Below are 72,089 nucleotides of genomic sequence, written 5' to 3' on the forward strand. Positions count from 1 at the left end.
GTAAGTGGGCTGGTTGAATTGGTTCGATTAATCAGCGGTTTGAAACCGGTTTGAGGCTTTAAAGCACGACCGAGTCAATCCACAATGGTTTTGTTCAAAGAAAACCAAACTAATTATTTGTGTCAAGTCGATCCAAATCGGTTCGATTTAATTGGTTTGATCGATTTTTCGATTTTTTTGCCCAGGCCTAGCCTCCTTAGTTTCTAACGCCACATCTCTTTCTGCATGACCATTTCCCCCAGTTAAACTCTCTTTCAATACCCTAATTCTATATCAAATTTCTTTACTCTTTCTCTCTATATTCTTGAAACAGAAATGGAGGTTTTATCTCACCCAGTTAATGTTCTTGACAATTTCAATAACATCAAACGGTGCAAATCCACATCAAAAAATTTCACTGCAATTCCGATCGTTGATCTTTTAGACCCTGATGCTAAAACTAAGATTGTTGAGGCCTGCAAAGAGTATGGATTCTTCAAAGTGATTAACCATGGTTTTTCAGTGGAGTTCATGGAGAAATTAGAATCTGAAGCTGTCAAGTTTTTCAATTTACCCCAGCTAGATAAAGAAAAATCTGGACCTCCTAACCCTTTTGGTTATGGTAACAAGAAAATTGGCCTCAGTAGCGATGTGGGTTGGGTTAAGTATCTTCTCTTTGGAGTCGGCCCAGAAATCTTTTCAAAGAATGCTCAAGTGATTCTTCCAGGAATTTCAGAAAGTTTATGGTAAGACGAAACTTTCTTTCCTCTTCTTTCTTCTTTGCATGGGAAAAATAATGAGAAATTTAAGAATTTTTCTACTTGTACAGATCAACAGATGATCTGTGCAAGTGATTTGAAATTCAACGGACAGATGAATGCCACATTTATCAGTCAAACTATCTGTATAGGTAACAGAGGTCAAAATTTAAAGGATATATTTGGTATACAATACTCGACTGAAGTGAACTACGAGCTAATATATATTATTTTTCTTGTTTACGCATCTAGGTCTCTCGTGAATGACTATGTTTCAGCAGTAAGAAACATGATGTGTGAAGTTCTTGAAATGATAACGGTAGAACTGAAAATAGGGCCAAAGGATGTTTTGAGTAGGCTGATAAAGGATGAGAAAAGCGATTCTTGTTTTCGGGTAAACCACTATCCACCATACCCAGAGCTTCAACCATCGAGTGATCGAATTTTGATAGGTTTTGGAGAACATACAGACCCACAAATATCATCTGTTTTAAGATCTAACAACACATCAGGCCTCCAAATATGTCTTAAAGATGGTACATGGGTCTCCGTCCCACCAGATCACTCCTCTTTTTTCTTCAACGTCGGCGATTCCTTGCAGGTAACCAATGGACTCTATAATAAACACGATTTTAGCTTATTTTTCCAACTTTGACAAGATTACCGGGATTTTGGTTTTCGTGCGCAGGTAATCACCAATGGCAGGTTCAGAAGTGTGAAGCATAGAGTATTGACTCAAAGCTTAAAATCAAGAATTTCAATGGTATACTTTGGAGGGCCACCTTTGAGTGAAAAGATTACTGCTTTGTCATCGTTAATGGATGACGGAGAAGAAAAACTGTACGAGGAATTTACATGGTCGGAGAACAAGAAATCAGCTTACAAAACAAGGTTGGGAGAAAATAGGCTGGGGCGTTTGAAAAATCACATGATCGATCTCAAATCCCAAAAACTGTTTAATATGTACCTATATGTTATGTAACCGTCGTGTGAATTTGCCGTAGTTGAAAAACCACTTATTTTCAGTTAGAACTTAAAATATTCGTTCTTTGTTCTTGTGTCCAATTTTAACAACTATCGATCTTTAGTAATAAAGAAAATGTTTGTGTACAAGGTTGGAAAGTGAGACCAAATGCAATCATTTTGGTAACTTAAATTTCATTGTTAAAAATAATTAGGGTTGTTTGAGCTTATTTTTTAAGAAAATAAATTTTGTAATAGCGATTTCTAGAGAATGCATGGTCAAAAAATAAGAAAAATTTGAATTTACATGTAAAATTATTTTATTGTAAGAATGTTTAATTTAAAATGAGTTTGAATAGAAATAAATTTTTAAATAATGAGACTCAAACATGGACTTAACTATCTTATTCATAGAAAAAAAGCATGTTCACACATATTTAAAAACAAAATTTATTTAAAAGTAACCAAACATGTTAAACGTATTCAAGAATTGTGTACTCATTTTTCAATGTCACGACGAGTTATCTCACAATTATTAGAGTAATGCTAAGTTTTATTTTCATTCTCTCTATTTAGTCTGAGTTTGATCCCCATTTATTAAAACTAATTTTTCCTAAAACTCATTTCAAGCATATATTTTGTGGAATTTACAAAATTTACAAATTTTGTAACCATACATTTCATCGATTTTTATAAAAATTTATTAAAAATTAGAATTTTATCAAGGATAATTGGCACAGAACCCCTAACATTAACCTATTGCAAAATACCCACTATCCTTTAGAATTGGCAAAAATCCTTCGGATGACATTTTCCGTGCAGAAGACCCCTACCGGATAAGTTCATTAGTTGAGATGTTAAGTAAGGCCAAAATTATAAAAAATGATAATTGCCGTTGTAGTTCCAACCTTTCATTATTTTATAAATTATACCCAAACTTTTCATCTGGTACCGCATCTACAATTATCTTTTTTTGATTTTTGGCCTTACTTAACATCTCAACTAATGGACTTATACCGTAGGGGTCTTCTGCACGGAAAAGGGTCATTTAGAGAGATTTGGGTGATGTTACACGTATATTAGGGTATTTATAATGGTGTCCACCCTCCTTACATGGACGAGAACCAATTTTGAGTAAAATATAATTCATCCGAAGTGGGATTCCCCTTCATGTGAGGGCAATGAATATCATTATAAACACCACATTATATATATAGTTGTATATTCCTTATTCTTTTAAGAAATCCAAAGAGGGATTGGTGTTTGGTAGGGATTAAAATTAGATTTTCTAGTAGATTGTGATAGAAGTTTTTGAATGTGTGGTTGAAAAGTTGTGGAATTCAAGAAAGATGTGATTAATATTGATTTTTTTATTTTGACTTGAATTAAAATCAAATTTTAATCCATACCAAACGGCCTCTTAATTATCTTGTTTGGAGCAGGTATTTTCTGGGAAAAGGAGGTCCAACTTTATGGTCTTTAGACTCTCTCTAAATTGTCTTAAAATACTCCCTCTATCTCTATTATATAGGTTGAGTTTCTTTTTTCTCTTGCCCCAAATATATAGGCCCGTTTCCTAATTTAGAATATTTTGTTTTATTCCTTTTCCAATATACCCCTATTCAATTTTTTTCACTTAATATGCCAACTTTTTGAAATCATCTAAATACACACATTTTCTACTTCTTGGAAATATGAAATAACTCTCATTTCTTCTTCTTCAAATTAAATTATTCAAATTCTTTATTAATTCCAACATTAATTTACTACTACATATTGAAAATTAAATAAAGGTAAACTGGGAAAGATCATGGCAAAAATTAATTTTTCAATGACATTAAAAAAGATTTCTTAATTCGTGTGAAAAATAAATAAACCTATATAATTGAGATGGAGGGAGCATAAAAAGCTGAAGATTCTTTTGATATTGGAAATCGAGTGGCTTTTAATAAAAAGAGTTGACCCTCCAACTGGTTTCAGCCCCACTCTCTTTCTTACATAACATTTTATCCATTGCGACTTGAACACTTTTTATTTTCAATCACAGAATCTTTCATAAAATAATATTATACGTAAATTAAAAATTTTTCTTTCTTTTTTAACCATTTATTTAAAAAAAAAAAAACATTTCCACCTATTTTCATGTCGACAAAATGGGGGCCAAACGGGTGCTTAGCCCCTTTTGACGACCATTGTTTTGAAAACAAAGTTTTAAATAATGATTTTAGAAAAATGTGTATTTAATATGTCTTAAAAAATTCTGAGATTAATTGTAGAATAATTTATTATATAAATATGTGGTTAAAGATGAATATATAGAAAAAAATTTGAAAATAATGATTATCAAACAAGGATAATTTATTGACAGCTTCTTTTGAATTAGCAAATGCTTATAAATTTATTAAAAATCAAATAACTTTTTTCCCTATTCGATTTAGATAATAAGTAAATATTGATAAAAGTTGATACTATATATGATTGAAAAGTTGTAGATCTTATAAAATATGAGGTTAAAATTATTTGCTAACTTTTTACAAATTATTTTAATTGAACCAAACAAGAGTTTTATTTACATATCATAAGCTAATACAATGATTGTTAGAGAAAAATCAGAGATTTAAAATTACTTTAATGACTAATAGAGTAAGAAATTACTTTAATAGCCAATTTAAAATTTCTTACAAACTTCAATAACGATTAATGGAATTAACTTAATACTTTTTTACTACCAGAAATTTGCATCATTGTTTTAAATTTATTGATTTAACTTCATTTAAGCTGATTACATATTGAACGTGGGTATTCATACCCACGATATAAAAGGAGTGAACCAATTCATTATCCAAAGAGTGATGCTTGATGGCAAGGGCCGGCACCACATGGCTCCCCCCTACTGGTGGGGGGTCTGTACCCATGTGGCCCTGGCCAAGTATCATTTCCTTTATCCGAATCTTAGTTTTATATTGAATGGACATGTTCCATCCATTGAGGTTTAATGTCGCTTCAAATTAATTGATTGAGCTCTTGTTTTGTCCACGTTAATCTAAAATTTATTTTTCAATCACATATTTTATGAAATTCACAACTTTTACCAAATTTTCATCCACGCACGTCATTAACTTTTATCAAAATTTACTAAAAATTAATTTTTAGCTAAACCAAGTAGGGACCGAGAAGGATATTGATATAAAAAATAAGTTGGAGAGTACGACACAACAAGGTCCATAGTTGAGAGATTAATGGTGAAAATTTTCCATTTCATAACGCCCTAGGAGTAATACTCGATAAAAAGTTGAGCACAAAAAAGTCATTTTTGTGATAAATAAAATTCTATTTCTTATCCAAGACAACAATAAAAGAACCAAAAACAAACAAATATGTTTAGAGTATCTCTAAGAAACTTTTTAAACATACGATGTTATCTATCTTAATGATAAAAAATAGAAAAAAATGATAAATATTTTTTAAGAGTAGTAAAATTAAGTGTTAAATATAAAGAACTTGTTGGAGTACTTCAAAATTTTAAATTTTTAAATTTATGAATACTGTCCAAATGGTAAAATATGCTATTTAAAAATAGGAAACCTTTTGGGGATGCTCTTACTAGCTCAATATGAAGAATTAATGCCTCTAGATTTATGCTGCACGAAAAAAATAAAAAATAAAAAAATTTTGAAACTAATTAGGACGATTTATACTAGGTCCTGTATGAGTCCTGTTATTTCCTAATAATGTATTTTAGAATAATAAATTGATGCAGAATTTGTCGTTAAAAAATAATGAAAAGTTTTGAATTTAAGTGTAATTTTATTTTATTTAAAAATGTGTGGTTGAAAAGAAGAAGGAGAAAAATGTTTTTTTGTAAAAAATGAGAATCGAACAAAAGTTCAATATATCCTAAATCGAAAATGGTCCATTTCAGAAGAGGAAAGCCCTTTAAACCACTGAAACGATGACAAGAAGGCCCTTGATCTATCTAGCCCATTATGAAGAATTCATGGGTCGACAAGCAGGCGAGACAAAATTGGGCATTGAACATAATAAAATGGCAAAAATTCAAAAATCAAGTATTAAGTATAGGGTAATTCAATTATCAAGTTTTAAGTTTTAAAATTCAAAACTTAGGTATTAATAAATTAATTAAAAATATTTTATTAACTTAATATGTTAAGGTCACAACTAGATAATTAATGGTCATGGGTGTGTACTTATAAGTCACAATTTATTTATTGGTCACATATTATTTCTTAGTCATTATAAAAAATTTGATAGGCCTCAATTTATTTCGTCCATCACAAATTAAGAAATTTATAGATCACAATTTATTTAGTAGTCACATATTTTCAAATTGGTCACAAATAACAAACTTTATAGGTCACAATTATTGAATTTTTAAGTCACAAGTAGGGATGGCAATTGGGCTCGTCGGCTTAGACTATCCATAGCTCGGCCCGAAAAAAGTCCAAATCGGCCTGGCTCGAGGCTGGGGCCAAGCTCCAATCTGGGTTCCTGGGCCAAGCCCAAGCTAGCCCGTATGGCTCGAGGGCTCGGCTCGCAGACCTTTATATATCAAAAATTAAAAATTTTAAGGCAACAAGGTTGCTGAAAAAGGTAGCAGCGTACTGCCATTATTCTAAAGCAGTAGGCTGTTATCTATATATGAAGGAAAATAATAAAAAAAAAAAAGTAAAAAAAAAGTGAGCCTGCTCGGCTCAACTCAAGCCCGGAAAGAAGTTGAAACATTTTACCCAAGTCGAGTTCGAGCCAAAAATTTCGACTCGCAAGCCGACTCGGCTCGTTTACATCTCTAGTCATAGGTTACAAATTAACTAAATAGTTGGTCATAGACTTCTAAAAACTCCATCCCTCAATCACAAATTATCAAACTTTTAGGTCGCAACTATAATTGGTTACAAATTAACAAAATAATTGGTCATAGACACCTAACACTGCATACGCAGCGTTTTTCGAAACAAGTAGTTTCTTTTCTCTACCTCTACCAATAACCTTCCACAACAGCAACCGCAACACCACTGTAACAAAATTGTGAGTCACCATAAGCTCACGAGTACCACTATGAACACAGGAATCGCCAAAGTCACCACCTCAAATCCACATATAACAGAGACCACAACCACAATCACAACCACCCACCCAACAAAAATAACCCCCACTCCACCACCGGCACCAACCGAGCTCCATGTCATCTCACCATCCAACACCATCCGCATCAATTGAACCACCACTGTGACACTGTCGCACCACAACCACAACCACCTACACAAAACACCACCATCGCCATCACCATATGCAACTACACCATCACCTCAAAACTCCGGCTAAGCAGTAGACTTGATCAGAAAACCAACCACCAGTAGATCGGATCAGAAAAATTGCCGACAAACTCCATCAACGACCCACAAACATAGTTGCACATAAAGGAAGAAACCACCAGGTAAAAATCGCGATGCCGATGCTCTCAGTGGCACAACGGCGCTCACTGCACTGTGCTGACGCACGCAGATGCACAGAGCCAATTTACCATAATTAATAAGCAGCAATAGCGACGATGGAGACGATATGTGAATGAAGCGATCTGTGGACGGGACGGGGTGCTAGTGGTGGTGCAAGTGGTGATAATGTGGCGGTTGAGGTGATGGTTAGGCGATGGTGACGAATTTGAATAAAGAGAGAGAGAAAAAATAGAGAAGGAGGATAAGAGGGGAATGACGTTTGGGTTTGGAAGTTTGGGCTGGATGGGGTGGGCGTAGGTAAAATAATTTAATTTTATATTATTATTTTAGATATTTATAAGGATTTTTCTCCTTTCCACCCCATGTCTCAGGCCCTGTGTACTGTGCAAATAGCACAACCCTATTTATAAATTGAATTATTACCTGATTTTTTGATTAAATAAAGCTGATGCCTGATTTTTAAATTGGAAAAGTTAAATAACTGTGTTTATGTAATTTCCTGTAATAAAAATCAATGTTGGCGACCTCGCAACTAGGGTGTGCGACAAAATACTCACTATATCCCCAAACCGATAACGGCCCAACACTTTTTTCCTCAGTGAGAAAGGCCCATCACATTGTTGGTTTCAGTTGCAATAGGCGGGCATGTAACAATACAAAAAGCCATGTCATCATTCAATCATTTGCAGATATAAATTAGTTTTTACAGTCTCATTAACATTAATTAATTATGATTTAGGTAGTTGGCACGCATGGTTTTACACACTTCCCTTTTTTATTGCAAAAATTAAAAGTCCAACAAATTCAGACGCCCTTTCTAAAACCTCAAATTCCGAAAATTAAGATTACTCTAAAAATGTTAGTAAAAAAATCACAATTTAACGATTTGAGATTGAGTAATGCTATTCATAATCACTCACTGCCGTAGTCGTCCCATATGATATCCTACATGGTTGTTTGTGATTTGATATATTAATATGTTAGTTTTTTCTTACTTCATATATCAAATCACTAACCGATACATATATGTCACGTAGAGCGATTGTGACGATGAGTGACTTCAAATAACATTATTCTTTGAGATTTGCTTCCAATCATCGTTTGGGCAACATCCATTATGTGTAATATAATCGAATAAAGAGTTCTTATTCATGACAACCTTTTTACCCTCTTTGATTGTTATACAATGAGGCATGTTACTCTGTCCATTTTCGATAGATATAAATACGCGCATATATTTGGGTACTTGATTTGACGTTTCTTTGATAATGTTTCAAAAGCAACTTGTAACAACCAAACAAGAAATGCTGTGTGAGTCTGGCTACAGCCTGCCAACTTATAAGGCCACCATTTATTAGGCCTATTGACCATTGTATTCTTGAGGTGATTTTAGTACAATTTCATTATTTGCTTTTTCGCAGCTATAAAATAAGTACCAAGAAGCATACAAGAACACAATTACAACGTTAAATTTTATATAAAAAATCGTTGGAAGCAACTGTCTTCAACGAGAAAAATGACCCAACTCCATGTGTTTAATGCTCTAGGGATCAGACTGATTTCTCATGCTGGGATTCTCTATGGACCTATTCCGGGAGAACAAAATTTACTTCAATAATCTACATGTACTATGTCTATTCTACTATTCCATGTTTCTTTTCAGTATTTTTATAATTGTATCATCTGATTAGTTTTTAGAAAAAACTCAATTTTTATCGAGTGCAGCAAAGTACTTATCACGAAAACTATGAATATCATGTTGGAAACTAAGACCTCCAATCGCTCAAAGGGTCCACAAGTTTGCAATTTTCTTACTGCTATAAGATCTCGTCCATTCGAGACTAGTCCTAAGACCTCCAATTGCTCAATGTGGGCTCCCAACCCTCAATTTTCTTATAGTTGAGACGAGCTATGAGACATCGTCCGTCCGAGACCAGCTCCTACGACCTCCAATTCCTCAAGGCGGGCTCCAACCTAAAATTTTCTTATTATTGAGGAAAGCTATAACCCTCTTAGGCCAGCTTATAAGATCTTCAATTGATAAAGGCAAGCTATAAGACATCTCACCTTTGAGGCCAACTCCCAAGACCTCTAACTGCTCAAGGTGACCCCCAACTGCAATTTTGTTATTGTTGATGCGAGCCATTAGACATTGTCCTCCGAGGGTAGCTCCTAAGGCATCCAATTACGAAATGCAGACCCCTAGTCTGCACTTCGTTTGTAAAGTCTTGCGTACTGAGTTATAAAGTTTTCTTCCATCCGTCTACAGTCTACATATCAAGAAAATGAAATTTGACATCACAAGAGTAACTATGTTACAAGTTGGCAATCTGTTGTAGCAAAGCCTGTGAACGAAGCTGAAGCTGAAGCTGGAGCTGTTACATTCATTCAATATACAGAATACAGAAAAAGAGAATCTGATTCTTTCCGTGTTTTTACTTTCTGTCATCTTCTTAGTTCTGTGGTTATTTTTATTTTTCTAAATGGTATCAGAGCTAGCTAGTGTCTTCCGCTGCATTCCAGATTAGCTTCTTTGTCAATTGTGATCATCGTTGTTGATGATTCTTCTAATCCTTTGTTTTTAGCAAACAATGACAGTCCTGGTGCTGTATGGGTTTCTTTAAGTTCTCGATGAATGCAACTATTTTCCTTGGAAGAGATCTATGTCCATGGCCATCTCTGCCAAGAACAAGCTTGGCCTTATCAATGGAGATCTTTCAAAGCCTACAACTGATCCTCCTTATCCAGCATGGATTCGTTGTAATGATATGGTTTGCTCTTGGATCTTAAACTCCTTAAGTAAAGATATTGCTGCTAGTGTTCTTTATATTGCTATTGCATCTGATCTGTGAAAAGAACTCGAAGAGAGGTATAGTCAAGGCAATTCTCCATAAATCTTTCAACTGTAAAAGTCGATCTGTGCTGTTAATCAAGGGTCTTCATCAGTGACTAATTATTTCACCACGTTCAAAACCTTGTGGGATGAATAGTTCAATTATCTACCCCTACCTGTTGATTCTAGTCCTAGTCTTTATTAGATTTATTGTAACTGGCAATTCTCTGGACAAAATTAAAGTTAAAAAAGTTAAAAAGTCATTGGGGGAGGTTGTCTAGATCAATTAGGAATTTTTGGGTTCGAGTATGAAACAAAGAGATAAAGTCGTTGCACTAATGCTTGCTCAATGCCAAGATCATGCTTGAGCGTCCAAACAGTGAGCATAATGTCTGCCTAATGCCGGTGTTTCACTCGATCGAAAGCCCGGCACTTGTTTGGCGTCGAGGTATTGCTTGAGCTCCAGTTATTTTGGGGAAAATTGTAAATCGCGTTTTAAACGTTTTTTTTGAGTTTTAGACAACCCCAAACACCATCTACTATATATACCTAAGTTATATTTTGTCCGTAGGTGTGATTGATCATTATATTCTTCCCATAATTCATCTGTTGGAGATTCTACATCAATTCCCTACAATGAGATCAATCAACCACATATTGAAAACATCAAATTCATATTCTCGAAACACCAAACCCTCCATTTCCTATATATCTATCAAAAAGTGCTGAAGATTTAGAAAGGTGGTTGAAGTTCCGGTAGGAGGAGAACGGGGGAATTCTCGGTAGGGATGACAAAAATATCCGTCAAATTCAATACCCCTGTGGCCGCCCCAAATGGAACGAAGACTACCCACTTAATTAGGTAATCGATCGAGTACGGGTAACGGGCCCCACTTAGTTTTACTTTTTTAAGAATTCAATACTTCAAAAAAAAATTCCACGAAATTTCATTAATTCTAGTAGAAGATTGCAACTAAGATTATCTAAGGAATACAACAAATAATAAAAATCTTAATTTACCAAATATATTCGAATAATTTAACTTTTAAATATAAATTAATTAATTAAATTTTTAATAACTATATTATTATCTCACTTGAATGAAGGGGTGCAGGAAAATGAATTATACAAAACTATTAAAAAAAAAAAAAGGCTACATAAATAGGGCTATCGTCCCGCCCTGCCCCGCCTTAAAGGGATAACAAGGAGGGTCCGAGGCAGGAAATGCCCGGTGGGGGTGGGGAACGGGGAACTCATCCCGCCCCGTTGCCAATCCTAATTCTCGGTGATCCATAGAAGATAGACAATTCCAAAGGTCAAGAGTTGGTGTAAGAGCACGCAGTTTAAGAGGGCCTTAGTTATTACAAGAAGTAAGTCAGAATGTACTAGGAGCTAGTCAAGTCTAGATTTTACTATAAGTTAATTCGTCTATAATGAATTTTATTGGGTAATATGCCCAAAGTTTTTTGATCCTACAAGGAGTTTTTCTCCGTTATCAATTCCTTGGTGTTATTTATTTTTTGAAAATTACAAATTGTAGTAATGCAACATCTAGGTTAGAATTGCATGTGAATTCGTTTAATTAAATATCTATATTGACCTGCTGCTTTAAATATTGATAAGATTAAATTCTGTATAAAACACCTATTTACCTCCTCTATTGTTAGTTGGGTCCAACTTTGATATTTCAGTGTTAAAACTCTATTGGAATATCATCAACAAGATTACATTCAGCATTTTTATGGGACAGAATGAGAGATTTGCTACATTAATATGTCAAATACTGCTATCTAAACCCTTGCCTTCCCTCAACAAAATTTTCTCTATAATTCCGCAAGAATGAACTCAAAGAAATATTGGTCACTCTATTCCTCATTTTGAATCTGCTGCTATGGCTAGCAAGACAACACTTAGTCCTTTGCCTCAATACTCATTTGGTTCCTCTAGTTTATTCAAGCAGCCATATGGTCCTCGAAAAAAATATTTGTATTGTACTGAACATGGTTATACCTCTCACACAACTGACAAGTGCTTTATGATTATTGGTTTTCCACCAAGTTTTAAGTCATGTAAGTGTTCTTGTGAAATCCGCAAGCGTGCGAGATCGTTGACAAGTAATAGATTTGAGTGAGTTAAGAGTATCGTCCCACGAAAATTAAAATTTAATAGAGTGTAATAGTCTTTAACTAGATTCAAAGTAAGCAAAATGAAAGTGACTGTGATTTTTTTATTATTCTAAAGTAATATACGAAAGCTTGTAAAATACGAGTTTTATATATGTATGGGAATAGTGTATTGGATTACGAATCCACCTATTATTATCTATTCCAATTCTTGACTACGCAGCTAGCTTCGTTCATATATTCTTGACAATCGGTAATTCTATTGTAATTAATTTTCTTTTCCAAAACAAATTAAATCTATCATAATCACGACCCGAATCTATTTTTAGTTCGAATTCAAATGAATAGATCGCATTCAATTTTACAATTATCCCAAAAATTTCACAGTGGTAAATATTATTCCTAAAATTTATTGCACATGTATTAATCACGCAGTGTTCTAGACCGAGCCTCCCAACAATACAACAAGTAACAATATGTTTAATTGGTGATCAAGCAATCAAATAATAAAATTAAGCATGGAAGATTAATCAAGAATTGCAAGAATTTAACTAAACTACTTGTCTTGAATCAAAAATAAATAATAAATGGTTTCATCTTCATTGAATACATGAGAGGAATTAGCTTAACATACTGTTGGAATTAAACAAATAAAACTGAAAATACATCACTGAGAAATTGACGAAACATGAATAATTTCAATAGCATGTGCCATCTTCTGCGTGTATATGTTTTCTCTGTTTTCCAACCCAAACGCAACCTCCGACTTTTTTGCTGTTTTCTTGTGTGTAATTATCTTTTAATGCAACAGCAGCCGTCAATGTGGTCCAAAACTGCCACTCCAATTCCTCTCTGCCTTGGCTTTTGATTGTGTGTATATATTTCAACCTTGCACCGCAAATTCCCTTTTTTTTTCTCCAAGCTACTGCCGACTTCTGTGCCACAGCAGCCAAAGCACGCCTAATGTTTTCCTTCAACCATCCAATTTGACTTACAACAGGACTCTAATTCTTCCCTTTTTGTTGGTAAATTTAATTGGTAGTGTCTGGAGTGAAATCGGGTTCTCATATACCGTATATGTGATTTAGACACCGGATTCACGCTTATCGTATTTGGCAATTGCTTATCGTATTTAGCAGCTCAATTTACCGTATATGGCATCCAGGCAGCTTGCCGTATTTGCAGCTTACCGTATATGCTGCCTACCGTATTTGTAGAAAGCTCACCGTATATGACAGCTCACTGTATTTGCAGGCGAAACTCACCGTATTTGTACAAAATTTGAACAAAGTGTTTTTTATTCATACACTAACTAAAATAACACAAATTTTTCACTTACAAATAGAAATACCGTATATGTAAAATCTAATTTTCACACATATAACGAATTGAAAAAAAAAAACATTTATTTTATTTTATCTTCCTTTTAGAAATATATTTCTAACATAAATTTAACAAACAATATATGAGATGTGTAAATCGCTAAATAAATAAATCTGCAAGAATAAAATACAAACTAAATAAATAGTAAATAAATTTTCAACCCGAGACCTGTGCGAACACAGTTTCCTTAAAACAGATTCGCCCCTCACCATAAGTGTTTGAGGTTTAGTTTGAGCATCTGTTTCTCAGGATACAACAGCAAAACCAGCAGAATCTGAGCACTACAGAAACTATTCCGACGAACCGATTTAGTGTCTGAACAGTATCACCACCTCGACGATTTCACTGGACAGAAAGAAGACGACGAGAGAATCTGGGAATTTTTGTGCAGAGAGAATTCGTGTGTTTTCCTGGTGAGATTTTTCATATGTTTTATTGTTGGAAAACTTGAGATTTAATATAGTATAATTTTGCCATTAACTCTATAGCAATTAACATTGGAGTCATTTCAATTTTTGGGAGTTTTGGAAGTTTCAGAAACTTTAAAGTCAGTGGAGAAAACAAAAAGAATTGCAAAACATGGGCTCTTTGGAGGGGCCAATTTTTGCTCCGTTCGGTCCGACATTCGTATACTCAGGTCACGCCCACACACAAGTTCAAGGTCCGAAAGCAATTTCGATCCGAGATTTGCAACCCCCTGCGCACACACGTGGAGAGAGCCTCTATGCTACACATGATTACACCCTTCTAATGTGCAACCATATTTAAAGTGGTTCTTGCTTTCATATTTTTCCTATTTGGGACTAACTTCAATTTTTCCCACATAACCATCTTCCAATGGTCATCTTTGAGTTCCAATTTCTCATTCATCCATTCATCAATTTTGACAAATAAATATATGGCTTCAATGCTCTCACAGAGGAGAAAAAGGATCAATTTCAATCTTCCAAATTGGACCAACGGGTCCCACCAATTTTTTTTCCAAAAGTGAGCCATGTACTCATTTTTTTCCAACAATCCCCCACATGAATAAAAATTGGGAGAGACATGAAACCGTGAGACACGAGACTTGGTGACCGTGAGACTCAAGACTAGGTGATAAAGTTCAACGATTGAAGCCTGCATAGGATATGTATGTATTACCCTTTGAACCTTCCCTTATGAAAGCATATTTACTTTACTGGCTGACCAGTAGACGTGTTGTCCTTGAACTGTTCTACCATTTATGTAAACGATGATATACTCCACACAAGATTCTTCCTAACACAATTCAATTCTCATTATTATGTTCATTTTGACCATGAACATATGCCTGGTTCTGTGAGAGTTCTTAATAATTGAGCCCTACACAATTCTCTTATAAGCGGCCCCACTTCTTTCTCATATAGGTGATTTCTTATTACTAGTAACCCGCATTACTTGACTCGAACTTCGATGCATAAGAATCATTAAAAGTCTATTGCTTATCCTTCATCCTCACGGGCATCACTGTTACATCATAGGAATGGACATGAGGATACACCCCACAGTGATTTTATTAAGCCTTTACAATTAGGTTGTCCCTTTGAACCTAGATCTTGGGATCTGCAGTCAACTAGGTTGGGTTTCCTTTGTAATGACTTATTCATTCAAGGACTTAGGTCTCATTCCTTTCGATGATTTCCCAACTAACTTTCTGTTTAACTCTTAGGTTAGCGGATCGACAATGTTATCTTTTGATCTTACATAGTCACTAATGATAACTCCAGTTGAGAGTAGTTGTCTTATGGTATTGTGTCTACAACGTATATGTCTAGACTTACCATTGTACATATTACTCTGTGCCCTTCCTATTGCTGATTGACTGTCACAATATATGCAAATTATGGCACAGATTTTGACCATCTTGGAATATTCTCTAAAAAGCTGCGCAACCATTCGGCCTCTTCACCACATTTATCTAAAACTATAAACTCAGATTCCATCATAGATCTAGCTATAACTGTTTGCTTAGAGGATTTTCACGATATGGCAGCACCTCCCAATGTGAACACAAATCCACTGGTGGATTTTGAGTTTTTATATCAGATATCCAATTAGCATCACTGTATCCTTCAATGACCGCTGGATATTTGATATAATGGATTCCATAGTTACGAGTATATCATAAGTACCTTAGTATTCTTACTATTCATTTCCAATGATCAGCTCCTGGATTACTCGTGTATCTGCTCGGTTTACTGACTGTGTAGGCTATGTCTGGTCTTGTACAACTCATCAAGTACATTAGACTTCCAATAACTCTCGAGTATTCTACTTGAGAGACACTTTCACCTTTATTTTTAGATAGATGTTGACTTGTATCTATTAGTATTCTAGCCAAGCCAGTATCATCCTTATTGAACTTTTTCAAAATTTTGTCCATATAATGTGACTGACTTCGAACAAGTTTATCTGATGTTCTTGAGATTTTGACTCCAAGTATAACATCAACTAAACCCATATCTTTCATGTCAAATCTCGAATTCAACATATTTTTAGTGGATTCAATCATCTTATTGTCACTACCAACAATAAGCATGTCGTCAACGTAAAGACACAAAATGACATAACCATCTTTAGTGTTTGTAAACACATTTGTCACACCGATTGATTTTAAATCCACTCTCTATCATGACATTATCAAATTTTTCATGCCATTGTTTGAGTGCTTGTTTTAAGCCATATAGTGATTTATAAACTTTATTTTCCTGCCCTGGTAACGAAAACCTCTCGGGTTGTTTCATATAGATTTCTTCTTCTAAATTTCCATTTAGAAATGCAGTTTTAACATCTAGTTGTTGTATTTCAAGATTTTGTAAAGTGACAGTCGCAAGTATCAACCTAATGGATGTTATTGTCGTCACTGAAAAATACGTATCAAAGTAATCAAGGCATTTCTTTTGTTTGTAACTTTTTATTACTAATCTGGAATTTTAGAATGTAGGTCTTCTAGAGTTAGGAATCTTAGTTACCTTGAATAGTATCACTGAAATTTTCTTACTTCTTCTTCAGCTCAACCTCGTTCCATGTGTTCTAGTGGTTCACATAGTGTTGGTACTTCTCATGATTTAGCTACATCTGTACAGTATAGCAAGTTATCACCTTCTTTTTCAAATCTTTGTCTCTGTTTCTACTACCTTTGAGCCTACGCACAATTACAAAGCTATAAAATTTGAGCACTGGAAAAAGGCCATGCAAGCTGAGATAGACGCTCTTGAAGCAAATCAGACTTGGGAATTTACTACTCTATCTCCTCGTAAAAAATCAGTTCAATGTCGATGGGTACGTAAAGTCAAATTTAAATTTGATGGGAAAATAGAGCGTCATAAAGCTTGACTAGTAGCTACACGATAGAAAGTTTGGATTTTTCAGACACTTTTTTACTTCTATGTTGCCAAGCCGGTCACTGTGAGAACACTACTAGCTATTTCTGCAGCTTGAAATTGGCATGTGCATCAGCTCAATGTTGATAATGCTTTCTTTAATAGTGAATTTGATGAGGAAGTTTCGTGAGTCTACAACCTAGTTACTCTTCTTCTATTCCCAATACAGTTTTTAGACTCAAACGTCCCTTTATAGCCTGTGGCAGGCCTCTAGACAGTGAAATGTCAAATTTACTCGATTTGCACTGCTCTATGGTTTAACTCAGTACCAACATGAACATATTCTATTCACTTTGCATAATTCTATTACATTCATGGTGTTTCTATTTTATGTCATTGACATAGTTGTTACGAGTCCTAATCTGGTTTCCATTTTTGCTCTCAAAACTTATTTACATTCATCTTTTAAAATCAAAGATATTGGCACTATCAGATATTTTTGTAGGTCTGGAAATTGCTCGATCTTCTACTGGTTTTTCTATTTCACAATGCAAGTATGCACTTGATGTTTGGCTTTACTAGTGCCCATCTTTCTTAATTTCTTACGGAGCAGAATTTGAAATGGTCTCGTGAGCAGCTATTATCCAATCTTGTATGGTATTGAAGACTGATAGTTATGTTACTATACCTAACTATTATGAGACCTGACTTAGCTTTTGTTATTTAGACACTTAGCCAGTTTATGCAAGAACCAAGATCGCCTCACTTGGATTCAATACAACTCATAGAATTCTGAAATTTATTAAGCATACACAGCTCAAAGAATTTTTTTGCCAAGAACATCTAATCTACAATTAAAGGCCTTTTGCGATGTAGTTTGGGCAGGGCGCATAGAAAGCAAGTGATTTGTGATAGGGTACTGTGTTTTTTTTTAAGAGAAGCACTGATTTCATTGAAATCTAAAAGCAAACGACAATATCAAGGTCATCATCAGAAGCTGAGCACATAACAATAGCTACTATGTACTGTGCAGTGATTTGGCTATCAGAAATACTTAAATACCTTGTTGAAGACCATTTGAAGCCTACATTAATACATTGCAACAATAATGCAACCACATGGCCCATTCCAGTTTTTCATGAGAGGACGAAATACATAGATATAGATTATCATACTTGAGAAAAAAACTATAATTAAAACAGTTTATGTTTATTCTAAACACTACTTGCAGACATTCTATCTTTAGGAGCAGAACAATTATCTTTCCTACTTAACAAGATGGGAATCATGGGTTTGCACAATTCCATCTTGAAGGGGGATGTTACGAGTCAGCAATCTGTTATAGCAAAGCCTGCAGCTGAATCTAGAGCTGGAGCTGGAGCTGGAGCTGGAACTGGACCTCAAGATGCAGTTGGTTGAAGTTAGTTTGAAAAGTTGAACTGGAATAATTAGTTACAGGTATTAGTTGAATAGTTAGTTGTCACAATACACTTAGTTGAATTGTAGCTGGCAGCTTGATAATGATAGCTAATTCTATAAGTGGAATCGACGTACAAGCAATACATTCATTAAATATATAGAATATTGGAAAAGAGATTTTGATTCTCACTGTGTTTTCTTGTATTCTGTTATCTTCTTAGTTCTCATTTTTGATCAATTACTTTAGTGCAAAGACCACTACATATCAAATCACATCGCCAACATGTCGAACAGAATTCTGAGCCTTAACAAATGAAATTAAGAAATTTGAAGGTATTTATATTTTTAGACTATTAGGGTCCGTTTGATTGCAAAAATGAAATTTGAGTGGGTAGAAAACGAATTTTAGGGAATTGAATTGTCTAAAAATTATTTTATTTAGAATTTTCAATTATTGTGTTTGATTGGTATAATTTTTCATATGAAAAATGTTGAAATAAAAGTATTTTTTGGTGTTCATTTAACTTTATTTTACATGCAAATTGTTAATTAAAGGAATATAATTTACTGGTATTGGGAATAAAATTTGTTTCCATTGCCTAAAAAAAAATCAAGAAAATCATCTATCGTTTGATGTTTGTTTGTCTTTGTTTTATATGAAAATTGTCAATAAGATAATTTTTTTTTTTTACAATTAGGGATAGAATTTGTTTTCATTGCATAAAAAAAAAAAAAGTAATAAATATTGGCAGCCTACTTAGAAAACCAATTCGCACCATCCACTTTTCAAGAAAACCAAGCAAATAAATTCCATGGAAAATATTTGCTATCAAATACTACCAAAAGGTGGAAAATAGAAAAAATTCTTCATTTTCCATAAAAAAGATGCTCAATCAAACAGGGCCTTATTTACTTTTTATTTTATATTTTATATATATATTTTTTTTTTTTGGAATTTTTAATGGTAAAATTTAAGAACCAAATAACTTGAGCAAAATAGCTTCCCGAATGCGTCATCATCGTAGAAAACATTGTACATTAGCCTTAACTGAGGTTTTAAGGGGAGTTCTGGTTAAAGAAAGTGTGTTATACAAAAGATGTTGTTATACAAAAGATGTTTACATCTTAATTAAAAAATAGGGATTTTAGTGATAGGTTCTATAGGAACTGGACGATCCTATTTGGTCAAATACCTAGCGACAAACTCCTATGTTCCTTTCATGTAACAAGACAAAGATTTTCCATTCCTTAGCCGGAAAGATATGTGGCCATGAAAGATGAACCTGTTCCCATGCAATAGTCAGGAATTCTTGACGGTATCGAGCTGATTATAAGTTCATTCCATACCAGACCAGACCGGAATAGGGTTATATACATTCTCAAGGGGTCATTCGAGCCGAACTTATTCCAATTCCAAGAGCTCGGATCGAATCGGTATATCAATACCGATTCGATCCGAGCTCTCATGTACAACATGATTCGGTCTGATCATAGAAAAGAATCTCTTCAAGTAAACCAGTCTATCTTCTGTATCGGGCTTACGCGACGGTTGGAACAAACTTAGGCCCCGTATGGTAGCCATTTTTTTCAAAATGCATTTTTCTCTTTCTTCTTTTCAACGATATTTTCTTTATTAAAATAATATTACACGTAAATTAAAAACTTTTCCTTATTTTTCAACTACACATTTCACATCAGTTTACTATTCTAAAATGCATTTTTACATAAAAATGACTATCAAACACCCCCTTAAATTATGTAATCGGGATCAATAAGTGATCATGAAGTAATGGGATGGCACCAAAATATGAAGGGGCGCTAACGAAGGTGCAGCAATGGGACGAGGTGGCACTCCGTGTTCTCGCCCTACTAAAAATTTTATGGCGATGAGGTGAGGTTAGACGAGGATTAAAATATAGGGTACTTAGCACAAAACATTTTGCATTTCAATATTATTGTGAAAAATATCTCTACCTTTTATTTTTTGGCATCTTCACCCTTCATAGTGGAAATAATCATTTTTATCCATTTTTCAACTAAAAGTTATAAAATGATGAATATACCCTCTTATTTAAATAAAACAAAAAATAAAGAAATGAAAAATAAAAAACAAATTACAACTACACTCCCAAAAATTTCAAAAAAGTACAAATAAATAATTAAAAAACAAAAATCACTTCTTTCTTTCTCTTCCACCATCACATTTGCTTCCTCAACCTTCTATCAAAGTTGAGAACGATCTAAATTTAGTGATATGTCTTGGAATCGACCTAGCCTTCCCATTTCTTTTTACAAAAGGGCGATTTTTGCCCTCCATGGATCCGTCTCCAATTCCTCCCAAATTCATCATGTTGCTACCGCCGAAACAACTGGAATTTCACCCATCCACCTAATACTCCATCAATCCATCATAACTAAACAATTACACAAACAGCCACAAATTCGACTCAAAATCAGCCCCAAATACACCAAGAACCACACGACTTTTTTACCAATTTCGTCGTTACCCACGGTCGTCTCACAAATAATAATAATAATAATAATAATAATAATAATAATAATAATAATAATAATAATAATACAATTTGATGATGATATGCCTTGGAATTTCCTCTTGTTGTGCGCAAAAATTGTGGCCAGTGTGCCTATTTCAATTCATGGGTTTGGGGGTGTTGGTTCAAATAATTTGCCGCATGTTAATCCTCATCAACATCACACAAAAGTGGGTGTCAATTTAATTGCCCAATTAACAACCAAATTCATCCAATTTCGGTCACAAACTGCCCACACCGTGGTTCTTGGTATATGTGGGGCTGATTTAGTGTCGGATTTGTAGCTGTTTGTGTAATTGTTTGGTTTGATGGATTGAGGGATTATTGGCGTTGGTGAAGGGGTCAAATTCCGGTGGATTTAGCAGCGCAACACTGTAGATTTGAGGGGAATTGGTGGCGGCTCCATGGAGGGGTAAAAATCGCCCCTTTCAAGAAAGAAAATGGGAAGGCTAGGTCATGGACTCGAGGATATATCACTAAATTTGGAACATTCTCCAATTTGATAGGAGATTGAGGCAGTAAAACCGTGGTGGTGGAAGAAAAAGAATGAAACAAAGTGATTTTTATTGTTTTAATTTTGATTTTTTAGAGCCTGTTTGAGGCAATTTTATTGTAAGAATCCATTTTAGAATAATAGATTGATGAAAAATGTGTGGTTAAAAAATAAAATAAAGTTGTGGGTTTTCGTCTAATATTATTTTATTGAAGAATGCGTGGTTGAAAACAATAGAAAAAAATGCATTTTGAAAATAATGGGAATCAAACAAGGGCTTAATTAATTATTTATGCTTTTTTGAAAATTTTTGAAATATAATTGTAATTTATTCTTTATTTCTTTCACTTCTTTTTTTCGTTTATCTAAATAGGATGGTATATTCATCATTTTACAGCTTGTAATTGAGAAAATTGATGAAAATGATGATTTCCGCAATGAAAGATAAAGATAAGGGCAAAAATGTCAAAAAAAATTAAAGGTATAGACGTTTAGCACAATAATATTAAAAGGTAGAGACGTTTTGTGCTAATTGTCCTTTTATTAATTTATTTGGACTTATTTGTACTTTTTAAAAAGTTTGTGGGTATGATTCTTTCTTTCTTTTTTATTTAAATTAAATGGAACATTTTTTCATTTTACCTTTTTTATTGAGAAATTGGATAAAAATGGATGAAAATAATGATTTTCACAATAAAAGGTAAAAGTGGAGGTGAAATTTTCAATAAATGAGAGTTAGATATATTTGCAGAATAATATTGAAAGGTATAAATGTTTGACGTTTGCGCTAATCCCCCCCGCCTTCCCATTTAGTTAGTTATTTTTAACACCTTTAAAAAAATGGTAAGATTTAACTATAAAAAATGTAAATGTAATAGAAAATAATAATCAAGGTCCGTTCCATGTTCACCGTGCTTGCCTCGATTCCCTCTGATCTTTTTTGGGAGGGAAAACACAAAACGAGGGGCGGGACGTGGACAAGACATTTTGTTATCCCTATAGAATGTCCATGGCCTAATTAAATCGTATGACCACTCCGTGGGTGATTTTTTCACGCGCCAAGTTATATGGAGGATTCTTCCGTCTGTACTCACCCAACTTCATTACAAAATTAACGTTGTCGATGATGTTTATTGACCGTGAAAATAGCATCCAAAAGTTTCGTCATTTGAATTTTGTTAATACAACTTCTTAGCACGAGGTCGCTTTTTTTAGTGTTGAATCTCATCCCCAAACCACAAATCCAAACACCTGCTAACGAAATTTGGCAAACTTGATCGATGATTTTAGTTAGTTATAAAAATTTGAGATTATTGATTAGCTAATTAATTTTTCATATATAATTCAGAAAATAAAAAGGGCTACTTTGCCAACGTGTGTGTGTTTCAAAAAGACACAATGGGGTCCCATTTGATCACCATAGCATGTTCTTTTGTTCAAGAAAGTTTGCTTAAAGGCGTATCTATATAGCAACACATGCACGTAGAAACAAGAGAAATGTTTTCTGTTACAGGTTAGAAAGAAAACCATGTTACATTATGCGTATATTACACTAAAGTATTCAAAAATATGTTTCAATTTGTCTATTAATGGGCTGCATGTGCACCGTCATACATAGATGTGTGTCTTGGTCACGAAATCTTGGTGATATTTTTCATCTAATGAATGGAGTGTTTTTGAATTTGTTTGCCCTACAATCATTGATACATGCTTCAACAAGAATCATAAAAGATTAAAGTGTAGAACAGACTTTGCTAGGAAGTTCCTCATAGATAGGACTAAACAACGTAAAATCGAATCGAAATCGCTTTTTGAAAATCGTTGGTTTGGATTCATGTGAATCCATCAATGTTTAGTTTTGAATGGGACCAAATAGCTTCGAAGATAAATGGTTTAGGTTTTCAATCTTTGCAAACCGTTTCAATTCATCGGACCGTTCATTGGAAAAAAAAAAATGAAGATAATTAATTTAATTTTATCCTACCCAATAGAAAATTAATCACATCTCAGTTAAAAAAATACATTCATATTAGACATAATCCAATTAAACTTAATATATAAATAGACAATTATCCATCCTAGATCATTACTTAAATCATACCCAAATACCCATGAGTCATCACAACTTTGAATGCAAAATTCTCAAATTGAGTGAAGTATTGAACAACTGTTACTGAACTATGTTAATCGATCGTCTATTTCAATTGAGTAGACAAATACATCGAGATTTTAATTGAAACTCACACATTTGTTTTATATATATATATATATATATATATAATAATTCATCAATATTTGGATAAGGTAAAACTAATATTGGATAATTCATTGAATTTATGTACTATATTTTTATCTTCATGGAGAGAATGAATCATGTATTACAATTGTGACTATTGCATCAATTAGTATAGATTAAGAAGTTAAAATATTTCGATCATATTGTTGCATTATAACGATTAGAATTATAGAACTTTGGTTTGTAATATTTTTAATGAAATTATTTATGGTTCTACGTGAAATTTTAGACTTATATTTATAATTTACCTTGTTAGATATATGTTAATTTTTTTTTTTTTTGGTTAAATCGTGGTTTAAACCGATTCAAACCGGAAAAGGTGGTTCCAATTGGTTTAATTTAGAAATTGAAGTGGTTTGATTTTTCCAAATCGCTTTAACTAGTTTGGCATGAAAGTTTGTCAGAAATCGTTCAAATCGAATCGTATTCACCCCTACTCATAGATACTATCAGGTCAAGAGAATTTAATAATAGATGCATACTATCATTTTAGCATCTCCTTCCATGGCCTGAAAGAGAATATAGTGCTTTTTGGAGGTGAATATATGGCTGACGGTTATGGCAAAGCAATAAAGTGGAACCAAAAAAAGTGTAACCTTTTGCGAATTGGCTGACACCATCTTTAATTTTATCTTAACTGAACCTTTTTGTGCAGATATATTATATTATGTGCAAAGGGGGAGACCATGTCTTGCTAGTACGAAAGCAGCTAATAAGAATTGAATTTCATATGCAAGAATATTTATGGAATCCACGTCCAAAAGTAGTGAACTTTATTGTTTGGAGCCTCTTATTTGAATAATTAGTGCACGTAGTCAAAAGGGAAAAGGAAAGATGGACACTAATTTTCGAATAAAATATATCTTTTATACAAATGAAGATCAAATACAAATGGACGATACTAAAAAAAAAGGAAATTCCTATCTAATACGATGTATCAACATCTACCGGGAGTATAATAAAATGGCCGGCGTTACATCACTAACAATATGACATTTATGAAGTGCCAAAATATTGCCTATCTCTGTCTTCTCATAAAAACTTGGAAGAGTAGTAGATATAGAAATGCTGGAAACAGCAAACTTTGGTGACCTCTTTGTACCTGTTTCATAATTACACGAAACAAGGAAAATTAAAGAAATGTATACTTCGTTTCGTTTCTCAATTAAAAAAATGATAAAAATGTTGGAAACAGAATCATCGATTGCGATAAATGTACATAATAGTCTACATATACATGATCCGGTAAGATATGATCAAAATTTTATTAAACAAAACTTCCCATTTTCTTTTTGACATCTTATCTGTATGTAAATCATTATATAATTGTTTATGTACAAGTAGCATTATTCCATAAGGACATATTTAGTATGCAGTATTTGATATTTTTGGAATTATACAAATACAAAAAGAAGAACTATGGCTTTACCTGGGTGGCATTCGAAGTTAGCGAAATAGAAGCTGAGCCTGATGAAGAAGACAATGGAGAGAGGCCGACATTGTACGCCATAGTTCCATCTGGTTGGAGTAGACCATAATTCCTCTCCGAAGTCGGACCGGGCTTCATATCCTCATTAAACAAAGCAAACACATAAATTTCTAGTCTCTTGTTTGGCCTTAATGGAGTCCCTTCATTTTCCAGTTGCCTTCTCAACAAATTCCGATTATATATTGCTGCATTCTCAGCAGTTGCACCGGTTTCATCCGGATCACCTTTTGACGGCCAACCCGTTTCTGATACCATCACTTCGATCCCTTCGTAACCCATTTTAGCCATGGCAAATATTACAGCATCTACTTGTGCATATAACATGTTGTCATAATGTAACTTCGTGCTAGGATCAATCATTCCTGAATTAGGGTTGAAAAGAACATAATCTAAAGAAACACTATTGGGATCATCTTTATAAGCAAAATAAGGATATGCATTGATCCAAAAAGGTGCCTTTGTAGTTGCCAAAAACTGCAGAAACTGAGGCATTATTTCACTGATCTCGCTTCGAAAACTTCCTTCTGAAGGTGGATATGATACTTCAAGCACTGCTAAAGAATTGGGAGTCGAAACATGAATATATTGATCTAACCCTAATTTTACTAGGGCTGCATTAATGCTCACCATGGCTGGTACAAGATAAGTCATAAGTGTTGCGTCGTCCCCGGTTAAAATCTCGTTCCCAACTGCGATTCCGGTAATTTTCGTGGCTGGAAAATAGGGTCTAATATGGGTGCCTACCCACTGAAGGGCTTGTTGTGGATCCATCAATGTAGAGAGCATCTGGTTATCTACTGTCACAATTAGTTCAATATTGGAATTGGCAAATGCTGTCAAAACTTGAGGATTTGTGTCGTAAATTCGGGCTTTTGTTAGCTTGAACGATTGTAAGAGATTAAGTACTTCATGAGGAGGTGGTAAATTATTGCCAACTTGACCATAATTAATGCCGAGTGATTCCACTTCTTCAGGAAAACCAAGACCTGTTCAATCCACAATGAACTGTTTAATTAAATTTAAAGAGCTAATCAAGAACATATTTAAGATCAGAGGGAGAGTATATACCTGATAAAAAGAGAAAGAATCCAAGAATAACATTTGATATGCCAATTTTGCTTAGAAGCGTTCCCATGGCTGGCACTGAGAAAGAATAGTTTTTTGTTTCTAGAGAGAAAGGGGAAGAGAACTTCGAGAGCAAGAGCAAGTCCTTTTGGTTCCGAAGTTCCTAACTAACAAAGGGGAGAAGGGGAAATGTAATAGATATCAAGGTAGAGATATATAGATGTGAATTCCTTCCATTGTATTATTATTATTATTATTTTTTTTTTTTTCAAAGTCGAAGGTTTCGGGTTCCTTGCCTTCTTAATAATGACGATGGCCTAGACGGCATATCTATTGCGTGTAATAGACTATATAGATAATTAATACTTTTTTCCTTTAATTTTGTTTAGTATTATCTAGTTGAACGTATAAAGCATATATCGTCGTCTAAGTTTGAACGACTTGGTCTCCTCATTGTCTTCCTCTCATAGGCACTTTTGGTAGACCCCATTCCCCCACCACATACGCTTTCTCAGTTCCTTCACGGTAAAGAAAGGAGCAACTCCACTAAATGGCTGTAAATATTATATTTGGCCTTTCCCTTATAAATTAATACTGTATAAGCAAATGAGGCCACTTGATAAAAGAAAACGCTGTCCTTCTTATCCATATTTCTAAGTCACGTATCAGCCTTATTTCCGATATAACATTTTCATTTTTCAAAAATTTTATGTGACGATGTGTAACTTACAATACGTTCAATATAAATTTTACGAGATTATTTAGGCCTTGTCTTGTCTAATAGTACGTAATATTTTCTGTTCTTGTGGTAAGAATTTCAACCACATGATCAACTAGCTATTGAAAAGTTTTCAGGTATCCAACTTCAGATTTCCACTAAATTGGCCATATGAAATAAAAAATTAGTTATTCCTCCAAAAGTTCACTATTGTTGGAAAAAGTTTTCAAACATAAAATTATATTTGTTTGCTTTTATTTGACAAACTGTCAACCAGTGGTTAGCATGACAAGCCATTAATTAGTTAATCTTTATCCTGAAAATCAAAGAAAAAAATTGATATATCCTTCGTTTCAATTATATAGACTTGTTTCGTTTTTCACGCGGATTAAGAAATCTTTTTTAATGTCATTGGAAAATGAATTTTTGTTAAGATCTTTCTTAGTTTACTCCTATTTAATTAGTTAATCTTTATCCTGAAAATCAAAGAAAAAAATTGATATATCCTTCGTTTCAATTATATAGACTTGTTTCGTTTTTCACACGGATTAAGAAATCTTTTTTAATGTGATTGGAAAATGAATTTTTGCTAAGATCTTTCCTAGTTTACTCCTATTTAGAATATTTTGTTTTGTTCTTTTATCAATATATTTTCATTCAATTTTCTCCACTTAATATGTCAATTTCTTGAAATCATCCAAATATACATATTTTCAACTTTTTGGAAATATGGAACAACTCTCATTTCTTCTTCTTCAAATTAAATTATTCAAATTCTTTACTAATTCCAACAATAATTTACTACTACATACTGAAAATTTAATAGGGATAAACTAGAAAAGATTTTGGCAAAAATTAATTTTTTAATGACATTAAAGAAGATTTTTTAATTCGTGTGGAACACGAAACAGGTCTATATAACTGGGACGGAGGGAGTATAAAATATCTGAGTTAACGATGTCAAATGTGGTCACATTAATCACAATCATACTCTTAATGATAATCATTACACGCATCACGATTAATTAAAAAATCAGTAAAAGATAAAAAGAGCTTAAAGAAGGCTAGTGGCAAATAATAAAACTATATAAGTACAATGATTTTTAATGAATTTGTAATGAATTTATGATAACCCTTTTGACAAAGAAGACAAAGAAAGCGTGTGTAACTTGTTTATCATTTCTTTGTCTCCCAAATTTTGGTCGGCGATACAAAGATAAAAACTAAGTGAAATGGATCAAAGAATAATATTGTTTGGTAAGTGAATAAGAGGTAGAATACGTAGGAATGATAAGACGTTAGTGTCATTGTCTTAGTTGTTTTTTTTTTTCTTTTTGTTTACTCATGCAATATCTAGGCCAAAATTATTTCTTTTTGTCCCGGAAAATTGGATTTTCAAACAAGATCATAAGTTAGATTATTCTTGCCGGAATAAAAATGGATAGTTAAAATTTATACTGTTTGTTTTTAAGATTCGCAAGTGATTCTAAAGAAGTTTTGTTTTAGAACCTCCGATGTCTTCATTCTTAAGATCCACAAAGGTATTCTCGTGGAGGATAAAGAAGGAAACTAGAACTCCAACAGTGTTTCCAACAATAAAAAGTAAACCAGGACTAGTGGGGTTGTGTGGTAGATCGTCGAGTTTAAGTGGATAATTTGTAGGCTAGCTCGGATAAACTCTTTCTACGCGTCATCTAGTTAATACATGTAGGGCATAACTACTAAAAATAGCGGCTTCAAAGACGGAATTTTTCGTTACCTTTCGTCGGTAAAAGCTGTTAGCAATGGAAAATTCCGTCTTTGAAGCCACTGTTTTTAGTATTACGTCCTGAAAGTATATAGGCTTGGTAGGAGGAACCATTTGTATGGCTAGGCTATAAAAAAATGGATCATCACATAAACCATTTATATAGGCTTAATACATGTCGGGCATAACTACTAAAAATAGCGGTTTTAGATACAGAATTTTTCGTTACATTTTGTCGGTGAAACCTGTTTGCAACGGAAAATTCCATCTCTGAAGCCGCTATTATATAGGCTTGGTAGGAGGAACCATTGGTATGGCTAGGCTATATAAAAAGATGGATCATCCCATAAACCATTTATATAGGCTTAATACATGTCGGGCATAACTACTAAAAATAGCGGTTTCAGAGACAGAATTTTTCGTTACCTTTTGTCGGTGAAAACTGCTTGCAACAAAAAATTCCATCTCTGAAGCCGCTATTTTTTGTATTACGTCCTGAAAGTATATAGGCTTGGTAGGAGGAACCATTGGTATGGCTAGACTATATAGAAAGATGGATCATCCTATAAATGGTCCACAACGAGTCTTGTCATGCTTGGCCCTGTCATTAATATTTTTGGCCTTCCAACACATTTTTACATGTTTAGGAATTAGGATATTCGAAGTTAAAAGATTTAAAAAGTATCATTGCTAATGAATATTACCGTCAAAAAAAAATTAAATTCAAAGTACTTTTTCATAAAAATTTGTGGTTAAATAGTTTTACATCTGTGAAAGAAATAGTGCTTTTGCTTAACTTGTAATTAAGATCAAGGGGGAATGCACCAAAATTATTTGTTATAATGTCATGAGCAATCTTTTGACATTTCATCACATCCTAGTCAACGCATCTAATTAAATAATAACTGCTTGCTCTGAATATTGTGTTAAATAATAAAATTTTGACAAATCCTAAATTCATATTCTCATTAAGAATTTATTGGTCTCGCAAACCCATAAAATGATTTTTTAATTCATAATTGGTCCAAATTTTTTTTTTTTTAGTGATTTACGTATCCTTAAATATAAACACGTTATTAGAACAATTTGTTTGAAGTGATATTTGTTATCTCTAGATAAAAGATTGCTTACGAGCTTCCCTACCAAATAACTTCTAGGATACGAGGAGCCTTCAGTGAGTTTTGTGATTTTATACAAATCAAATATATATAAGGATTAAACTCTTATGCCAAAAAATGTTCGCCTACTTAGTTGACATTCACTCACATGCGTAGAATTCACGTGAATAAAAAATGGGAAAAAAAAAGTGGGACCCACCCTCCATTGTGAGTGTCGATCAAAAAAAGTGTCAAACCCTCCTTATTAAGGTAGCATGGTTCAATATATAACTCATTTAAAGAACAAGAATACTTTAGAGAATTCTGAAAATTAGGATTTCAAGATAGAATGATGAAAATGCATATGATCAGAGTATCACAAGAATGTATATTTTTCTTCTAATCCTCCAAAACCACTTCTAAATAACTCTTTTGAAAATTCAATGTACGAATTGGTGGGGTCCTCCATGAAAAGAAGAAAATATTTTTATGGCAAACGTTTAAAAAGGTTGAATTCTGCACCACCAATTCCACTGGAGCGAGAAATGGCTTTCCTCCCTTTGCTCAAGCTGACTCAAAAAGCATACTCGTGCCACATGTTAGTCCTTATTTGACAATCATTCCTTCTCATTCTTTTTTTTTATACTCATTTTCAATCATATATTCTCATAATAAATTATTTTTCATGTAAACTAAAACTTTTCTAAAATTTGTTATTTGTACACGGGCGTTTACACGCTCCTCACAAGAGGGGGAACAGGGCGGCCACCCCCTCTTGAGGGGGGTGGCCGTGCCCAATAAAAAAATGCGCAATTATGTTAAAAAAAAAAAAAAAAAAAAAAAAAGCCCCCCCCCCCCCCCCCCCATTATGAGGGGAGCGTATATAGCACGACTCAACTTTTCTTTACTTTTTAACCAAATATTCTTCCGAAATTTACTAAACCACACTACATGTACATTTTAATTTACACATTGTTTTACACTCTATATCATGTGGCATGATTTACATAATTGATTTTGAAAATACATATCACATCATTGGACAGATTCCCTTTATATAAAGGGAAATGTCATTGAGGTTGTGCACTAAAGTATATATCTAGCATAATTCAAATTTATTATTTAAAAAAACATTATTTTCAAACAAAAGAGGGGGGGGGGGGGGGGGGGGCTTAAAATGTCATATATGTTAATGAATCTACTATTAAGTACATAAAAGAATTAAAATATCTTGTAATTTGTGTTGTCTAGTAATATATAATCGAATATGCTTACCAAACATGCAATACGAAATATTTTTCGAGACTATATGAACTCAAAAGTGATTTTTGTTGATGAGGATTTCTAACTTTAACCATGTTAAGGATATTAATGGCCCAATCCAAGACGTAGCCAGGATGGAATGATAAAGTACGCTAGTTAAGGAAATGCCTGCTTTTGTTAGGTTTCCTCAATAGGTTACATGTAGTGGTGGGTGTGAGTGGGGTTGAGTCGATTTTTTATTCAATCCAAATCCAACTCAGTATGATCGGTTTGATCTAAAATCAAACCAATTCAATTCATTCATGTGTTTGAATCCAATCCAGTCAAGTTTCGATCGGGTTGGTTGATTTAGACATTAAAAATATGCTCGGTAATAAAATCCTATCAACCACAACGCTTCGATCATGAACAAAAGCATGTAATCATGCAGAAAGGAAAATACCTATATTATACAAATTATCATCTGGCTTAAAAGCAAAAATAAGCTTAAAACCTACATTTGCAAAATATAAATGAATAATCAACTTAAAATTTAATGTTAAAAGTACCAAAAAGAATAGATGGTGACGGTCTACGGGCTTGAATGAGAGAGAATGAGAGGACGATATTTTGCTTTATGGCTAGAGAGAAAAATGAAGTATGAGAGAAATGATAAGACTTTGTAAACTAGGGCCATAAGATTTCAAATTTTTAATTATTTTATTTTTCAATTTTTTAAGTAGCGGGTTGAGTTGGGCAAAATTATCGATTTTTATGGATCAATCATAACCCAACCCAACCCAACCTATTTTCTTCTTAAAACATCCAATCCAACATAATTTTAAGAAAAAAATGGTTCGGCTTGAGTTGATCGATTTTCTTGAGTTTGTTCGATTTTTGCCCACCACTAATTACATGATGAGATAAGCAATTTAAGAAAATGAAAACCAGTAAATGATTTTTATATGTAACAACTGAAATACATGAGTTTTGTTGATAAATTTCCTCGATAAAGACCCAAAGGGAGCACCCAAAAGGCACATGTAGTGCACGTTATAAAGGGGACAATAAAGAAGTCTTAAGAAGGACATGAGTGATTTTATTTTTTTGATACAAACAGCGAAAATTCCTTTTCTTGAATTAGTGGAAAAAATACGATTAAATATCAACTACTTTAAACTAGAACACATTTCTTAAATACGATTTAGAGAATCATTTTGCAAATCTTTAGTGAAATTAGATAAAAAGTAAGCCCATGATTATTGGCTATTATTTGATAAAAACAATGTTTTGAATGGTGAAATTTTGAAGAATGTACCGTTCAAAAGTAAATAAAAATTTTGGGTTTATGTATAGAATTTTTTATTATATGAATATGTGATTGAAAATAAATATATAGACAAAAGAGTTTTTTAAAAAATGCCCATCAAACAGGCTCAGTAAGAGTTTGTATACATTGATATTTGTCCACGACCATCGAGTAATAACAATCGGGTCTTCAATTATTCGAGTTAATCGCATGTGGATCGTTAATGGCTGTTTTAATCCATTTAATATCAAAATAGTAATATTATTGTTAATCTATGATTACAAGTAATGATATATTTTCCAACCAAATAATCAAAAGAAACATACACAATTTGATAAATTGATTTCACCATATTAAATTAGTTAAAAACATGATAAAATTTTAAGATCGGAAATCCCTCAAAAAATCTTGATCCGGGTCAGAAAAACCAGCCAAACAAATATCAATTGACAAGCTCGATCCAAATCAAACCAACACTTTGGTTGCCTCAAGTTTTCACCCTCATGCGGTTGTCCTCTTCTAACCACAAAAGATCAATGGTGATAACTGCAATATCACAAAGAGAGGAAGAACCAAAGGAAGGAGCAATGGTTGAATCTTTCTCCATTAAGTCGGCTGCCCCTCTCTCTCTCTCTCTCTCTCTCTCACACACACACACACACACACACAAACTCTCCTCTATTGTAATTGGTAAGTCAATCCCCACACACCATAGGAAACAGCTGAAAGAAGAAGCAGAATTTAAGGATGCATTAGGTTACTAAATTTGGGCCTAACTTATGAATTTAAATGGGCCAAAGATATATGTCTCTAAATGGGTCGAGTTAATCGACCAACAATAATCCATAATCCCACACTAATCAAACCATCAATCTAACTCAAACTTGGGCACTCCAAAAGTACCAATCGTTTTCGGGTCAAGCCAAGACTATGGTGTTTGATAAATTATCCGACATCTATTTTAAATTATCGCCTGAATTTACCAAAACCCAACATTATTAAAAAAAAAAAATCAATTTTGTTAGTTAAAAAAAAAAAAAACTTAAATCTGGCAGATACTTCTTTTTAAATTTGGCTACATAATAATAGAAGTTCTAATAAGAAATCCAAAAAGTTTGTAATAAGTGACCTATCTCGAGTCGCAAATACCTTTTGGGCCCTCATTTTGGTCTGGCCTAATGGTATTTCACGACACAAATTAATAGAGGCAGAACAGGAAGAAATAGTGCGACGAATTGAAATAGCAAAATAAAAGCAATTAAATTCAAGAAATGATTTATGAAAATAATATGTAACTTTTGATGACTAGTGAACAATAATTTTGACCTTCTAGAATAGTAACTTTGACTCAAATAGTAACTTGAATAGTTACAATTCTTCTTGAAAAAGATCTTAATGAAAGATATATTGAAGAATTATGAAAAATTACACAGATGATACTATACAGAGAGAATTCTTTCTTCGCGAAATCACACTCTGCCTTTTATCTTGAAGAGTTTATCCTTTTATAGAGGCCTTGGTTCTTTCGAACTTGAAAATTTATTTCATTCTTGTGAATGAATCTTGAAACTACAATCGGTCATTTGCTTTTGAAGGACAATTATTTTTTTGTGAAGGAATCTTGAAAGGATTGTCGATCATCTGCCTTTAAAGGTAGACCACTTGCTTTTGAAGAACAATTATTTTCTTTCTTTTTTATACCTTGTGAATTATTAGGCATCAAAATAATATGCCTTTTGAATTATTTGTCTTGTGAATTATTGATCATCAAAATCATTTATGTTTATCCCGTAACATTAATCTCCATTGTCTTGGGCATAGTCTTCAGTCTCTGACTTGAAATCAGCTTGCTTTTCTTGAACCTTGGAGAAAGCTTGTTTTTTCTCCTTTTTTGTTGATTTTCGCAATTGTCAAGCCATGTTTGAACTGCTTTTGGACAGGCATTAATTTTTGAAAACTTTTCCCACAACTTGATCTTGAGACGTCTTACTATTTTCTTTGGAACATTGTCAGACTCAGCATCTCTTCTGATTTGGATATTCCCAACAAAAAAAAAAAAAAAATCCATGAAAATTGAGAAGGTAGCCATTCTTAAATTTGGTGAAATTTTGTTCAGTTTTCTTTAAAGTATTTGAAAACTTGAGAAACGAGAATGAAAAGTGCTCTTTCTCAACTCCAAAGAATACAAACCAATCTTAAAACCAATTTGGAAAATTATTTCAACATTTATGTAATAATAAATGGGGATTGGAAAACTAGTCTAAAATAAAATACTTCGTATCATGCATTTATGTAATCAAAATAGTTAAACTTTGAAGGAGAAACTGTTTTCTTGAATATCAAACCTTTTGCATTCCCACGGATGTTGCCCCCACTCATCCCAAGATAAAACTTTAAAAATTTTAATTTTGGAAAAAATTACTTCTAGAGTGCTTGGATTATGACTAATTTCTACTGAGTTCGTATATTTGAGAATAAACTCATAAAAAGCTCTTGATATTTTTATGTTTTCTGGCATATACCAGAATCATTTGGGTAAGATTTTTGAAAGGCATTCTTCTAGAGAAGAATGTCTTTTGGACCAAGATCTATCCATTTCAATTACTGGTAAAAATCTTGGCTTATTATGGTATTGAAATTTTTGAGTTCCTTGAGATTGATTGATAACAGGCAATTTTCCAGATCCTACTTCAATCGCTTTAAAAAAAAAATTCTCATTTTTATCTCTTTCTTTCTGTCTTTCTCTCTTAATTTTTCTCTTGAGCTATCTCTCTATTTATAGAGTTTTGATCATTACTTTGTAAGAACTCTCGTAAGAAAATCCGGTAAAATATTAGATTCTCTAGATAAAAATTGAATTTCAAAATCAAAACATGACAAATTGGCTTGCCACCTTGCAAATATTTTCTTTGATAAGACTTTTTACATCTTTTTGCAGACCATATTTTGAAATTTTTTACAGTATGTCTTGACAAAAAATATCTTTTTGATAAGATCATCTTGAAATTTGATAATACATAGCACTATTGATATAAAAAAAAAAAAATTAATAGTGGAATAGTTCTTTTGAGCACCGATCCATATTTAACTAGCTGTTCTTGATTTTTACTGTTTGAGAATTTCCCCATAACCTATATCTGATGCATCAGACTCAACTATGAAAGGACTTTTGGGTTGACAATATTGAGACATGTAAGGGTTTTAAATGCTTCCTTAATGGTTTTGACTGGTATTGTATGTTAACTTCATTTTGGTGGATTTTTATGAAATCTTTGTTAAAGATGTTCACAAACTTGTCTAATATTTTTAACAAAACCGACAAACATAATTGACACGTCCTAAGAACCTTTGAAGACTTATCTTATCTAATATTTCATCTGAAAATTTATTTGAAAACTCTAGGTTTCTTTGGATTGAAGTAATTACTCAATAAATCTCGTGTCCTAAAAATTTTATTTTATCTTGAAACAAAATTATTTTCTTAGCAGAGGCTACTAGTCCATTTAACTTAATTATTATAAAAAAGATATTTAAATGTTTGAAATGTTGTTCTAAACTCTATAAGTATATTAGAACATCATCGATGCAAATAAATAAAAACTTTTAATATGAATTAAAAATGTCATTCATAATTTTTTGAAATTCAAAATGAGCATTTTTTAAAATTCGAATGGCATCACATTTCATTCATATTGTCCAAATGGAATATTAAAAGCAATTTTGTATTTATCTTGTTAAGTTGGATTTGCAAAAACCAGATTTCATATCAAACTTTGAAATATCACTATTTTAAGAAGTCTACTAAAAAGATCATTCTTTTGAGACGAGGGATATCGAATCCATTGAAGAACTTTATTTAAAGATTTGTAATTAATAACTAATTTTGGAGCACCTATTTTTATTTGACTTTGATTGTTAACGTAGAAAGCCGAACAACTCCAAGAAAATTTATTGAAATGAATTAAATTCGTTCCTAGTAAATCATTGATTTCTTTTACATAATAATCAAGTACTTCGTTATTCATTTGAATAGGCCTTGATCTTGTGGCAATTCTTAATCATTATAATCAAAGATACATGTTTCTTTCTATTCCAAAATGTATTTGGGATAGTTGAATATATTTCTGATTCAATCTGTTCTTAAATTTGTTTTATAATTTGCTTATATTTAATTTCTTTTTTAAGAAACTTAATATGTTGTTTCTTATAATTAATATTATTAATTATTTTTGAAATTGAAGTTTGTTTTAGAGCATTTACATCTTCGTATGAAGGAAGATTGATAAATTTGAAGAAAACTTGTTGACCAAGAATTGTGGTTTCTAATTCTTTTGCATTGGCTTGAAAATGATAAATTTGAGCAGTAAAAGGTGTATTAAAAGAATTATTTCTTGATCTAAATCTTTTATCAAATTGAAAATATATTTAAAACAAATATTTAAATTGCAAACGTGAGCTTTTAAAAGTTTATATTGAATTTTAAATTTCTTTTCACTAGCACCATAAAGTCACTCAATAGTTTCTTCAAAATATGTTGAAGGGATATAATTTTGATCTGTTATAGAGTCAATAAGGACTCGAATTTTTAGTTTGAATTGTTTGTTTACAATATTAGTCTTTTGACAATACCATTTTTGAAGTTGAGTTCTATTAATTACATTGACTCTTTATTCTTTAGATTGAATTGTTTCTTCTTCTTAATCAGATTTTCTGATTTAATTTCTGATTTACTTGTCATTGGAATATCATTTTCTAAAGATTTTGTCTTTAAAATGACAACTTCCATACTTACATCATTCACTTGACATTCAAGCTTAGATATTTGATTTTTCATTTCATTGATTTCAGATCTTAAATCAGAATTGGTAACTTTAGATCTATTCATTAGTTGTGACATACTACATTTTTCTTGTGTGATTCATAATTGACTGGATTTCTTTTTTAATCAAGAATTTTCTATTTTCTCAATTACTTCTTGAATGATTTCCTTTCTTTGGTGAGGACATTAATAAACTTATTTTGACAATAACAATTACTACCATTACATCCACAAATACCTCTATTATTACTAGAGCTCGAAGAACCATAACTTAATTTCTTCAAAATCAAAATCTTCTTGATTTTTATAAATTTGATCATAATCAGATTCTAAATTTTGTTTTGAACTGAAATTGATCAAATTTAAGAGTTCATTCTAGTGATGGCAATTTGCCCCGCCCTTGTGTCGCCCCGCCCCGAATGAGGCAAAAAAACCCGCCCCGTGAAGAAAAAGTAAAAAAAAAAAAATTAAAAATAATTTTATTTATAGATAATTCATATGTTAAAAATCCATTTTAAATTTGTATTTTATTCTCTAATAATAACATAATTCGAAACTTTCAAAATGTAAAAATAAAAAAAATTAAACGGGGCAACAATTTTGGCCCCGCCCCGCCCCAAACCTACCCCGTTGCTATCACTATTTCATTCTTCATCTCATCATTTATTTAGAGATTGTTAATTTTCCCTTTCATAGAACACTAGTTAGAATAATGACCCATTTGTTGGCATTTTCAACAAATAACATTTTTAGTTTTGTTAGATTTTGGAATCTTTTCTTTTAAAATTTTCTTTTTTGAGATTTTTGATATTTCTATGCCCTGAAATAAAATTGTTTTCTGAATTTTCTTGGATAAGATTTATTTTGTTTTTTATGTTTTGAAGAAGAAGCAATGACTTTTTAGAAACCATATTGTTCATAAAAAGATCCTAGTTCTTGACAACTTTCAGATCTTTATCTTTTGAGTTTTGATTTTAATTTCATGTCATTTCATAATGCAGGGGTAATAACCCAAATATTTACTGAACGTTGCAAAATGTTTTCACGGAATCACTGAATTTCAAAATTCACTCAATTCATTACTAAACTTGGCAGATTTTAATCTTGTTCATCACTATCATCACGGGCCGTAAAAATGTGACTGAATGCCGACGTGGCTGTTCACATGACTTGTATCAGATTGTGGCTGCCAAATCAAAAAAGTGCTACTTAGGTGGATTAATTTAATTTGTTTTCCAACTTGCCAATGTGGAATTAACGCAACCCAAACAATCTCGCGTCGAAGAAGAGAATCCCCAAATCTCCCAAAACCAAGAATTATAAATCTAGGGGACCAATTTGGAACTAGATCAACAAAAGTATCGATTCCAGCAGAACAAAGATCGAACTCAACTTCAGCGACTATGGCTTCTTTCTCGACCAACAACCGTCGCATAGGCACGGTCACAAGTTATTGCGGAGAGTCATCCATTTTGAGGGCATCATGGACAAATGATAATTCAGGAAGACGACTTTGGGATTGTATCAATTACGGCACTTCAAGTGGCTGCAACTGTAAGGATTTTTAATCAATCGATTGGCTTATATGTGTGAATAATTATGTGTTAAATTAAAGGTTATCGAATTCATTTGAGCCCAATTAAAGTGATCTAATAAGGCTTCGATTTTTGAGCTTTAATGTATCCAATTAAAGTGTGAGTTTACATATGTGTAGAGACCGGGCTCAAGTCCTAATTCTATGATGGGCCGAATTAGGTCAAAGGGCGTCGCTATATAAATAGGTTATGGTCCCCAGATTACACGCACGTATTATTCATTCTCTACTGCATCTCATCACAGAGAGGAAAATGAGACTGCGAGTAGATTTGGATGACTATACCGTAAAATTCATTATTGCATTAATCATGTCTGATTCAAGTACACTTCCGCTTTAATTATTGTATTTCTTGATGATTTAACATGAAAGATCCGATAATTTAAAAACATTAAATTATCAAACAAGTGGTATCAAAGCCTCTTCATATTGAATCATTGAGAATCGAATAATTTAATTTGGTTCTTGCAATATTTTATAAAGTTTTCAGATTTGATGATTTAGGATTTATATTTTGTTGAATTTGAAAACTTTTGCAGTATAATTTTCGTTATTTTCGTAATTCGGATTAATGGTTGAGAAAATTCAAATTTGAAATTTCAGATTTTGGATTCAGATTTCTGTACAGTTTTATAATAATAAAAAAAAAATATTGGCGTTGCTGCAAACCCAGCAGCGCGGCACTGCCTATGGCGCTGCCGTGGGCCAGTGTCGGTGGGCGCCGCGAAGGGAGAAGAAAGAAAGAAAATATTAGGGTTGATTTTGGGGACGGGGGCTTCTTTTGTAAATTAGATGATTTGAGGTCCTTGGTTGCTATTAGGGTTAGGGTTATAAAATTAAGGTTTAGTCCCTTACATTTAAGTTATATTCAGATTTGGGCATTTAAGTTTTGAATTTAATAATTCAGTCCCTAAGGTTTAAAATTAATTAATTCGGGTCATTAAAGTTATGAATTTTGTAATTAAAGCCCTCAAAATTTAATTATTAATTCAAATTGGCCCCCTAAATTCATAATTAATTCAAATTGACCCCTAAAGTTTCAAATTTTTAAAATTTGATCCCTAAAGTTTTGAATTCGTCAATTTTGCCCCCTAAAGTTTTAAAATTTGTTCTAATTGATCCTCTAAAGTTTTGAATTAATTAATTATGGTCCCTAAAGTTTCAAGTTTATTAATTTCAACCCCTAAAGTTTGGAATTAATTAATTTTGCCCCCTTAAAGTTTAAATTATTAATCCTAAGGCCCATAAAGTTTAAAACTAATCAAAATATGCAAAATTGGTGATTCTCTTTCTCAAATTTTGGTACTAATGACTCTTTTAAGAGATATAATATTCGAAAGTTGGTTAATTGAAACAACATGTTGCCAAAGCAACATCTCTTGTGAAAATTGACTAACTTAGAATAAAAGGTGTTTGTACATGTGTTATTTATTGGAATATTGGTCGGCCCAAAGGAAGGTCAATATTTAGCCGAATACACGTGCACCTGTGGTGATAAACGTGTGACGATTATTTGGTTTAATGTGTGATCACTAAATTGATCCAAAGAAAGGTTTGTTGATTGACATGTTGTTTTATCGTCAATGTTTGATCACTACGCCAAGAGTACCGCTTACAAGTCAATATCTCTGTCCAAAGACTAGATATTGATGTTGTGTTTGGTATCTTGTGATGAACCCTACCACTATTTGATATTATTATTATTTGCATATTAAAGATATTCATGTGAGCTATTCATAATAATCGTTCTATAATTCAGTTTCAGGTTCTGCTGCTAATATCTCTGCTATCATCAATTCAATTTCAATGCTAAATGGCACAAACTTCAAGGCATGGCAAGAGAACGTGATGATTGTTCTCGGAGTCATGGACCTGGACCTTGCTTTACGGGTCGATCAACCTGCTGCACTTACTGATAAGAGTACCTCTGATGACAAGAGAGAGATGGAAAAGTGGGAACGATCGAACCGCATAAGCTTAATGGTCATGAAGCGTGATATTCCAGAAGTATTTCGGGGCACTATGTCCGATAAGGTGACTACGGCTAAGGGTTTCCTTGAGGATCTTGAGAAGAGGTTTTTCAAGAATGAAAAGGCTGAAACAAGTACACTTTTGGCAAACCTTGTCTCAATGAGGTATAAAGGAAAATGAAACATTCGAGAGTACATTATGGAAATGCCTCAAATTGCTTCAAAACTAAAGGTACTCAAGTTGAATTTATCTGAAGACTTGTTGGTGCACTTGGTTCTGATATCCCTTCCGGCACATTTCAATTAATTCAAGGTGAGCTACAACTGTCAAAAGGGCTCATGATCCCTTAATGAGCTCATCTCACACCGTATCCAGGAAGAGGAAAGACTGAAGCATGAGAAGACAGAAAGTGCTCATTTGGCCACCTCATCTAAGGACAAAAGGAACAAGAAAAGGAAAATTAATAAGGAAGCTGTGGGTATGGCACCGCAAAAGAAACAGCATAAGGAACTGACTGAAGGTAGTTGTTTCTTCTGTGGAGCTGCAGGTCATAAGAAGAAAAATTATACCAATTACCACGCATGGCGTGTAAAGAAAGGTATTCCTCTTCATTTGGTTTGTTCTGAGGTTAATTTAACTTCGATACCTAGACATACATGGTGGATAGATTCTGGTGCAACAACTCACATCAGTATGTCTATGCAGGGTTGCTTGAGTTGTCGAAAATCAAGTGATGGTGAAAGATACATCTATGCTGGCGACGGCGAAAGGGGTGGAAGTAGAGGCAATAGGAAAATTTAGATTATTGTTAAAGACTGAATTTTATTTAGATCTTGTTGAGACATTTATTGTACCATCTTTTAGACGGAATTTGATTTCTATTTCTGTGTTGGACAAATTTGGTTATATTTGTTCATTTGAAAATAGAATATTTAGTTTGTTTCATGATTCAAAATTGGTTGGTTCTGGTTCTTTATCAGGCTACGATAATCTTTATTCAATTGATACAATTGGTTCTTTTAATGAAACCTTGCATGTAAGTACTCGAGGTGTAAATCGAAAATTAAACGGCGACAATTCTGCTTCGTTGTGGCACAAGAGATTAGGTCACATCTCCAAAAGGAGAATTGAGAGACTTGTGTCTGACTGGATTCTTGACCCTCTTGACTTCACAGATTATGATTTGTGTGTCAACTATATAAAGGGAAAACAAACCAATAGAAGGAGATTTCAAGCTAATAGGACTTTGAAGAATTTATACATACGGATATTTGTGGACCATTCCCTACGGGTTCTTGGAATGGTCAACAATATTTTATAACGTTCATAGACGATTAGGGAATGGTCAACAATATTTTATAACGTTCACAGACGATTTTTCAAGATATGGATACGTATATCTCATTCATGAAAAATCATAGTCACTGGATGTGTTCAAAAACTATAAAGCTGAAGTTGAGAACCAACTCGTCAAAATGATTAAAAGCGTAAGATCTGACCGTGGGGGTGAATACTATGACAGATATGATGGTTCAGGTGAACAACGTCCAGGATCATTTGCTAAATTTCTAGATGAATGCGGTATCGTCCCACAGTGCGGGTTTTCCCACTATGAATGGTGTTGCTGAGAGACGAAACAGAACGCTTAAGGATATGGTGAGGAATATGATTAGTCATTCTACCTTACCAGAATCTCTTTGGGGTGAAGCATTAAAAACAGCAGCTTATATACTCAACAGAGTTCCAACTAAGGCCACTGATAAAACCCCATATGAGCTTTGGACGGGCAAGAAGCCTAGTTTGAAGTATATACATATTTGGGGGTGTCCAACTGAGGCAAGACCCTATAAGCCAAATGAAAAGAAACTGGACACAAGGACCATCAGTTGCTATTTTATTAAATATTTTGAAAGGTCCAGGGGTTACAAGTTATGATCCCACAACTAAGGCAATTTTCGAGACAGGAAATGCTCGATTCTTTGAGGATGTTGAGTTTGCGGGGGGAGAAAGGGTTACAAGCTTTGTCTTTGAGGAGGAATATGTTGAAATTCCTCAAATTGCCATTGACAATGATCAAGTTTCTATCCCTGATATTGTTCAAGAAGCAACTTTGGATCAAAACAATCTCATACCTCCTTCTCAAGATCAACAAATTGTTCCAGAAGAACAAACTCTACAGCTTCAAGAACCAATGCCATTAAGAAGATCCACTAGAGAGAGGAGAAGTGCGATTTCGAATGATTACATCGTATTTCTCCAAGAATATGACGTTGACATTGGAATGGTGGAAGATGATCCGATCGACTTTCGGCAAGCCATGGAAAGTTCTAACTCTCAAAAGTGGCTCGATGCTATGAATGAAGAGATAAAGTCCATAAAGGACAATGACGTATGGGACCTTGTTCCATTGCCTGAAAGTGCGAAACTCATTGGTTGCAAATGGATATTTAAGACCAAGAGGGATTCGAAAGGTGATGTAAAGAGGTATAAGGCTCGTCTTGTTGCAAAGGGCTTTACACAGAAAGAAGGCATCGATTATAAAGAGACTTTCTCTCCGGTTTCTTCGAAAGACTCTTTCAGGACTATAATGGCGTTGGTAGCGCATTTCGATCTTGAGCTATATTAGATGGATGTTAAGACAGCATTTCTCAATGGTGACATTGATGAAACAATTTATATGGTACAACCAGAAAACTTTGTATCGGACGATGCAAAACAAATGGTTTGTAAATTAAAGAAATCCATCTATGGACTGAAACAGGCGTCTCGTCAATGGTATTACAAGTTTCATCAGGTGATCATCTCATTTGGTTTTGAGATGAATTTGGTCGATGATTGTATATACCACAAGTTCAGTGGAGCAAATATATTTTTCTGGTTTTATATGTCGATGACATATTGCTTGCCAGAAACGATATAGGCTTATTGCACGAAATCAAGAGATTTTTAGTAAAGAATTTTGAGATGAAAGATCTTGGTGACGCCTCTTTTGTATTAGAAATTCAGATATACCGAGATCGTTCTCGAGGTATTCTTGGATTATCACAAAAGAGTTATATCAAAAAGGTACTTAAAAGATATGGCATGCAAGATTGTAAACCAGGAGACACCCCTGTGGCTAAAGGAGACAAGTTCAACTTAAGTCAGTGCCCTAAAAATGACTTGGAAATTAAAGAAATGCAGAAGATTCCTTATTCCTCAGCTATAGGGAGTCTGATGTATGCTCAGATTTGTACGCATCCGGACTTAGCATACATTGTTGGGATACTAGGGAGATATTTAAGTAAACTGGGAATGGATCATTAGAAAGCAGCCAAACAGGTCATGCGGTATTTACAGAGAACAAAAGACTACATGCTCACATACAGGAGATCAGATCAATTGGAGATCATCGATTATTCTAATTCCGATTTGGCGGGATGCCAAGATAGTAGGAGATCCACTTCAGGTTATATTTACTTGCTTGCTAGAGGTGCTATTTCCTGGAAGAGTGCTAAGTAGACACTCATAGCTACTTTCACCATGGCAACGAAGTTTATAACGTGTTATGAGGCATCATATCATGGAATATGGCTGCGTAATTTTGTCACTGGGCTGCGTATTGTGGACAATATAGAAAGACCACTTAAGATATTTTGTGACAATAAATCAGCAGTGCTGTATTCCAATAACAACAGGAGCTCTAAGAAGTCAAAATATATAGAGATCAAGTTCCTTGCTGTTAAAGAAAGAGTTCAGAGTGGACAGGTGTCAATAGAGCATATTGGAACAAACTCTATGGTTGCGGATCCGCTTACTAAGGGATTGATACCCAAGGTGTTTCATGAGCACACTACTCATATGGATGTAATGTCTCTTGAGGATATCTAGTTTCGATGGGAGTTTGTATTTTTGCTTTTCATATTGGACACATGTACTATTATTTTGAATACGGTTTAACAATAAAGTTATTTTCAGTTATAAAGTTATTTGGTTTATTATCTCTGAACTTATTTAAAATAATCTCATTAAGGCATTAAGGTGGACCAGTTGGAAATAGGCATGTTACAGATCACATTACATGTAATTTCCATGCTACACATCCATGCTTGATCCATGTCATTCGGTTATATTGATATACATGACCATTGATGGGTTAAGTTACATGAAAGTAGCGAAAGTTGCTTTGATCCTATGTTGATATGATTGATGGACAGGATTGTTTGGGGATACATTCGGTAATAATACCAAAATTCAGAGTACTCATAAGGTTATGTTTAATGCACAATTATAAGGTGACACATATAGTCCAACTGGGAGATTGTAAGGATTTTTAACCCATCGATGGGCTTATATGTGTGAATAATTGTGTGTTAAATTAAAGGCTATCGAATTCGATTGAGCCCAATTAAAGTGATCTAATAAGGCTTCGATTTTTGAGCTTTAATGTATCCAATTAAAGTGTGGGTTTACATATATGCAGAGATCGGGCCCAAGTCCTAATTCTATGATGGGCCAAATTAGGTCAAAGGGCATCGCTATATAAATAGGTTATGGTCCCCAGATCACATGCACGTATTATTCATTCTCTACCGCATCCCATCACAGAGAGGAAAAGGAGACTGCGTGTAGATTTGGAAGACTATACCGCGAAATTCATTATTGCATTAACCATGTTTGATTCAGGTACGCTTCCACTTTAATTCTTGTATTTCTTGATGATTTAACATGAAAGATCATCTAATTTAAAAGCATTAAATTATCTAACAACAACTACTTTGATTAGCTTGATCATCTTGTTGCTTCCAAGACAAAAAGATGCTAAATTGGCCTTTATCTTTTCCAAATGGAAAATGGCACATTCAAATGACACATTCAACCTATGTTCAACATATTCAAATTTATTATAACAACCAGAACAAAAATTCAATACACAACCCGGCTACTCTAAATTACATCAAAAAACAGGAGTGCATATTCAATTTGAAGTTTCTAGATCATTTCACTTTACAAAAATCTAGCAACTTTGATGCCAACGCTACCAAGAAAAGCCTTTAAACATCAAAAAACAAAATGATTTTATATGATTTGAACTTCATCCTAGTATTGGCTGCTCCAAGCGGTAGGCTGTCCAAAACACCCTCAAAAGAAACAATTCCAACTCATAATATTTTAGCTTTTTCCAATTTCTTCATCCACTTGACAAGTTCAAAAAATGAAACGATTTGATATAAGTATACAAGAAATGACTCACACGAACGAATATAGTACAAAATCATGAAACATTACTTGAATAGCGCTCTCTCATATATTATAAATTGTTGATGAGTTCACATTATGATGACGTTTGTTATGTCCTTTCAAACCGCACGCCAAACGTATCATATACACAGCACCCTTCTTCCTTGTAGATAGTTGTGATCGTGATTGTGATGCTTTAACTTCTTCAGGTCCTTTTCTTCTCTTTGTTTGTCCTCTTGTTAGCTACATACCATGGTGGTGGCAACAAAGGAAGTTGTCCAAATTCAAGCCACAAATCTATTCCATTGATTGGATTTATAACATTTTCATATGTTGTCATGTACGTTTCTAGCTTAAACCACTCAGAAACGTAATCTTCTACATTGTGTCCTTTATCTAAGATAGAAATCGCATTCGAACATGGAAGCCCAGATAGTTGCCATCTTCTACATGCACAAGTTTGATTCTCCATATCAAGTACGAATTCTCCATATAAATACTTAACTTGATATTGTTGTACCCCATTCCACAGCAATATAAATTTACGGGCTGCATCGATAAACTTCTCCAACTTCTTATGTATTTTGGGACGTATAGATTTGTTTCAGTTTCTTAACTTATCCCATTTCACTTGAATTTGGTGCATCAACTTGTTCTGAATCCCAACCATCATTGTTACATGGATTTGTCTCTCGCTTCCAAAATAAAATTGTTGAAGCACTCACATAGTTTGTTAAGAAGCATTTCATACTTCGATTGATTCGAAAAGTAAGATCTAGTTCATTCAGTTTTCATCAATCATTCATATGCATTCTCATTTGCGCTTTCAATCTTCACCATCCAATACTTGATGGATCCCAAAATGGCTTGAATTTGCTGCCCCCCACACACAATCCTTCAAATGTTTACCCTTTCATTTCGGAAGAAATTCTGATATATATGCTGAACACAAAACCTATGTTCTACTTCTGTAAACAAATCCTCCACAACATTGGTAAGTCCTTTCTGTTTGTCACTCATGAAGGTAATGGATAACCAATTCTCCATAGCTAAGTCTTTAGACAACAGTATAAAAACCTTCGCCACAAACTAGTACTCTCTCTCTCTCAACAATTGCATATGCAATTGGATATATACAATCGTTCGCATCTATCCCTACTACTGAGAGAAGTTGCCCCCCATTTTTTCCTTTCAAAAAAGATCCATCAACACTAATAAAACACCTACAACCCTACAGAAAGTCCTTCTTACACACCTTTATACAAACATAAATACCCTTGAATACATGTTCCGCATGAGAAATGATGACAGTAGAACTAGGATTTGTTCTCCTCAATTCCTCATCATAACAACCTAACTTTGCAAATTGTTCTATATCCTTCCCTTCTATTAAGACTTTTGCGTATTTCCAAGTATTCCATGCAACTGTCTTCGTAATATGCACTCCCAAATCCTTATGCACTCTAGTTCTAAAATGTTGTGTCTTCCATTTAGGATTGGCTCTAAAGTTCTCCAAGTAATAATAAGCAAGCCACTTATATGTTCCATACTTATTTGTACGTACCTTCATGCAAGTATGTTTAGAGTCGTGTGTTTTTATCTAGACTGTGTCCTGACCTTAAAGCTTAGATGCCCGTAACTTCAATGGACAACCATCCTTACAAACACAATGGACTCGATTCTTATCATTTTGCTTAAAAATTGGTTCAACCTAATTAAAGACCACGTAATTTCTAACAACATATTTCAACTTCTCAAATGAACCCAAAAATAACCCTATCTCGAGGTGTGGATTCTTTTTCTCCTTTTGAGAGAAAAGATTCAAGAAAGTCATGTATACTATTGTCCTTATTAGAGTCGAAACCACTACCTAATTGTAGTTCGTCAAAAGATGCATTTGATGAGCTATCTGATTTTAGGACATCTTCATCCTGTGACTTGCTATGCATTCCCATTTCAATGCCTTCAGTCACATTACAATCAAACAAAATGTCATATCATCATATACATCATGATCAGAATCATTGAAATCTGGATCATCGTGTAACTAAATGTCTGCAAGTGTACCCAAAACAATAAATTAGTACACTAAATTCTGCAAGTTTCGAAAATAATAAACAAACCTATATACCCTTAAACATACTATACAACATATGTGAGAATGCATATAACAAATTACCCTATATACATCTTATCATTCCGTGAATGAACTTTTGAACAAAGAAAAAAATTAGTTGACAAGCCATGGCAGAGAAGGTCAGAATAATGGGGATTTGAATGGAAGTCATTGAAGGGACCGACTTAAAAATAATGTGCACATAACATCAATAACGCGCAAACATTAGATGATTGTTACTGCCTACCCATTGGATGTTGCTTGGCGTTGATCATGGCCGATTTCATGTTGCTGGAACTGAGTTCGATCTTTGCTTGGCTACTATCAATGTTTAGATTGTTGTGGTTCCAAATTGGTCGATTGGATTTAGTTTTCTTGGAGGAGCTTTGGGGATTTAGGCCCTGTTTAAGCCATATTTTTACCTCATTAACATGAAAAATATGACCGTTATCCATCACATCAAGCCACAATTTTTGAATTTTTATATCTTGTGTGGGGCCTATAACGGCTCTATTTTTCATTCTCATTCTACAAATAATGTGGCTCAAATAGGCTCTTATTTGTTAGACGGGATAGAGGGTTGTGGGTTAATGAAGTTGGGCTCGTGAAGGGTTTGTGTTTAAATTGATTCTAGTTTTTTTTAAACATATTTTAACAAATCAAATTAAGCTACCTATGTAGCATTTTTTGATAATTTGACAGCCACAATTTGATACAACAAACCATGTGCCCAAACACATCAATTTTCCATCAAGTTTTTGACAACCCCTGATGATAGTGACGAATGGGATTAAAATTTGCAAAGTTTAATGATGAATTGGGTGAATTTTGAAGTTTAGTGACCTCGTGAAAATCTTTTGCAAAGTTCGAAAATCATGAAGTTTTGGACATGTTAAATTCATTAAGATTTCAGAGGATCCTTCTTGTAATGAAATAGGATTTTCAATGAAATGTTTGACTACAATAAGCAAAAATGTAAGCTTATTATCATTTTGTACATTGGGTTTAGTGGCGTTAATTACTTCATCATGATCCTTGTTAGTGAGGTAATTAGTCCATCATCCTTTTAATTGACCGGAGAGACCTGTTAAGACATTAATGAAATCTATCTCTTCAGGAATAAATCGAAGACGATAAGCCAAATGGCACATGGCCATATGTTCAATCGCTTGAATAATTTGATAATGAGTCATTCCATCAATATTTCATTCGTTTATGTCATCTCCATTATAGGAGATTTCTTATTTTCTTTTTTCCTCATATTACATATCAGGAAAGGAAGGTCTTCATTAAAACTTTGGCATTTTTGAGTTTCGACCTTTTAATTATTAATTTGACAAGAAGGTTCTTTCTCATCTAGAAATTGACCTTCAAGCTCTTTAATTGAATCAACTACATTGACAATATTTGATGTAGTAATTTTGATAGTTGCTCTACCAATTCTTTGATAATACTTGATTTTGTAGAGAGCTTTCCTCAACCTGGTTTTGGAGTTTTTCCTTCTATATGTTTGAAAATTGAATTGGTTCGTCCTTTTTTTTTTTTTTTTTTTTTTTTTTTTTTAGTGGAGAAGCAATTACCTCATTTTTTCTATGAGAAAAAACAATTTCTTCCATTGAAGGATGCTCCAATTGAAAAGTTTCTCCACTTCGTTTTTTCTAAGTTTTTTGTTAGTACGGGTCCAATTGACATATTTTTGTTTTTGTTTTCCAAAAATTTTAATTTTGCCCATTCAAAGTGTGAAATGTTTTTCAAAACCCATAAAACACGTTTTTAAGAGTGACAAAATTATTTTCACCATTTGTTGGCCACATGGCAACTTTCCATTGGCAAATTATATTTCACAAGGATGTGTGTTTGTTTGAAAACATTTTCAGCCATTGATCAAATGAAGGGTTGAGATTAGATTAAAACTTTATTCTCATTTGGTTGATATTGATGGGAGGAGAGAGAACCCAAATGATTTTCACTTTCTCTGCATTTTACTTCAAAAAGGGGCAGACCTATTTTCTTCTCTCCCTTTTGGCGATTTTTCTTCTCTTTGGTGGAGAAAATTTCAGATAAGATTTTATTTACTCTTCGGCCATATTTTTGGTAGTAAAGACAGTGTTCTAATTTAGTGATCTGGTGGTTATATTTACTGGTGGCTGGCCGGAATTTGTGTTTTCCGGTAGCGGGTTCAATGGTCTGTTTGGTCAGATTTTTAGGCTGAAAATTGATACTACACTAGTGTCCAGGTCAAGGTTGATTAGGGCTAATATTGTGAGACTATTTGTAAAGCCGATGATCTAATTTTTCTTGGTGTAAATCTGATTCTTGTAAAACGATCTCGCGTTCTCTCTTGGGAGGCTCTTTGCATAGTGACAGGCATGGGTTGTTTTTGCCTCTGAGACCCCCAGATTACACTTGGCCGAACTGGGTGAACAATTTACGCGTTCTTTAATTTTTTGTATGGTTTTTTATTCTTGATGTTTCTGCGCATTGGATTAAAAATCGCACGTTGGGTGAAAAATCCCAACAAAACTGGTATCAGAGCCTAGTGAGGCGTGGGTAAGGACAGTTTAATTTTTTGTCATATTGATGTGTTTAATTGATCTGTGCAGTCCAATAAGAAATTTGACCATAAGTTCTTGGAGCTAGGGTTTTGAATTTCGACTCTGCAATAAATCACTGGAGTGGATTTAATACTATTATACACAATATTTGGTGAGATTATTCCAGTTTAGTTCATAGTACTTTATTTGCTTGTGTTCTTGAATCATATGTGAATATGTGTATATTATTGTGGTTTGAATTTGTTCAAGAATTGAATAAATTGTTTAATTGGAATAGCAACACGTATTAGGATATTTAGGTTTTCCGTAATCTGATTGTTTGGTACCAACTGTTAGAAATATGAAATTAATCCTGCTGTTATTCAATTTATGCATGCTACATAACTGTGTTTTTTCATTCTGTCATCTGTTTATCTGAATTTATCTGCAAAACATTTTTCAAAATTTTTTTTGCAACTTAAGTGATCTAATATATTAAAATCACTTATGTCCGCGAGTAGTAGCCACCCTTTTACAGAACTTGCAATGGGTTCGAAGGTCAAATTGTCTCAATTCGATGGAAATGGGGATTACTCTGTTTGGAAGCAGAAAATGAGGGTCATATTGGTCCAACAAAGGGTCGCTAAAGCCCTTGAAGAATTTGAAAAAATTTCTGATGAATTGAAAGCTAAGCCTGATGAAATTCTAGATATGAATGAAATTGCATATTGTTCTATTATATTGCACTTATCTGATAACATTGTAAGACAAGTTGAAGAACACAAAATTGCTAGAGAATTATGGACTGCATTAGATACTTTGTTTCTGACTAAGACGTTGCCAAATAAAACTTACCTCTTAGAGAAACTGTTCAGCTTTAGAATGGATGTTGGAAAAGACTTGGAAACTAATTTGAGTAACTTTAACATTTTGGTTAAAAGCCTTTCCCATAATGACAAAAAATTTGAAGATGAGGACCTTGCAGTGATCCTTCTTAATTCCCTACCTGATTCCTATAGGGATATCAAGAATGCAATAAAATATTCAAGAGATGCTTTAACGCAATCTATTGTCCTCAATGCGTTAAGATCTCGAGAATTGGATATCAAGAGAGAATCTAGAAGTTCGAGGGAGGAAAGTATGTTTGGGAGAGGAAGAACTGAAAAGAAGGAAAGTAACTCAAACAACAGAAGATTCAAATCTAAATCAAAAACTAGATCTAAATCACGAGATAGAAGCAATAAAAAATGATACCACTGTGGGAAAATGGGACACTTTAAACGTGATTGCTTTGAGTGGAAGAAGAAATCAAAAGATCATAATAATGAAGATTTGAATAATTCTGCGATTTGTTCTGAGTTAGATAGTCTTCTCGTAATGACTGTATCAGATGAAGAAGTTGATAAGGATTGGATCTTGGATTCAGGGTGTACATTCCACATGTGTCCTAATAAATCATGGTTTAATAATTACAAAGAAATTGAACCCAGGAAAGTATATATGGGAGATAATAACTCTCAAAGTGTTCTCGATATTGGTGACTTCGCTATCAGAATCTATGATGGCATTGTTAGGAAATTAAAGAATGTGAGACATGTCCCGAATTTGAAAAGAAATCTCATCTCGTTGGGATCTCTTGAAGATGAGGGACACTCTTTCAAGTCTGAAAATAACACCTTGAAAGTTATGAAGGGATCTTTGGTAATCTTTAAGGGACCAAGAAGAAATGGATTGTACTATCTTTTGGGAGAGATAGTTATCCCTCAAGATGCTAAATCTTTGACCATAACGGAAAATAAATCTGAATTGTGGCACAATAGAATGGGACATATAAGAAATAAAGGTTTAAAGTATCTAAGTAATCAAAAGCTGCTTGGGAAAGATACGATTGAGCCTCTTGAATTTTGTGAAACATGTGTGTTGGGCAAGTCACATAGGGTGAGCTTTGAGACTGGATCACATACCACATCTAGGCCCCTAGACTATGTCCACTCAGATTTATGGGGACCGGAAACTCATCCTACATTTGGAGGGAATAAGTACTTTCTTTCTATAGTTGACGACTACTCTAGAAAAGTTTGGACCTATCCATTGAAATCTAAATCTGAGACTTTTCAAAAATTTCGAACTTGGTGGAAGATGATGGAAAATCAACTTGATAAGAAGTTAAAGACTCTAAGAACTAACAATGGATTAGAATTTTGCAATGCTGAGTTTGATAACTTCTGTAAGCAAAAAGGAATTGTAAGACACTAAACCGTTAAGCACACACCACAACAAAATGGGGTCGCGGAAAGAATGAATAGAACTCTAATGAACAAAGTAAGATGTATGCTAATCTGTTCTGGATTAGCGAAAGGTTTTTGGGCAGAGGCTGTATCTACAGCTGCTTATCTTATAAATCAATCTCCATGTAGTTCTGTTGGATTTAAAACTCCACAGGAACTTTGGACGGAAAGACCCCCAAACCTTTCTCATATTAGGGTGTTTGGATGTGCGGCATATGCACATCAAGTTGAAGGAAAATTGGACCCTAGAGCTACTAAGTGTGTGATGCTTGGGTACCTGGAAGGTGTAAAGGGGTATCGGTTGTGGGTGTTAGGCGTTCAAGGCATTAAAATCATTAATAGTAGAAATGTGGTTTTCAATGAATCTGAAATGCCATGCCTAAAGAACAACATTGATAATTCGAAAGAGCAAATCAACGAGACTACTTCTTGGAATAAGGTGAAGCTAACAAGGCTAAATCCCACTCAACATGAAAATATTGATGAGGGTGTTCAACAATCTGATGAAAATGTTGTTGACACGGATGAAGGTAAAGTAGGTCCGAGTGAAGTCAAAACTGAAATTGAAAATCCAAATGTTCCCACTATCGAAACAAGTGCTCAAGATTATCAATTGGTGATAGATAGGGAAAGAAGGCAAATTAAACCAAATCCAAGATATGAAATAAATAATTTGACCGACTTTGCCCTTATCTCGAGTGAATCTTTAGAGTATTCAGAACCTTCATCATATGAAGAGGCTATGAATAGCTCTAACTCTGAAAAATGGAAAGATGCAATGAAAGAAGAAATGAAATCTTTACTTGAAAACAACACGTGGGAATTAGTAAAGAAACCCAAAAATCAAAGAGTTGTTCAATGTAAATGGATTTTCAATCTAAAAGTAGGGATTGTGTCATCTGACCCTTTGAGATATAAAGCAAGGTTAGTAGCCAAAGGATTTACTCAAAAAGAGGGTGTTGACTACAATGAGATCTTCTCATCGGTTATCAAATATAAGACCATAAGGTTGGTGCTTTCACTAGTTGTTCAGTTCAATTGGGAACTCGAACAATTAGATGTTAAGATGGCCTTCTTACATGGTGAATTAGATGCGGAGATCTATATGAATCAACCTCAAGGGTTTGAGGTCAAGGAGAAGAGAGATTATGTGTGCAAGTTGCAAAACTCATTGTATGGGCTCAAACAAAGTCCAAGGCAATAGTACATTAGGTTTGACACATATGTGTTGAAGATTGGTTTCAAAAGAAGTGAATATGATCACTGTTTATACTATAATAACACTAGGGCTGGTAGTTAAGTTTATTTACTTCTATATGTTGATGACATGCTATTGGCCAGCTCTAGTAAATCTGAAATTTTGAGACTTAAAGGGCTTCTAAAATCAGAATTTGATATGAAGGACTTGGGAAATGCCAAGAAAATTTTGGGAATAGTTATCAATAGAAATAGGCAAGGTAACATTTTAACTATAACACAAAGTGCTTAGTTGAACAAAGTTGTAACCAAGTTTGGCATGAAAGAAGCTAAGAAAGTTAATGTACCTCTTGCAGCCCATATGAATTTATCATCATCTCAGTCTCCTAAAATTGAAAGTGAAATGGAAGAAATGAAAAATATCACATATGCTAATGCCATAGGATCAATCATGTTTTCTATGATTACTACTAGGCCGGATTTGGCTTATGCTATAAGTTTCTTAATTAGACTCAGAAACCTCATTGGGTAGGGTTAAAGTGGCATTTAAGATATATTGCTGGGACTTTAGATGTGGGATTGGTGTTTGAAAGAAGATCTGAAAAGATCATTTTAAAGGGGTAAGTAGACTCCGACTTTGCTGGTGATAAAGATCAAAGAAAGTCTACTACTGCCTATTTCTTCACACTAGGTGATAATTGCATCACATAGAAGTCACAACTTCAGTCTATTGTCACATTATCCAGCACGGAGGCTGAATATGTGGCAATAATCGAATCTGTAAAAGAATGCATTTGGTTAAAAGGAATTTTGGGGGAGTTGAATTTTTTGCAAGTGTCGCCTATTATTTTCACCGATAGTTAAAGTGCTTTACTTTTATGTAAAAATCCAGTTTATCATGAGGGATCTAAACACATTGAGGTGAAGTACCATTTCAGACGTGAAAAAATTGCTTGTGGTGATGTTATACTTGAAAAAATTCACACTGACGTGAACCCATCTGATATGGGAACCAAAATTCTAAATGTAGGTAAATTTAAGGCTCGTTTATCTTTACTATATATTGATATGGGTTAATTTCTTGTGCAGGTATCAAGGGCGATGATGTAGGATAAAAACATAACCGTCACATGCATTGTAGCAACTAAAGAAAACTAGGGGTTTGTGAAAACAAGGTGAAGATTGTGAAATGTTTTTCAAAACCCATAAAACACGTTTTTAAGAGTGACAAAATTATTTTCACCATTTGTTGGCCACATGGCAACTTTCCATTGGCAAATTATATTTCATAAGGATGTGTGTTTGTTTGAAAACATTTTCAGCCATTGATCAAATGAAGGGTTGAGATTAGATTAAAACTTTACTCTCATTTGGTTGATATTGACAGCAGGAGAGAGAACCTAAATGATTTTCACTTTCTCTGCATTTTACTTCAAAAAGGGGCAGACCTATTTTCTTCTCTCTCTTTTGGCGATTTTTCTTCTCTTTGGTGGAGAAAATTTCAGATCAGATTTAATTTACTTTTCGGCCATATTTTTGATAGAAAAGACAGTGTTCTGATTTAGTGATCTGGTGGTTATATTTACTGGTGGCTAGCCGGAATTTGTGTTTTTCTGGTAGTGTGTTCAATGGTCTGTTTGGTCAGATTTTTAGGCTGAAAATTAATACTACACTAGTATCCAGGTTAGGGTCGATTAGGGCTAATATTGTGAGGCTATTTGTAAAGCCGATGATCTGATTTTTCTTGGTGTAAATCTGATTCTTGTAAAATGATCTCGTGTTCTCTCTTGGGAGTTCTTTGCATAGTGACGGGCTTGGGTTGTTTTGCCTCTGAACCCCCTAGATTACGCTTGGCCGAACTGGATGAACAATTTATGCGTTCTTTAATTTTTTGTATGATTTTTTATTCTTGATGTTGTTGCGTATTGGATTAAAAATCGCACGTTGAGTGAAAAATCCCAACATAAAGAAACTTAAATCTTTGGCATAAGGATAAAATTCTTCCACGAATGATTCTAGTTCCTCTTTACAGAACCTCTTTTTCAGATTTTTTTTTTCCCTAAAGATTTTCCTTTGAGGCGTGTTATCTATTTTGAATTCTCTTCTTCTATCTACAGAAGAAATAACATTCAATTATTTTCCTAACCTTTCAAATGAAGGAGGAGTATTTGAAAGTGTAACGCCCCAAAATCTATTTCTTTTTTTATTTATTTATTTATAAAAATAGACTTGAAGTGTTACCAAAAATCTTTTTTTTTTCCAAATTTAAGCAAAATCTACTTTTATTCAAAATTTGAAATTTGTTCAATAATCGATAATAATAAACCAACAATTTAAGTACTGATGACAATTCGAACTGTCAAAATTGAAATCGCGATTAATCGAAATGAACGGGGCGAAAAAAATCGAACCAATGGTGCAATGAGGTAAGCATATTATTTGATTTTAATGACCTAGTTCGGGGTGGGGCGGGTATGGTATTTACGCCATCAACCCACCCCGAACCAATTACCCGTTAATTTTTTTTTATAAGTACCGTTAAAAAATTAATTGGGCAATTAAATTTTCTATTATTCTTTCTATGAATGAAGATTGTATATGAGATATGACTTATGAGTATTGAATTTTGATTTATGTGTTATATGAGAATTTCATAATATATCAACTGTGGATTGTGATATTAAAAATTAATTTGAGTATTGTGAAATGTGATTATGTGATTTGTGAAAATTGAAAATGAGAAATTGGGGAATTTATAATTTGTGATAAATTGGTGTTGGGAATTGAGAATTGAAACTTTAATTATGTTTTAAAATTAATTTTAATTCTAATACAAATTATGGAATTATTTTTTCAATCAATGTCCCAACTTAGTTCTTGTAGTGATGCATATAATCCCGTAACTACTTCTAGTCGAGCAAACGATTGATTGAGCATTGATAATACAAAGAACTCTCATTATTATTTATTTTATACTATTTCAGATTGTATTGTACTATAATTTGATATAAATATATGATTTTTACGTTTTAATGTATTTACATATAGATAGAATAATTTTTAAATTATTTAATTTGATATTAATAAATGACATCGCTATACGGTCGTTAACTGTTGACGGTCAACGATCAATGACTACCCTAATTGGGTCGAAGTCTTGGATTTGCCCATATTCCTGGTTATTAACTGCCCAAATCGAACTGAATCAAAATACAAACCAAATCGACTTACGTGGTTATGGTGCTATTATGGCATGATAAAAAAATTAGTGGTTTGGTGATCATTTTGATCGAACCGATCTCAAATCGAACCGTTGCCAACCCTAAATTTAAGTGAAAAGTTTTACATCAAATAAAATCTTAAAGTATAACGATTTTAAACCATTAATTCGAATTTAACATAAAATGTCAAATGTTCGAACACAAGAAAACTATTAAATACCTTGCACAAAATTTAACATAAAGATTTTCTTAAACAAGATAAAGGAAATTTGAAAATTATCATCTTTAAAAATTTTACTTGACGGCCCTATAAGCATCACCCCGGTCAATCTGTCATACGTTCACACGAACCGTTATAATATGAAAAGTTTTTGTAAAAGTAAGTATTTTGAAAAACACTCTATAAGAAATATGTGCATATTTTTATTAACATGATATAAATATAAAATGACATAGCATACCGACATTTCTTAGATTTAGAGCAAACTAGTCGCGACATCCAATAGCTCAAGAAATTTCACAAGAATTCCTATATCCCGTAGGATTTACATATTTGACCAAACGATCCATCTCGTAAGATTTAACATATTCGACAAAAAGGTCCATTCCGAAAAATTTAACATAGAAAACAACCCGAAGGCCTTATAGCATTTCATGCCAAAATTTATATAAACATCAAGAAATAAAGATTTACTACTTGGCACTATGTAATCTTACTTCGAATTGATACCAAATAATCTGAAAATATGTATGTAGAATAATAGTAAAGAGAAATATTTGCAACAGTGTGTGTATATCAACGTAGGAAATGAAGTTACGTTCTAAAAGAAAATTTTAACTTAATTATATACATATATATAACTCACAAAGTCACACAAAAAAAAATAAAAAAATACCGTAACTTCAAGTGACCACTTTCGATTTCATTTTTGTTTTTTTAATTTCAATCAAATGACTTTTAGTTTAATTCTAAACGTATTTTCAGAGTTTATGGGTTAATTATATCAATTATTATAAAAATTAAGGAATTTAATTATGTTTAAGTTATAATATTCTTTTCAAATTCCAAGTAACCGTACTGCAGTTTCTTTTATTTTGTTGGTAAATGACAAGAATAATAAAGATTTTATTAATTATAGTCTTGTAAATATTACAAAGACGACAACCCTATTTATAGGGTTATGAATAACAATAAAAGGCAATAACATAAAAGGAAGGATTGTGTAATAATTACACAATCAACTACTTCGGAAAGTAAATTTGTATAGTTGGAAAAATGCAATGATGATTATTCTAAATACTCTTTCCATATCTTTAACACCCTCCCCTTAAACTCAATATAGTATGGAATATGCCCCCGGGCACAGCTCAACTGGTGAATCAATCAACATTGGCTTGCTTCCAGCGGCAGGGTGGAGAGTTCGATTCCTGGTGGGAACCTATGGCCAAATATTTGGTATGGAGCAATCACTGTGGAGGAGGTTCTTTTGTGCGCAGAAGTGTACAGTCAATGAGGGGAACCTGTGATCCAGTTGAGGCATAATCCGCGATTTACCCCCTCCAAAGTTCTAGGGGCATGGATCTTGGAGGTTCAGGATTTAGTCTGGTGTAAGTTGAGATACCTGGATATTAAAAAATATATATATATGGTATAGAATATTGAATTTGACCAATCAAATCTTCAATCCAATCAAATCCTCATTTTTTGTTTTTTGTTTTTTTTTTTTTAAACATAAGAAAAAACCTCTAGGTTGTTTAAGAGGCAGGAGGAGTGCCGGTAAAATTCAAAGTACCAATCCTCCAATTTTTTTTTTTTTTGAAAACCTCTAGTTTATTTAAAAGGCAGAAAACCCCTAGTTTGTTTAAGAGGTACGAGAGAGCCGGTAAAATTTAAAGTACCGACCCTCCAAAATTTTTGTTTTTCAAAACCCCTAATTTGTTTAAGAGGCACGAGTAACAAAATCCCTAGTTTGTTTAAGGGACACGGAAGAGTCGGTAAAATTTAGGGTGCCGACCCTCCAAATTTTTGTTTTAAAGAAAACCCCGAATTTTTGAAAAGGGGCAAGGAGAGAGCCGATAAAAATCAAGGACCGACCCTCCAATTTTGTTTTTTGGTTTTTTTTTTTTTTTTTAAAAAAAACTTTAAAAAAATAAAAACAGTAAATAGAGACGAATAAAACTTGAATCCAGCGTTAAAGTTGCTGCCGGTTTTCTGCAATTTCTTGTCTCTATTTTTGCCATCGGATTTTTTTTTTTTTTTTTTTTTGTGTACATATTTTCAGCAACCGCCCTCTTCTCCAACTTCGGCTTCCTCAAAATCAATCCAAAAGCACCTGCTCCAATTCCTTTCCTTTTGTTTGGATATGTGACGCCAGCAGCCTCAATAATTGACTTTTCAATAGGGAACCCCAAGCAGCCCTTAAGTAATAGTTGTTGGGATATTTGATTCTGTATCAACTTTGACATCAGTAGAAATATTATTGTATTTGTATTGGTCTGCCACGTAATCAGATGAGTATCCTCCTTTTCCTTTTAACATGGATGTTGTAAGGGCCACCCCAAATTCAGCAATAAGAGAAAAAGATGGCGGCTGAAGAATACTTGTATAAATCTTTTACTGTAAGCCGAATAACGTGTGGTCTGGAGGGGGGAAAATATATTCTTATCTATAAAAAAAACTGGTCAGTGCCCAGTGGCTTGCCTGAGTTGTCAAATGTGTCAGTAGACTCCATAATAGAGAGAAACAAGGACATTCCAGATCCGGACAATGGAATCAGTCCCACATGATACAAGAACACAACCATCTATAGATACTACCAGACCACATATAACACAAAATCGTGGGACGAGCTTTATGAATCCAAAACAATTGCAACAAAAACAAAACAAAAACTTGGTCCGATCTGGGTCATGCCGCTCGTCGGAGAATGGAAGTTTGCAAGTTTAACCAAGATCAAATTAAACCTGCTCTATTACCATGACAAGAATAATAAAGATTTTATTAATAATGGTCTTGTAAATATCACAAAGACAACAATAAAAGGCAATAACATAAAATGAAGGATTGTGTAATAATTACACAATCAACTACTTAGGAAAGTAAATTTGCATAATTGGAAAGATACAATGATGATTATTCTAAATACTCTTTCCATATCTTTAACAGTAAATAAAATATAAAATTTAGAATACTTTCTTTTTTATTAAAATAACTAATCTAAAATATTTATTCTTGAGCTCAATATATGCTATTTCATATGAGCTACAAAATAAGTATAATATCGATATATTTTTATCAACTTTTAAAATACTTAAATATTCAACCAAAATAACTTACGATAAATTTTTAAAAGTATAAGTTAGCAAATAGATCATTTATTCAAATAAGTGGGTCGACTGTATCACTTCAATTTTTGAACTTTAGTGTGACAATAAGGTTAGACATCGACCATTTCATTTGCTAGATGACTATTCACGAAATAATTCTTTCGATTTAAAATTACCGCAAGTGTACGGTTCGTAACAAGTAATAAAGTGGATTTTAAAAAGTCCGAATAGCGTCCCTCAGAGATTGAGTAGTTCAATTCTATAAAATCTAGCCTTAACCGAATCTAATTGGTGAAAATATGGTCTAAATTCAAAAAGCCCTAATTTCAATTAAAAACCCTAATTTCAACTAAAAACCCTAATTTCTTTGAAAACCCTAATTTCTCAATTAGAAACCCTAATTTCGAAATTTCTCTAATTAAACGACTCAAACACTCAAGTAAATGAAATTATGCAAATTCAAAAGCTAATTTATGGAAATGAATCAAACTAAAGTCACTAGGATCACGAATCCCCAATTGAAGTTATAAAAACCCTAATTTCATAAAATTAATGACCCGATGAAAATTTGCCAATTCAATGTTCCTAATTCTATCCAATATATTCTCTCGATATATATTAGACCTATTCTTGCACACCACCAACCTATATCTCTATGGATGATGCAAATATATAAAAATGCATGTGGTTTTGTGAACAATTAAAGAATTGCATAAAGCATAGGGGTATATCCCTATCCCCTATCTGACCCTATGTTGATTTACACCTTATCGAACCTATTCCACTTCTCTCGAATGTAAGAAACAAGTCATCAATACTCACACAATCATTGGCCACTCTCTTTTTTTCTCTCTCTTGTGATTGCTCTCTCTTTTTCTCTCTAATAGCTATCTCAACATTTTCTCTCTTTTTCTCCAACTCACTATTTGCTCTCCTTTTTTATAACTCTTTTGCTCTCCTCTCTTTCTCACTTCTCAATTTTAATTGGTCCCCATAGACTTGCACCGGTGTTAATGGCACAAGAGTAATAGTCCTTCCATCCTTAACGAAACTATATCGATTTTTGTACCCATCATGCATAGCCTTCCTATCGTATTGTCATGGTCGTCCAAATAAAATATGTCCCGCTTGTATTAGCACCACATCACACACTAACTCGTCCTTATAACTCCCAATTGACAAATTAAGTAAAACCCTTCGATTCACCCTCACTTCGCCACTCTCATTCAACCATTGCAATTTATAAGGTCTCGAGTGTCTCAACAATGTTAAACCCAATTTTTCTACAAGAGATACACTAGCTACATTAGTGCAACTACCACCATCAATTATAACACTACATACCATATTGTTGATGTGGCATCGAGTGTGGAAAATGTTCTCCCGTTGCAACTCCAAGTCATCCGCTTTGACGTGAGTAGTGAGAGCTCGCCTTGTGACTAGTAGATTCTCAACTGGCCCTTCAACTTTTTCTTCTTCACTAACACCCTCCAACGCTGGCATGTCATCAAACTCGCCATCACTATCGCTCACAATCTCTCCATTATCCCGCAACACCATCGCCCGTTTGTTTGGGCATTGAGAAGCAATATGTCCCGTTCCCAAACACCTAAAACATTTGATATCCCAATTGCGCGACGGTTGTACTTCCAATTTTGATATTGGTTTGCTAGCATTTTCATCCTTGCCCTTTTGTTAATCATTTTTACCTCTAGGTGCAGCCCCGTTTTTGTTGTTGTCATTCCACTTCGATTTCCATGTTGGATTAGGAGTCGAAGTACCTAACGGCTGCCTAGACGTCCTCTTCCTCTTCAATTGCCTCTCGACCTTCATTACCACACGTAACATGTCATTGATTTCCACATAGTGCTGCAACTCTACAACGTTTGCAATATCCCGATTTAACCCATTCAAGAACCGCGCCATGGTAGCTTTCCGATCTTCCTCCACATTAGCCTGAATCATAAGAATTTCCATCTCCTTGTGATAATCCTCTACGCTTTTCGATCCTTGGTACAAACCTTACAATTTTTGATGGATTTTCCTATAATAGTGACTCGAGACAAACCTCCTCCTCATCAACATCTTCAACTCATCCCAAGTGCTAATTGGCCTTTCCCGACCCTTACGCCGTGATGTAAGTACTTGATCCCACCAGGATATCGTGTAATCCACAAATTCAAGCACCGTCAATTTTACCTTTTTCTCCTCCGAATAATTATAGCACTCAAAAATCATCTCAACCTTCCTTTCCCACTCTAAATATGCTTGCGGATCGCTTCTCCCCTTAAATTGCAGAATAGTCATTTTAATACTCCTCAAATTTCCATCTACTTCATCTCCTAAGTTATTTCTACCTCGTCTTTCCATCCTATCACCCCTATACCTCGCTCGACCTATATCAATATCATTTTCATCAAAATCATCCTCATCACTACGATACTCATCCTGCCTTCCTCTCCCAGATTCACGCCTACCCGGCCCCCTAGCATTAGACATCTCCACTTGTCCCCGGCTAAGATTAGCAATTGTAGTACCCATTTGCGCCATCCATTTCCCTTGCTTATCCACCTTCTCCCTAACATCACCAAGTACCCTTTCAAACCTCCTTATCATGTCCTCCGATGCATTGTTGTCATTACAGTTTCGGCTTGAATTAGAACATTTTCCTTCCGACATCATATCACACAATTTTTTATGCCTCACAAAGGTTTCACTCAGAAAATACTCACTATGGCTTTTTCCCTCTATTAAACTCACCACTCGGCCTTTTACCACTCAAAGTCTCTCTCCAAGCACTTCAAAGAACCAAGTGAACTAAATCAATTGTTTTACCGGGAATTCAAACAAACCGAATATTAATCGAAGACCACGAGACTCAAAGGACTTGAATAAGTGCAATAAATGAATGTTTTGACACGAATGTGAATAGACTCAAAAGAAGAATGATTTTTTTGTACTTTTTTTTACTCCTTGATGAAAGGAGATTACCAACAACTCGACGAAACGACGAAAAGAAAAACAAGAATGAAGAAGAATTAAGAAAACAAAATTAACGACTGAAACAAATAAAGAAAAGATATAACCTTTAATTAATTTGGAGCCAAAGCTCTGATACCAACTGATGCGAACCCCGTAGCAACGTTGACTACGAAACCCACAACGAGATTGACGAACCCAAGAAAGCCAAATTAATCCAAGAGTTTAGGATTAACCCAAAAGAAAGTCGAACTAAAAAATCCAACAAGAACGAGGCTTGAAAGACCCCTTGATCACACAATTCAAGAATTAAATCCGGTTGTTTGAACGCCACAAGTTAACACTTGATAAGTTCGAAGTTGTTCAATGAAGAACGATGAAGAGAAGACAAAACGCCTTACTTTAATTCAATATTAATAATGTCAAAGGTTTTTAACAATTGAATGGAAACTCCTATTTATACTAAACCTTAAAACTAGGTAAAAATCGTGCAAAAATCGATCATAATCCCCAAAATATGGAAAAGAGTCAAAACCTAACAAAATATGGAAAATTGCTAAAATTGAAAAATTCGCCAAATTTTTGAGTCATGTGGTCGCATGGTTCAACCAAAAATCAATCTTGAGTTTCGGTATGCCTTCATGTGGTTGCACAGGCTTGTTTTCAGCTTTCGGTTTCGTTGCTTGATATCAAATTGATCCAAGTTGATTTAGCCCTCGACCCGAACATGAAAGTTGCTCCATTTTGAGTCCCGAATATGGTTCCATCAATGGTTTCTTGAACGAGCAATCTCATCGCTTGTTTCACTTGCTTTGCCCTTGATCGTGTCATTGGTCCGCCATCGACTATCAACGAATCTCGTCTCGCACTCGCTTTCGTCGTGCTCGACTCTTGGATCATATAAAAAAGAGTTTAATATAGCTCCATCATTCAAGTCAATTGTATAATTTGGACAACTGTTTGAGAACAATGGACCACTTTCTAAGTTAGATTGTAAAATAGAAAGTAGAGAATTCTTGAATTTGAGATGTCTTTTAAGAGAACTGGTATGTCTAGACCAAGTCTAAACAAATGTTTGACAACAATTTGAATAAAACTAATATGAAGAAGTTTATATTTCTTCTTATGGGCTTTAGTTGCTTCACTTGAAAGTAACTTTATTTCAACAATTTGATTTTTGATAGGTAAAATTTGTTCACAAGTCTTGATAGCATAATCTTGATGAAAATCAAATCTTCCTATTTCATAGATAGTTTTCTTTTCTACCTTAGGAAAAGTCCGATAATGAAGTCTTTGTTTTATTTGAGCAATATGAAGTTCTTGATTGTTTAAGGTTTCTCGTAACTCTTGATTATTGTCTATTTCCTTGTTATCTTGAAAATTGTTATTTAAACTACTAGTTCTAAACCTAGAAGTATTTGACCTGCTAAAACAATTTCTAGCAAATTAATACCTACAATATTATTCTATTGTAGAAGCTGTGCTAAATGGATTGACGAGACCACCTATCAACCATTGATCAATGTTGTTCAAGAGGCAATTGCAGGGTCGGAATTTTGTTAAATGAATGAAGAGGATTGCAAAAAGAAAATATAGATTTATGTACATAAAATTTCGAAAAACAAACCTATGGTACAGAAATAAATAGATTCACTTCACTAAATTATATTTGTTCGATACATTGTTGTCAAATGAATTTTCTAGATTTTGACTCCGTACCACTAAAGCATTTGGTCCCACACTTGAAAGACGAAATTCATTTTATTTGCCTAATTTCACGAAAGGAAGAAATCACTATTTTATCTTGTTGATAAACCGGTACTAATGAATAACCAACCCGCAATGAATAGGGAATGTGTAGTAATGCTTTGAATGATCCAATAATACTTAATATTCGACCTCGTGTCTGGACTCCAAAAAATAAAAAATAAAAAAATTCAAAGAATTAGAATTAAAATAATGATTTATGAAAATAATATGTAACTTTATTGATGAATAGTGTACAGTTTTTTTGACATTTTTAAATAGTAACTTTAACTCAAAAAGTAACTTGAATAGTTACAATTCTTCTTGAAAAAAATCTTAGGGTCTATTTTATTGCAAAGATGAAATTTTTGAGGAAAGAAAACGAATTCTAAGGAATCGAATTATTTATAATTTGTTTTACTAAAAATTGTCAATTAAATGTGTTTGATTGGTATAATTTTTCATCTGAAAATGTTGAAATTTTATATCTTTTGGTGTTCGTTTAGCTTTATTTTTTTTTTATGAAAATTGTCATTCAAGAAGATAAAATTTGTTAAAATTGAGGATATAATTTGTTTCAATTGTTTAAAAAAAAAAAAAAAAAAAAAAAAAACGAAAAACCACCTAACCCACGGGAAAACATTTTCCTTCAAAAGGTGAAAAATTGTGCAAAAATGGGTTGTACCAAGAAAACCAATACCATGAAACTTTTTTGCAAGCAAACATATATTTTTGGGTGGAAATGAAAAATGTTTTCCATTTTTCTATGGAAAATTAACCTATCAAACAGGCCCTTAATGAAAGATATATTGAATAATATATATTGCTTATTAGCATCAGCATTCTATATGTTTGAGATCGGTTTAACTTATGATTTGTAATAACTTAAAAATCAAGTAATGTAATAGAAAAAATAATTGTAGAAACTATTGCATAACAATAAAATACAGAAAAAAATCTTAAATCAATAGGAAGAACCATTATTTTGACATCATGCATACTAGTGATGATATATGTAGAAAACTGAGTTCCCTAAATAGATATGAGAAACATTTGATTCTCAATAGTAATGATTTTGTGATTGATTATCGTCATTTAAATGATTTGCTAAACCATGAGCAATAAAATGTTCAATCATTATCCCGACTATTAGTTACTAAAAGATTTAGGATTTAGGTTTACAAATATTAACAAGGTACATTGTCCCAATTCTAATCTGTAAGCTATACTCATGTTTTAAAATTTGATAAAATTGTCTCGCAAACTTCATATCACAATGCAAAATAACACCATTCAACCATTCAATAGAATATCTATGATACAAATAATGTTTAGATGGTCAACATTGAGGTGATAGATCCCAATATAACACCTTAATTAATTTATAAGATAATAGGGATATACTCCCAACTTTAGCTAGCGACAGTTGATGATCAATTTTCAATATAGAGAACAAATATCATATAAGAATACTTTTAACTTTAGAAGTATCTCATTATTCAATTAATAATTTTTAAAATTCTCATTTCGCATCATTGTTGATCGAACGATGACCTCTAACCAATTATTTTAAAGAATAAAATATTTAAAAATTTATTGAACTTCTAATTCAATGCATTGTTTGCTTAATCAGATTAATATTAACTTCGAGCTTTCTCTTTAAGGAATTCATGGCTATTCGAAGAAGTACTTGAACATATAATAGGTACTCATTATAGGTGAGCAGCAAAATGTTGTCGAAAATTACTTATCCATAATCAATAAAGAATCAAATAGTTATGACATAAATGAACAATGAATTTTACATGCAAATTGTCAAATGATTTTTTTATTATTATCGTAACAAATTAGTGTACAAAAGAGTGACATACAATTATTAAATATAATGAAATTAATTAAACATCCATGTGTAAGGAATTTTAAACGATCGTGTGGATTTATATGTATAAATTATAGTGTATTAAATTATCGGTTGAGCCCATTTGAAATGATCTAATAAAGCTTCGATTTTGGGCCGTTATGCATCCAATTAAAGTGTGGGTTCTATATGTGTAGGGACTGGGCCCAGATTCCTAATTCTATAGTTGGTCGAATTAGGTCAAAGGGCATCAGTATATATAAATGGTTATGGTCCTCAAATCACATGTAGAGAGAGTACGTATTGTTCATTCTCTTCTGCATCCCATCATAAAGAGAAAAGGAGATCGTGTGTAGATTTGGAAGACTAAACCGCAGAATTCAACTATTGCAATAAACAATGTCTGATTCAAGTATGCTTCCGCTATAATTCATGTATTTTTTGATGATCCAACATTAAGATTCGGTGATTTTAGGATAATAAATTCTCTTACAAGTGGTATCAGAGTTTTTTCATGTTGAATCATTGAGAATCAAATTTTGGAATTTTGGTTCGTGTAATACCTTGAAGTTTTCAAATTTAATAATTCTAGATCTATAGTTTTTGCTGAATTTGAAAACATTGTAGCATGTTATTCTTGGTTATCTTCCATAATTTGGATTTAGAAAATGAGGAATTTTAAGATAATGAATTTTTGAGGAATTATATATATATTTTTTAGGATTTAAAATTACAGATTTTTTGAGGTTTAAAAAAAATATTGCGTTTTCTAGCTGTCGGGAGCAGCAGACGCTGCCAGCCAACAGCCCATGCTGTTGTGTTTGCAGCAGCTCCTGGGCTGCTTATGCATGCCTGCGCCATTTCTTCGGACGGCGCCCCCAAGAAAGAGATGAAGTGAATTTTTTTTTTCTCTAGGAATTTTTTTAGTTTTGAGTGAATTTGGGGCGAGGGCTTGTTGTGAAAATTAGGTAATTTGAGGCCCTTGCTTGTAATTAGGGGTTAGGGTTCAAAATTTAAGGTTTTAAGTCCCTAACATTTTAAAGTTCATTCAAATTGGGCCTTTAGGTTTTGGGTTTAATAATTCAATCCCCTAAAGTTTGAAAATTAATTAATTCGTGCCCTAAAAATTCTGAACTTTATAATTAAGGCCCTCAAACTTTAATAATCAATTCAAATTGGCACCCAAAGTTTTAATTTGTTATAATTGACCCCTTAAAGATATGAATTGATTAATTTTGGTCCCTAAAGTTTTAAATGTATTAATTTTGGCCCCCTGAAGTTTGGAATTATAGGTTTTGAATTATTTACCCTAAGGCCCCTAAAGTTTAAAACTAAATCAAATATGCAAAATTGGGGACTCTCTTTCTCAAATTTTGGTACTAAGGACTCTTTTAAGAGATATAATACTCGAAAGTTAGTTAACTGAAGCAACATATTGCCAAAACAACATCTCTTGTGGAAATTTATTAACTTAGAATATTAAAAGGTGTTAGTGCATGTATTATTCATGGAAATATTGATCGGCTCAAATGAAGGTTAATATTAGCCGAATACACGTGCATCTATGGTGATAAACATGTGGCGATTATTTGATTTAATGTGTGATCAATAAATCGGTCCAAAGAAAGGTTTATTTATTAACACATTGTTTTATTGTCAATGTTTGATCACTACGCCAAGAGTATCACTTACAAGTCAATATTTCTGTCCAAAGACTAGATATTGATGTTCTGCTAGGTATCTTGTAATGGGCCCTACCACTATTTGAGATTATTATTATTTGCATATTAAAGTTATTCATGTGAGCTATTTGAAATAATCGTTTTCAAATTCAGTTTCAGGTTCTGCTGCTAATATCTCTGCTAGCATCATTTCAATTTCAATGCTAAATGGTACAAATTTTAGGGCATGGCAAGAGAATGTAATGATTGTTCTCGAAATCATGGACTTGGACCTTACTTTACAGGTCGATCAACCTGCTGCACTTACTAATAAGAGTACCTCTGATGACAAGAGAGAGATGAAAAAATGGGAACGATCGAACTGCATAAGCTCAATGGTCATGAAGCGTGCTATTCTAAAAGCATTTCGGGGCACTATGTCCGATAAGGTGACTACGACTAAGGGTTTCCTTAAGGATCTTGAGAAGAGGTTTGCTAAGAATGAAAAGACTGAAACAAGTACACTTTTGGCAAACCTTGTCTCAATGGGGTTTAAAGCGAAATGAAATATACGAGAGTACATTATGGAAATGTCTCACATTGATTCAAAACTAAAGGTACTTAAGTTGAATTTATCTGAAGACTTGTTAGTACACTCGGTTCTGATATCCCTTTCGGCACATTTCAGTCAATTCAAGGTGAGCTACAACTGTCAAAATGACTCATGGTCCCTTAATGAGCTCATCTCACACTGTGTCCAGGAAGAGGAAAGATTGAAGTATGAGAAGATATAAAATGCTCATTTAGCCACCATCTCCAAGGACAAAAGGAACAAGAAAATGAAAACTGATAAGGAAGTTGCGGGTATAGCATCGCAAAGAAATAACATAAAGAACCAACTGAAGGTGGCTGTTTCTTCTGTGGAGCTACAAGTCATAAAAAGACGAATTACACCAATTACCACGCATGGCGTGTAAAGAAAATGTATTATTCTTCATTTGGTTTATTTTGAGGTTAATTTAACTTCGATACCTAGACATACATACCGGATAGATTCTGGTGCAACAACTCACATCAGTGTGTCTATGCAAGGTTGCCTGAGTTGTCGAAAATCAAGTAATGGTGAAAGATATATTTAGATTATTGTTAAAGACCAGTTTCTATTTGGATCTTGATAAGACATTTATTGTACTGTTTTTTAGATGGAATTTGATTTCTATTTCTATTTTGGACAAATTTGTTTATTATTGTTCATTTAGAAATGGAAATTTTAGTTTGTTTCATGATTTAAAATTGGTCGGTTCCGATTCTTTATCAGGTTACGATAATTTTTATTCAATTGATACAATTGCTTCTTTTAATGAATCCTTGCATGTAAGCACTAGAGGTGTAAAACGAAAATTAATCGACGAGAATTTTGTCTGGTTGTGGCACAAGAGATTAGGTCACATCTCCAAAAGGAGAATTGAGAGACTTGTGTCTGACAAGATTCTCGACCCTCTTGACTTCACAGATTATGATTTGTCTGTCAACTGTATAAAGGGAAAACAAACCAATAAAAGGAGATTTCAAGTCAATAGGACTTCAGACGTCTTAGAACTTATACATACGGATATTTGTGGACCATTTTCTACGGGTTCTTGGAATGGTCAACAATATTTTATAACGTTCATAGACGGCTTTTCAAGATATGGCTACATATATCTCATTCATAAAAAATCACAGTCACTGAATACGTTCAAAAATTATAAAACTGAAATTGAGAACCAACTCGGCAAAATGATTAAAAGCGTCATATTTAACCATGGTGGTGAATACTATGGCAAATATGATAGTTCAGGTAAACAATGTCTAGGACCATTTGCTAAATTCCTAGAGGAATGCGATATTGTCCCACAGTATACTATGTCGGGTTCGTCCACTATGAATGATGTTGCTGAGAGACAAAACAGAACGTTTAAGGACATAGTGAGGAGTATGATTAGTCATTCTACCTTACTAGAATCTCTTTGGGGTAAAGCATTAAAGACCGCAGCATATATACTCAACAGAGTTCCAACTAAGGCCACTGATAAAACCCTATATGAGCTTTGGACTGGTAAGAAACCTAGTTTAAAGCATATACATATTTGGGGGTGTCCAGTTGAGGCAAGGCCCTATAAGATAAATGAAAAGAAACTGGATGCAATAACCATTAGTTGCTACTTTATTGGATATTCTGAAAGGTTCAGGGGTTACAAATTTTATGATCCCACAACTAAGGCAATTTTCAAGATAGGAAATGCTCGATTCTTTGAGGATGTTGAGTTTGCGGGGAGAGAAAGGGTTACATGGTTTGTCTTTGAGGAGGAATATGTTGAAATTCCTCCAATTGCCATTGACAATGATCAGGTTTCTATCCTTGAAATTGTTCAGGAAGCAACTTTGGATCAAGACAATGTCGTATCTCCTTCTCAAGGTCAACAAATTATTCCAGAAAAACAAACTCTACAGTCTCAAAAACCAATGGCATTAAGAAGATCCATTAAAGAGAAGAGAATTGTAGTTTCAGATGATTACATTGTATTTCTCCAAGAACATGAGTTGACATTGGAATGGTAGAAGATGATCCGATCAACTTCCATCAAGTCATGAAAAGTTCTAACTCTAAAAAGTGACTCGATGCCATGAATGAAAAGATAAAGTCCATTGAGGACAATGATGTATAAGACAGCATTCCATTGCCTGAAGGTGTGAAATCCATTGGTATGGATATTTAAGACCAAGATGGATTCGAAGGGTGATGTAGAGAGGTATAAGGCTCGTCTTGTCGCAAAAGGTTTTACACAGAAAGAAGGCATCGATTATAAAGAGACTTTCTCTCAAGTTTCTTCGAAAGACTCTTTCAGAACTATAATGGCATTGGTAGCGCATTTTGATCTCGAGTTACATCAGATGGATTTTAAGATAACGTTTCTCAATGGTGACATTGATGAAATAGTTTATATGATACAACCTAAAAACTTTTGTATCGGACGATGCAAAGAAAATTGTTTGTAAATTAAAGAAATCCATCTATGGACTCAAACAGGCATCTAGTCAATGGTATTACAAGTTTCATTAAGTGATCATCTCATTTGGTTTTGAGATGAATTTGGTCGATGATTATATATACTACAAGTTCAGTGGGAGCAAGTATATTTTTCTAGTTTTATATGTTGATGACATATTGCTTGCCAGCAACGACATAAGCTTATTGTACGAAACCAAGAGATTTCTAGTAAAGAATTTTGAG

General features: G+C 33.5%; 2 protein-coding genes across 2 annotated transcripts; one reads left to right on the top strand and one right to left on the bottom strand.

Annotated features, from left to right (window-relative positions):
* Positions 1 to 284: 284 nt before the first annotated feature.
* LOC111370328 (gibberellin 2-beta-dioxygenase-like) lies at positions 285 to 1,831 on the top strand. The gene is made up of 3 exons (XM_022992001.1): positions 285 to 725; positions 990 to 1,338; positions 1,426 to 1,831. Exons 1-3 carry the CDS (start codon positions 316 to 318, stop codon positions 1,717 to 1,719), a joined length of 1,053 nt encoding a protein of 350 aa, XP_022847769.1. The 5' UTR covers positions 285 to 315; the 3' UTR covers positions 1,720 to 1,831.
* Positions 1,832 to 24,432: 22,601 nt separating this feature from the next.
* On the bottom strand, positions 24,433 to 26,411 carry LOC111370936 (glucan endo-1,3-beta-glucosidase 11-like). Its single transcript, XM_022992842.1, has 3 exons — positions 26,175 to 26,411; positions 25,047 to 26,092; positions 24,433 to 24,719 (listed from the first exon to the last, which is right to left on the bottom strand). The coding sequence occupies exons 1-3, from the start codon at positions 26,239 to 26,241 to the stop codon at positions 24,636 to 24,638; spliced, it is 1,197 nt and encodes a 398-aa protein (XP_022848610.1). The 5' UTR covers positions 26,242 to 26,411; the 3' UTR covers positions 24,433 to 24,635.
* Positions 26,412 to 72,089: the final 45,678 nt, after the last annotated feature.

The sequence above is a fragment of the Olea europaea genome, chromosome 21 (assembly GCF_002742605.1).
Source record: "Olea europaea var. sylvestris chromosome 21, O_europaea_v1, whole genome shotgun sequence".
Taxonomy (NCBI): Eukaryota; Viridiplantae; Streptophyta; class Magnoliopsida; order Lamiales; family Oleaceae; genus Olea; species Olea europaea.

Bases quoted from the DNA above. Each gene is read 5' to 3' on its own strand.
- LOC111370328 (XM_022992001.1), top strand. From the start codon at position 316: ATGGAGGTTTTATCTCACCCAGTTAATGTTCTTGACAATTTCAATAAC. The intron at 726-989 runs GTAAGACGAAAC...TTACGCATCTAG, and splicing joins GGAATTTCAGAAAGTTTATG to GTCTCTCGTGAATGACTATG. The intron at 1,339-1,425 runs GTAACCAATGGA...TTTCGTGCGCAG, and splicing joins ACGTCGGCGATTCCTTGCAG to GTAATCACCAATGGCAGGTT.
- LOC111370936 (XM_022992842.1), bottom strand. From the start codon at position 26,241: ATGGGAACGCTTCTAAGCAAAATTGGCATATCAAATGTTATTCTTGGA. The intron at 26,093-26,174 runs GTATATACTCTC...TGGATTGAACAG, and splicing joins ATTCTTTCTCTTTTTATCAG to GTCTTGGTTTTCCTGAAGAA. The intron at 24,720-25,046 runs GTAAAGCCATAG...ATTATGAAACAG, and splicing joins TAACTTCGAATGCCACCCAG to GTACAAAGAGGTCACCAAAG.